The 72,089-nt window shown below is 32.8% G+C and overlaps 1 protein-coding gene across 1 annotated transcript; it reads left to right on the top strand.

The window, feature by feature from the left end:
• Nucleotides 1-31,074: 31,074 nt before the first annotated feature.
• LOC148954625 (uncharacterized) lies at nucleotides 31,075-48,337 on the top strand. The gene is made up of 2 exons (XM_089086652.1): nucleotides 31,075-32,438; nucleotides 48,192-48,337. The coding sequence occupies exons 1-2, from the start codon at nucleotides 31,104-31,106 to the stop codon at nucleotides 48,234-48,236; spliced, it is 1,380 nt and encodes a 459-aa protein (XP_088942778.1). The 5' UTR covers nucleotides 31,075-31,103; the 3' UTR covers nucleotides 48,237-48,337.
• Nucleotides 48,338-72,089: the final 23,752 nt, after the last annotated feature.

Below are 72,089 nucleotides of genomic sequence, written 5' to 3'. Positions count from 1 at the left end.
TGAGAATGTTTTCATAATATTTGAATTAAATTTCTACATCGTGTAACTAAGTCGTGAAAACAATAATGAGTTTGTTACTTACTTTGAATTTTGTCATAATTTCTTGAACGAAATGTCTTTTTGTTGATCCAGCCGGTGAATTCAAGAAAGAATTTGCTACTTACTTACAATTTTTTCATAATTTATTTAATGAAATTTCTACACTGTGTATCCACGAGGTGACTTCATGAAAGAGTTTTTTACTTGCTTACAATTTTTTTTCATAATTTCTTAAATGAAATTTCTGCATTGTGTATCCATGAGGTAACTTCAAGAAAGAGTTTGTTACTTACTTAGAATTTTGTCGTAATTTCTTGAATGAAATGTCTTTTTTATTTAGCCAGGAGGCAAATTCAAGAAAGAATTTGCTACTTACTTACAATTTTTGATAATTTCTTAAATGAGATTTCTGCATTGTGTATCCATGAGGTAACTTCAAGAAAGAGTTTGTTGCTTACTTAGAAGTTTGTCATAATTTCTTGAATGAAATGTCTTTTTTATTTATCCAGGAAGCGAATTCAAGAAAGAATTTGCAACTTACTTACAATTTTTGATAATTTCTTAAATGAAATTTCTGCATTGTGTATACAAGAGGTGACCTCAAGAATGAGTGTGTTACCTATTTACAATTCCTTCATAATTTCTTGAATGAAATTTCATTATTGTGTATCCAATAGGTGAAAACAATAAAGACTTTATTACTTACTTGCGATTTTATTATGATTTCTTGAATTAAATATCTGTATTGTGTCCAGGAAGCGAATTCAAGAAAGCTATTGTTACTTACTTACAATTTCTTCATAATTTAATGAAATGAATAAAACTATTCTAAAGAATAAAGACAGGTTAAGCATAAAGATATTTATTGCTTAAAAGTATTAACATATTTTTGAATGAATTTGCTACTTACTTACAATATTTGATAATTGCTTAAATGGAGTATCTCCATAGTGTATACACGAGGTAACTTAATGAAAGATTTAGTTACTTACTTAGAATTTTTTCATAATTTCTTGAGTGAAATGTTTTTTTTTATTTATCCATGAGGCGAATACAAGAAAGAATTTGCTACTTACTTACAATTTTTGATAATTTCTTAAATGAAATTTCTGAATTGTGTATTGCATTGTGTTGTATTGCATTGTGCATTGTGTATTTCTGCATTGCGCCCTCCGCTATAACTACGCTAATACATCCTTCTGGCAATCAACCCATCTCCCCCAAAACACTTTTCAGTCATTTCTTGTTAAAAAAAATTTTATTTCAACTCATCAACATGGATTTTTGCTAGCAACTCACCCTCCGCTATAACTTCGCCAATGCATCCTTCTGTCAATTAAGCACTTTTCAGTAATTTCTTGTAAAAAAAAAATTTTTTAAAATCATCCACATTGGCTTTTCTCTAGCAACTCGCCCTCCATTATAACTTCGCTAATACATCCTTCAGCCAATCAACCCATATCCCCCAAAACACTTTTCAGTCATTTCTCATTAAAATTTTTATTTCAACTCATCCACACGAGGTTTTTCGCTAGCAACTCGCCCTCCACTATAACTTCACTAACACATCCTTCTGCCATTCCTCTTAGTTGTAAACACCCACTTTGAAAAATTGGGGGAACGAAAAGTGACAAGAATATAAATACTCTTTGGTCGGGCCAGTTTCCCCTTAGTTGTAAACACCCGCTTTGAAAAATTGGGGGAATGAAAAGTGACAAGAATATAAATACTCTTTGGTCGGGCCAGTTTCCCCCTTAGGTGTAAACACCCGCTTTTAAAAAATTGGGGGGAACTAAAAGTGACAATAATCTATAGACACTTTGGTCTGGCAGTTTCCCCCTTAGACTTCAACACTCACTTTTGATCATGGTGGTACCGGAAATTGGCTAGAACTCAACTAATATTGGGTTGGTCCAGTTTCCTCTTAGACGTTAACTCTAGCATGGACAAATTAGGGGAACAAACATTGACTCACAGACCAAAGCTGTTTGGTCTGGTCAGTTTACCCCTTAGTTCTAAATACACACTTGGAAAAATTGGGGGAACGAAAAGTGACAATATAAACACTCTTTGGTCGGGCCAGTTTCCCCCTTAGTTGTAAACATCCGCTTTGAAAAATTGGGGGAACGAAAAGTGACAAGAATATAAATACTCTTTGGTCGGGCCAGTTTCCCCCATAGTTGTAAACTCCCACTTTGAAAAATTGGGGGAACGAAAAGTGACAATAATATAAACACTCTTTGGTCGGGCCATTTTCCCCCTTAGTTGTAAACTGCCATATTGAAAAATTCGGGGGACGAAATGTGAAAATAATATAAATACTCTTTGGACAGGCCAGTTTCCCCCTTAGTTGTAAACACCCACTTTGAAAAATTCGGGGAACGAAAAGTGACAAGAATATAAACACTCTTTGGTCGGGCCAGTTTCCCCCTTAGTTGTAAACACCCGCTTTGAAAAATTGGGGGAACGAAAAGTGACAAGAATATAAATACTCTTTGGTCGGGCCAGTTTCCCCATATTTTTAAACACGCCCTTTGAACAATTGGGTGACTGAAAAGTGACAATTATATAAATACTCGTTGGTCGGGCCAGTTTCCCCCGTAGTTGTAAACACCCCCTTTGAAAAATTGGGGGAACGAAAAGTGACAATAATATAAATACTCTTTGGTCGGGCCAGTTTCCCCCATAGTTGTAAACACCCACTTTGAAAAATTGGGGGAACGAAAAGTGACAAGAATATAAATACTCTTTGGTCGGGCCAGTTTCCCCTTTAGTTGTAAACACCCACCTTGACAATACTTTTCAAACGTTACTTGTGCATTATACAGACCACATCGGAGAGGTAAAGCTAGGTCAAGTCACAATGTCATTCTATCGTTACTTTTCGATTAAGCTATTGAATACCTTTTACCAATGTCTCTTGTAGGCGTCAAATCTATTAAGTATCTGAGCATATTCTTTGTATTGTTGATGCAAGCATCCCATTCCTCATTCTTTAATTACCCGTGAGGCATTCTTAACCAACGCAATACCCTTACGCAAATACCTTTTCGCAAAAAATTCGCAAATAGAGTTATTTTTACGTCACAATTTTCAACTTAAAACCATTCTAATTATAGCATCCCATTCCTCAGACTTTAATTACCCTTACGCTTTCTTAACCAACGCAATACCTTTACGCAAATACCTTTTCGCAAAAAATTCGCAAATAGAGTTATTTTTACGTCACAATTTTCAACTTCAAACCATTCTAATTATAGCATCCCATTCCTCATACTTTAATTACCCGTTACGCTTTCTTAACCAACGCAATACCTTTACGCAAATACCTTTTCGCCAAAAAATCGCAAATAGAGTTATTTTTACGTCGCAATTTTCAACTTAAAACCATTCTAATTATAGCATCCCATTCCTCATACTGGAATTACCCGTTACGCTTTCTTAACCATCGGAAGTTTAATTTGGTTATTGAACTTAGAAGTAATTACCCTTTTCAAAAACATTAGTCGTTCTATTAATGAACCCGTGAAACGATACCAGTCAGATTGCATCACACAATCTCGCTCCTAGTTCCAAAACGTGGGTGTTGCCTTAGAAACCCGTCTGGTAAGAGTAGAAAGCTATCTTATACTCGTGACGGGAGTCCATATATGGGCATAGAGTCCATAGGGGAGATGGATTTCTGAGAAATTGATTGCGTCATCAAAGTGTGTCAATGACCTAAATTTTCAAGGTCTATTTGTTTGTTGTTCGTCCAGGTGTAATAACTCCGGGACAAAGGTTGCACATGCGTAATGAATTCTAACGGGAACAATTTTATTGATCTAGGACTCGAGGGGGAAGTGAATTTCCGAGAACTTGATTGCGTAATCGAAGGGGAAATGGATTTCCGAGAACTAGATTGCGTAATCGAGGGGAAGTGGATTTATGAGGAATTGATTGCGAAATCGAAGGGGAAGTGGATTTCCGAGAAATTGATCCGATAACGGGAAACAGTTAGATCACGTGCTTTCTTCTCAGCCAATCAGCGAGTCGGATACATCTCCTTTCTCAGCCAATCAGAGACTTGCTTACATATCATTTTCCCCGTTACATAACAATTCTCACATTTATGGATGTCAACAGCAATTTATGTCTGTTTTATGTCTTTAGGCGAACCTAACCTGAGAAATTGATTTATATAATCAGCGGGGGAATTATTGATTCACGAAGGGGAATTAAGAAACAAACATGGCTTCTTTGATCTTTAGGCTAACTTAACCTGAGAAATTGATTTACATAATCGCTAAGGGAATGTGTTGATTCACGAAGGGGGAATTAAGAAACATTATGGCTTTCTTTAATCTTAGGTCTGAGGGATAAAAGTTCTTTAGGTCAGAGAGAAAAATTAATATTCTATTTTAAATAGGGCTTCATTGATCTTTACTGTCAGGAATTAGAAATGACATCACTTGTTATCTTGGAATTATGCGGGAGTCCAAAGAGATAGAAATTCTATTTTTTAAATACGGCTTCACTGAGCTTTAAGTCGGAGAGATAAATTGATATTCTAACGAAACCTTAATAGTGTAGCTAGGAACATTTATGAGATGAAGAGATTAACGTAGGAAAGGGGAAATTGATTTACATAATTGGCGGGGGAATTATTGATTCACGAAGGGGAATTAAGAAACAAACATGGCTTCTTTGATCTTTAGGCTAACCTAACCTGAGAAATTGAGTTACATAATCGCTAGGGGAATGTATTGATTCACGAAGGGGGAATTAAGAAACATTATGGCTTTCTTTAATCTTAGGTCTGAGGGATAAACGTTCTTTAGGTCAGAGAGAAAAATTAATATTCTATTTTTAAATAGGGCTTCATAGATCTTTACTGTCAGGAATTAGAAATGACATCACTTCTTATCTTGGAATTATGCGGGAGTCTAAAGAGATAGAAATTCTATTTTTAAATACGGCTTCACTGAGCTTTAAGTCGGAGAGATAAATTGATATTCTAACGAAACCTTAATAGTGTAGCTAGGAACATTTATGAGATGAAGAGATTAACGTAGGAAAGGGTTTCCTAGAAATTTCAAATGTGACCGCGCAGGGATGCCAAAAACAAAAGGAACACGCTGAGATTACGTTTAGGGATTATTTGGGTGAAACGGTTTTAGACATTTTAGAGAATTATTTTAGCGAAACAGTTAGAGACATTTTAAAAGATGGTCTTAGAAAAGGTTTTAGAAGAGGTTTTGAGTGTGGTCGTTATAATACACAAGTTCTATTTGAACAGTGTCTTGAGGTCCTCTACCCCAATCCCAAAGGGCCCCGATCGCCCTACCCCGACCCAAAGGGCTCCGATCCCCCTACCCCCACCCCCAAGGGACCCCCCGGTCCCCAAAGGCTCCCCGGGCTCCCACCCGGCCCCCCAGACCCCCAAAGGCCCTCCCCGGGCCCCCAACGAGTCCCCTCCATATTTTTTAATACTTTTTTTTAAGGCATTATTATATCTTTTCAGAGCAAGTTACTTTCTTAATGTCCCTCCTAAACCCATTTTACAAGTTGAAATGGGCGAAACCGTTTTAGGCATTTTAGGGAATTATTTCGGCGAAACAGTTAGAGACATTTTAAAAGATGATTTTAGAAAATGTTTTAGAAGAGGATTTGAGGGTGAAACTCTGTGTTCGTTATAATACACAAGTACAATTTGAACAGTGGCGTGAGGTCCCCTACCCCAATCCCAACGGCCCCCGGTCCCCCGCATGCCCATCGAGCCCCCAAAGACTTTGTGTGTGTGTAAGTTTTTGTGTGTGTGTGTGTAAGTTTTTGTGTGTGTGCAAGTTTTTTTGTATGTGTGTAAGTTTTTGTGTGCTTGTTAGTTTGTGTGTGTGTGTGTAATTTTGTGTATGTTTGTCTAAGTTTTTTTTTGTGTGTGTGTAAGTTTTTTTGTGTGTGTGTAAGTTTGTGTGTGTGTGTGTATGTTTGTGTGTTTGTTTAAGGTTTTGTGTGGGTGTAAGTTTTTGTGTGTGTGTAAGTTTTTTTGTCTGTGTAAGTTTTTGTGTGTGTGTGTAATTTTTTTTTTGTGTGTAAGTTTTTTTTTGTGTTTTGTTAATTTTTTTTGTTTTTTATTTTTTTTTTGTGTTTGTAATTTTTTGTGTGTGTGTAAGTTTTTTTGTGTGTGTAAGTTTTTGTGTGTGTGTAAGTTTTGTATGTGTGTAAGTTTTTATGTGTGTTTAAGTTTTTTTGTGTATGTGTAAGTTTTTGTGTGTTCGTAAGTTTTTTGTTTGGTTAAGTTTTTTTTGTATGTTTAAGTTTTTGTGTGGGTTTAAGTTTTTGTGAGTGTGTATTTCTTTGTGTGTTTGTAATTTTTTTTTTGAGTTTAAGTTTTTTTTTGTGTTTTTTAGTTTTTTTAATTTTGTAATTTATTTTGTGTGTGTAATTTTTTATGTGCGTGCTTTCTTTTTTTGTGTTTTTGTAAGTTTTGTTTGTGTGTGTAATTTTTTTTGTGTCTGTTAGTTTTTTTTTGTATGTTTGTAAGTTTTTGTGTGTGTGTGTGTGTAATTTTTTGTATGTGTGTAAGTTTTTGTGTGTGTGTAAGTTTTTGTATGTGTGTAAGTTTTTGTGTGTGGGTAAGTTTTTGTGTGTGTGTAAGTTTTTGTATGTGTTAGTTTTTTTGTGTGTGCTATTTTTTTTGTGTGTTTAAGTTTTTTTGTGTGTTTGTTATTTTTTGTGTGTGTAAGTTTTTTTGTGTGTGTAACTTTTTGTGTGTGTGTTAGTTTGTGTGTGTGTGTGAAAGTTTTTGTGTGAGTATAAGTTTTTGTGTGTGTGTGTGTGTAAGTTTTTTTGTGTTATTAAGTTTTTGTGTGTGTGTAAGTTTTTTTGTGTGTGTATTATTTTGTTTGTGTGTAAGTTTTTGTGTGTGTGTAAGTTCTTTTTTTTGTGTGTAATTTTTTTTTGTTTTTTTTAGTTTTGTGTGTGTGTTAGTTTTTTTATGTTTGTTATTTTTTTTGTGTGTGTGTAAGTTTTTTTTTGTGTGTAAGTTTGTGTGTTTGTGTGTTTGTCTTTGTTATTGTGTTTTTGTTTTTTTTTTTTTTGTTGTTTTTTTTTTTAATTCTTTGTGTGTGTGTGTGTGTGTGTGTGTGTGTGTTAATTTGAGTGTACGTGTTAGTTTTTGTGTGTGTGTAAGTTTTTTTGTGTGTGTGTAAGTTTGTGTGCGTTTGTAAGTTCATTTGTTTTTGTAAGTTCTTTTGTGCGTGTGTAAGTTTTTGTGTGTGTATAAGTTTTTGTGTGTGTAAGTTTTTGTGTGTGTGATAGTTTTTTTGTGTGTGTTAGTTTTTGTGTGTGTGTCTGTAAGTTTTTGTATGTGTAATTTTTTGTGTGTGTGTTACTTTTTGTGTGTCTGTAACTTTTTTTGTTTGTGTAATTTTTTTTGTGTATGTAAGTTTTTGTGTCTGTGTGTAAGTTTTTATGTGTGTGTAAGTTTTTGTGAGTGTGTAAGTTTTTGTGTGTGCTTTAGTTTTTGTGTGTGTGTAGGTTTTTGTGTGTGTGTAAGTTTTCTTATGTGTTTGTGTAAGTTTTTTGTGTTTATGTAAGTTTTTTTGTGTGTGTAAGTTTTTATGTGTGTGTTAGTTTTTGTGTGTGTGTAAGTTTCGTGTGTGTGTGTGTAAGTTTTTGTGTGTGTGTGTGTGTAAGTTTTTGCGTGTGTTTAAGTTGTTTTGTGTGTGTAAGTTTTTGTGTGTGATTGTGATTATTTTCTATGAAGATAAAAAGTTTCACTTTAATTCTAAATTTTCTTAAATTCAGTTCCGACTTTTCTCAAAGAGATGAAATAATTTTTAATTCTGTTCCAAATATTTTCCCGGAAGAAGAAAAGGCCCAAGACATAAAAAATTTAAAGTTCACTTCTAAATTTTTCCGTAGAAGATAGGAAAAGTTATACTATGAATGTGATTATTTTCCATGAAGATAAAAAGTTTCACTTTAATTCTAAATTTTCTTAAATTCAATTCCGACCTTTCTCAAAGAGATGAAAAAATTTAAAGTTCTGTTCCAAAAATTTTCCCGAAAGAAGAAACTTACAACATAAATTCTGAATTTTTCTCAATGAAAATGAAATAAGTTATTGATCAATTTTATTTTCGTAAAATAATATAAAATTTTTCACTACAATTCAGATTTTTCTCAAAGAGATGAAAAAATTTAAAATACTGTTCCAAATTTTTCATAGAAGATAGAAAAGTTCAAGTTCTCTTCTGAATTTTACCAAAGAACATAATTCAATTCTAATTTCTCCAGAGAAAATAAAAAGCTTCCACTTCAGTTTTAAGTTCACCAAGACATGAAAAATTTAAAGTTCACTTCTAAATTTTTCCGTAGAAGATAGGAAAATTTATACTATGATTGTGATTATTTTCCATGAAGATAAAAAGTTTCACTTTAATTCTAAATAAGTAAGTTTTCCACAGATTATTCCACAGATTATTTTCTATGAAGATAAAAAGTTTCACTTTAATTCTAAATTTTCTTAAATTCAATTCCGACCTTTCTCAAAGAGATGAAAAAATTTAAAGTTCTGTTCAAAATATTTTCCCGGAAGAAGAAAAGTTCAACTTCGATTCTGAATTTTCTAAATGAAAATGAAATAAGTTATTGATCAATTCTATTTTCCTAAAATAATATAAAATTTACCACTTCAATTCAGATTTTTCTCAAAGAGATGAAAAAAATTCTATTTTCCCAAAATAATATAAAAAGTTTCCACTTCAGTTCAGATTTTTCTCAAAGAGATGAAAAAATTTGAAATACTGTTCCAAATTTTCATAGAAGATAGAAAAGTTCAAGTTCTCTTCTGACTTTTACTAAAGAACACAATTCAATTCTAATTTCTCCAGAGAAAATAAAAAGCTTCCGCTGATTATTTTCAATTAAGATAAAAATTTTTACTTTAATTCTAAATTTGATTAAGTTCAATTCCGGCCTGTCTCACCGAGATGAAAAAATTTAAAGATCTGTTTAAAATATTTTCACGGAAGAAGAAAAAGTTAAACTTTAATTCTAAATTTTCTAAATGAAAATGAAATAAGTTATTGATCAATTCTATTTTCCTAAAATAATATAAAATTTACCACTTCAATTCAGATTTTTCTCAAATAGATGAAAAAATTTAAAATATTGTTCCAAAATTTTCTTAGAAGATAGAAAAGTTCAAGTTCTCTTCTGAATTTTTACCAAAGAACATAATTCAATTCTAATTTCTCCAGAGAAAATAAAAAGCTTCCACTTCAGTTTTAAGTTCACCTAGACATAAAAAATTTTAAGTTCAGTTCTAAATTTTTCCATAGAAGATAGGAAAAGTTATACTATGATTGTGATTATTTTCCATGAAGATAAAAAGTTTCACTTTAATTCTAAATTTTCTTAAATTCAGTTCAGGCTTTTCACATCGAGATGAAAAAATTTAAAGTTCTGTTCCAAATTTTTCATAGAAGATAGGAAAAGTTATACTTTGATCGTGAATATTCAAGTTCTCTTCTGAATTTTACCAAAGAATACAATTCAATTCTAATTTCTCCAGAGAAAATAAAAAGTTTCCACTTCAGTTTTAAGTTCATCAAGACATAAAAAATTTAAAGTTCAGTTCTAAATTTTTCCGTAGAAGATAGGAAAAGTTATACTATGATTGTGATTATTTTCTATGAAGATAATAAGTTTCACTTTAATTCTAAATTTTCCTAAATTCAGTTCAGACTTTTCTCAAAGTGATGAAAAAATTTAAAGTTCGTTTCCAAATATTTTCCCGGAAGAAGACAAGTTCAACTTCGATTCTGAATTTTCTCAATGAAAATGAAATAAGTTATTGATCAATTCTATTTCCCCAAAATAATATAAAAAGTTTTCACTTCAGTTCAAATTTTTCTCAAAGAGATGAAAAAAATTTTAAGATTGGTCCAAATTTTTCATAGAAGATAGAAAAGTTCAAGTTCTCTTCTGAATTTTACCAAAGAACACAATTCAATTCTAATTCCTCCAGATAAAATAAAAAGTTTCCACTTCAGTTTTAATTTTACTAGGACGTAAAAAATTTAAAGTTCAGTTCTAAATTTTTCCTTAGAAGATAGAAAAAGTTATACTATGATTGTGATTATTTTCTATGAAGATAGAAAGTTTCACTTTAATTCTAAATTTTCTCAAATTCAGTTCTGACCTTTCTCAAAGAGATGAAAAAATTTAAAGTTCTCTTCCAAATATTTTCCCGGAAGAAGAAAAGTTCAACTTCGATTCTGAATTTTCTCAATGAAAATGAAATAAGTTATTGATCAATTCTATTTTCCCAAAATAATATAAAAATTTTCCACTTCAGTTCAGATTTTCTCAAAGAGATGAAAAATTTAAAATACTATTCCAAATTTTTCATAGAAGATAGAAAAGTTCAAGTTCTCTTCTGAATTTTACCAACGAACACAATTCAATTCTAATTTCTCCAGAGAAAATAAAAGGCTTCCACTTCAGTTTTAAGTTCACCAAGACATAAGAAATTTAAAGTTCTGTTCTAAATTTTTCCGTAGAAGATAGAAAAAGTTATTCTATGATTGTAATTATTTTCCATGAAGATAAAAAGTTCACTTTATTTCTAAATTTTCTTAAATTCAGTTCCGACTTTTCACATAGAGATGAAAAAAATTAAAAGTTCTGTTCCAAATTTTTCATAGAAGATTGGAAAAGTTATACTTTGATGGTGAATATTCAAGTTCTCTTCTGAATTTTACCAAAGAACAAAATTCAATTCTAATTTCTCCAGATAAAATAAAAAGCTTCCACTTCAGTTTTAAGTTCACCAAGACATAAAAAATTTAAAGTTCAGTTCTAAATTTTTCCATAGAAGATAGGAAAAGTTATACTATGATTGTGATTATTTTCTATGAAGATAAAAAGTTTCACAACAATTTTAGATTTTCTCAAAGAAGTGAAGAAAAGTTCAACTTCGATTCTGAATTTTCTCAATGAAAATGAAATAAGTTATTGATCAATTCTATTTTCCAAAAATAATATAAAATTTTCCACTTCAGTTCAGATTTTTCTCAAACAGATGAAAAAATTTAAAATACTGTTCCAAATTTTTCATAGAAGATAGAAAAGTTCAAGTACTTTTCTGAATTTTACCAAAGAACATAATTCAATTATAATTTCTCCAGAGAAAATAAAAAGCTTCCACGTCAGTTTTAAGTTCACCAAGACATAAAAAATTTTAAGTTCACTTCTAAATTTTTCCATAGAAGATAGGAAAATTTATACAATGATTGTGATTATTTTCTATGAAGATAAAAAGTTTCACTCTAATTCAAAATTTTCTTAAATTCAATTCCGATCTTTCTCAAAGAGATGAAAATATTTAAAGTTCTGTTCCAAATATTTTCCCGGAAGAAGAAAAGTTCAACTTCGATTCTGAATTTTCTCAATGAAAATGAAATAAGTTATTGATCAATTCTATTTTCCTAAAATAATATAAAATTTTCTACGTCAATTCAGATTTTTCTCAAAGAGATGAAAAAATTTTAAATATTGTTCCAAATTTTTCATAGAAGATAGGAAAAGTTATACTTTGATTTTGAATATTCTTCATGAAGATATGGAGCTCCACTTTAATTCTTAGTCTTCTCGAAGAAGTGCAAAATGTACAAGTTCTCTTCTGAATTTTCTTAGAGAAGAGAAAAAAAGTTAGCTCAATTCTGAAATTTACGAATGAAAATGAAAAAGCTTTCATTTCAGTTCCTAATTTCTCAAAGTCATAAGAAATTTAAAGTTCAATTCAAAATTTTTCCATAGAAGATAGGAATGGCTAAACTATGATTGTGATTATTTACCATGAAGATAAAAAGTTTCACTTTATTTCTAATTTTTCTTAAATTCCGTTCATTCATCTAACCTCAAAAAACAATAGGTTAGGTTAGGTTAGCTATAAATAAATATTAACAAATAATTAGAAACATTTCTCCATTTTTAAGTTAGGTTCGGATAGGTTAACTTATCATGAGCGCTCATGATAAGCTAACCTAACCTAACTTAAACATGGTAAAAAGATTAAATTAGGATAGGTTAGGCTAGATTAAGTTAGGTTAGGTTAGGTTAGGTTAGGTTAGCCTACGTACGCGCGCACGTACGCTAGGCCTAACCTAACCTAACTTAATCTAGCCTAACCTACCCTAATTTAATCTTTTTACCATGTTTAAGTTAGGTTAGGTTAGCTTATCATGAGCGCTCATGATAAGTTAACCTATCCTAACCTAACTTAAACATGGAGAAATGTTTCTAATTATTTATTAATATTTATTTATAGCTAACCTAACCTAACCTATTGTTTTTGGTGGTTAGATGAATGAACGGAATTTAAGAAAAATTAGAAATAAAGTGAAACTTTTTATCTTGATGGTAAATAATCACAATCATAGTATAGCCACTCCTATCTTCTATGGAAAAATTTAGAATTGAACTTTAAATTTCTTATGACTTTGAGAAATTAGGAACTGAAATGGAAGCTTTTTCATTTTCATTGGTAAATTTCAGAATTGAGCTAACTTTTTTTCCTCTTCTCTAAGAAAATTCAGAAGAGAACTTGTACATTTTACACTTCTTCGAGAAGACTCAGAATTAAAGTGAAGCTCCATATCTTCATGAAGAATATTCACAATCAAAGTATAACTTTTCCTATCTTCTAAGAAAAATTTGGAACAATATTTTAAATTTTTTCATCTCTTTGAGAAAAATCTGAATTGAAGTGGAAAATTTTATATTATTTTAGGAAAATAGAATTAATCAATAACTTATTTCATTTTCATTGAGAAAATTCAGAATCGAAGTTGAACTTTTCTTCTTCCGGGAAAATATTTGGAACAGAACTTTAAATTTTTTCATCTCTTTGAGAAAGGTCGGAATTAAATTTAAGAAAATTTTGAATTAGAGTGAAACTTTTATCTTCATAGAAAATAATCACAATCATAGTATAACTTTTCCTATCTTCTATGGAAAAATTTAGAAGTGAACTTTAAATTTTTTATGTCTTGGTGAACTTAAAACTGACGTGGAAGCTTTTTATTTTCTCTGGAGAAATTAGAATTGAATTATGTTCTTTGGTAAAATTCAGAAAAGTACTTGAACTTTTCTATCTTCTATGAAAAATTTGGAACACTATTTAAAATTTTTTCATCTGTTTGAGAAAAATCTGAACTGAAGTGGAAAATTTTATATTATTTTTGGAAAATAGAATTGATCAATAACTTATTTCATTTTCATTGAGAAAATTCAGAATCGAAGTTGAACTTTTCTTCACTTCTTTGAGAAAATCTAAAATTGTAGTGAAACTTTTTATCTTCATAGAAAATAATCACAATAATAGTATAACTTTTCCTATCTTCTACGGAAAAATTTAGAACAGAACTTTAAATTTTTTTATGTCTTGGTGAACTTAAAACTGAAATGGAAGCTTTTTATTTTCTCTGGAGAAATTAGAATTGAATTGTGTTCTTCGGTATAATTCAGAACAGAACTTGAATATTCACAATCAAAGTATAACTTTTCATATATTCTATGAAAAATTTGGAACAGAACTTTAAATTTTTTTCATCTCTATGTGAAAAGTCGGAACTGAATTTAAGAAAATTTAGAAATAAAGTGAAACTTTTTATCTTCATGGAAAATAATTACAATCATAGTATAACTTTTTCTATCTTCTACGGAAAAATTTAGAACAGAACTTTAAATTTCTTATGTCTTGGTGAACTTAAAACTGAAGTGGAAGCTTTTTATTTTCTCTGGAGAAATTAGAATTGAATTGTGTTTGTTGGTAAAATTCAGAAGAGAACTTGAACTTTTCTATCTTCTATGAAAAATTTGGAATAGTATTTTAAATTTTTCATCTCTTTGAGAAAAATCTGAACTGAACTGGAAAATTTTTATATTATTTTGGGAAAATAGAATTGATTAATAACTTATTTCATTTTCATTGAAAAAATTCAGAATCGAAGTTGAACTTTTCTTCTTCCGGGAAAATATTTGGAACAGAACTTTAAATTTTTCATCTCTTTGAGAAAGGTCAGAACTGAATTTAAGAAAATTTAGAATTAAAGTGAAACTTTTTATCTTCATAGAAAATAATCACAATCATAGTATAACTTTTTCTATCTTCTAAGGAAAAATTTAGAACTGAACTTTAAATTTTTTATGTCCTGGTGAAATTAAAACTGAAGTGGAAGCTTTTTATTTTATCTGGAGGAATTAGAATTGAATTGTGTTCTTTGGTAAAATTCAGAAGAGAACTTGAACTTTTCTATCTTCTATGAAAAATTTGGAACAGTATTAAAAAATTTTTCCTCTCTTTGAGAAAAATTTGAACTGAAGTTGAAACTTTTTATATTATTTTGGGGAAATAGAATTGATCAATAACTTATTTCATTTTCATTGAGAAAATTCAGAATCGAAGTTGAACTTTTCTTCTTCCGGGAAAATATTTGGAAACGAACTTTAAATTTTTTCATCTCTTTGAGAAAAGTCGGAACTGAATTTAGGAAAATTTAGAATTAAAGTGAAACTTATTATCTTCATAGAAAATAATCACAATCATAGTATAACTTTTCCTATCTTCTACGGAAAAATTTAGAACTGAACTTTAAATTTTTTATGTCTTGGTGAACTTAAAACTGAAGTGGAAACTTTTTATTTTCTCTGGAGAAATTAGAATTGAATTATGTTCTTTGGTAAAATTCAGAAGAGAACTTGAATATTCACGATCAAAGTATAACTTTTCCTATCTTCAATGAAAAATTTGGAACAGAACTTTAAATTTTTTCATCTCGATGTGAAAAGTTGGAACTGAATTTAAGAAAATTTAGAATTAAAGTGAAACTTTTTATCTTCATGGAAAATAATCACAATCATAGTATAACTTTTCCTATCTTCTACGGAAAAATTTAGAACAGAACTTAAAATTTTTTATGTCTTGGTGAACTTAAAACTGAAGTGGAAGCTTTTTATTTTCTCTGGAGAAATTAGAATTGAATTATGTTCTTTGGTAAGAATTCAGAAGAGAACTTGAACTTTTCTATCTTCTAAGAAAATTTTGGAACAATATTTTAAATTTTTTCATCTCTTTGAGAAAAATCTGAATTGAAGTGGTAAATTTTATATTATTTTAGGAAAATAGAATTGATCAATCAATAACTTATTTCATTTTCATTGAGAAAATTCAGAATCGAAGTTGAACTTTTTCTTCTTCCGGGAAAATTTTTTGAACAGAACTTTAAATTTTTTCATCTCTTTGAGGACGGCTGGAATTGAACTTAAGAAAATTTAGAATTAAAGTAAAACTTTTTATCTTCATGGAAAATAATCTGTGGAAGCTATTTATTTTCTCTGGAGAAATTAGAATTGAATTGTGTTCTTTAGTAAAATTCAGAAGAGAACTTGAACTTCTCTATCTTCTATGAAAATTTGGAACAGTATTTCAAATTTTTTCATCTCTTTGAGAAAAATCTGAACTGAAGTGGAAACTTTTTATATTATTTTGGGAAAATAGAGTTGATCAATAACTTATTTCATTTTCATTGAGAAAATTCAGAATCGAAGTTGAACTTTTCTTCTTCCGGGAAAATATTTGGAACAGAACTATAGATTTTTTCATCTCTTTGAGAAAGGTCGGAATTGAATTTAAGAAAATTTAGAATTAAAGTGAAACTTTTTATCTCTATGGAAAATAGTTACAATCATAGTATAACTTTTCCTATCTTCTACGGAACAATTTAGAAGTGAACTTTAAATTATTCATGTCTTCCTGAACTTAAAACTGACGTGGAAGATTTTTATTTTCTCTGGAGAAATTAGAATTGAATTGTGTTCTTTGGTAAAATTCAGAAGAGAACTTGAACTTTTCTATCTTCTATGAAAAATTTGGAACAGTATTTTAAATTTTTTCATTTGTTTGAGAAAAATATGAATTGTAGTGAAAAATTTTATATTATTTTATGAAAATAAAATTGATTAATAACTTATTTCATTTTCATTGAGAAAAATTTAGAATCGATGTTGAAATTTTCTTCTTTCGGGAAAATATTTTTAACTGAACTTTAATTTTTTTAATCTCTTTGAGAAAGGTCGGAATTGAATTTAAGAAAATTTAGAATTAAAGTGAAACTTTTTATCTTCATGGAGAATAATCACAATCATAGTATAACTTTTCCTATCTTCTACGGAAAAATTTAGAAGTGAACTTTAAATTTTTCATGTCATGGGACTTTTCTTCTTCCGGGAAAATATTTGGAACAGAACTTAAAATTTTTTCATCTCTTTGAGAAAAGTCGGAACTGAATTTAAGAAAATTTAGAATGAAAGTGAAACTTTTTATCTTCATAGAAAATAATCACAATCACACACAAAAACTTACACACACACAAAAACTTACACACACACAAAAACTTACACACACACAAAAAAAAAATTACACACACACACAAAACTTACAAACACAAACACAAACTAACACACACACAAAAACAAAAACACAAAAAAAAACTTACACACACAAAAAAACTTACACACACACAAAGTTACACACACACATAAACATACACACACACACAAAAACTTACACATACACACAAAAAAGCTTACAAACATAAAAAAACTTACACACACACAAAAAAACTTAAACAAACTCAAAAACTAACACACACAAAACTTACACACACACACACACACACACACACAAACTTACACACAAAAAAAAAATTACACACACACACAAAAAATTACACACATACAAAAACTTACACACATACAAAATCTTAAACCCACACAAAAAAAATTACACAGAAAAAAAAACTTACAAACACGTAAAAAATTACACACACAAAAAAACTTACACACAAAAAAAAACTTACACACACACGAAAACTTACAAACATACAAAAACTTACACACACACAAAAACTTACACACACACACACAAAAAAACTTATAAACAAACAAAAACTAACACACACAAAAACTTACACACAAAAAAAAACTTACAAACACAAAAAAAAATACACACAAAAAAACTTAAACACACACAAAAAAAACTTACACACACATAAACTAGCACATACAAAAAAACTATAACACACAAAAACTAACACACACACAAAAACTTACGCACAAACAAAAACTAACACACACACAAAAACTTACACACACACAAAATCTTACACGCACACAAAAACTTACACACACACACAAAAACTAACACAAACAAAAAAACTTACACACACAAAAAAACTAACACACACACAAAAACTTACACACACACACAAAACGTACACACCCACATAAAAACTAAAACACACACAACAACTAACACACACACAAAAAATTACAAACACAAAAAAAAATTACACACACACAAAAACTTACACACACACAAAAACTCAACACACAAAAAAAATTACACCCACAAAAAAACTTACACAAAAAAAAAAAACTTACACACACAAAAAAACTTACGAACATAAATAAACTTACACACACAAAAAAAAAACTAAAAAACAAATAGAAACATACACACACACACAAAAAATACGCTAAAACAAAAACTTACACACACATAGAAACTTACACACACAAAAAAAATTACACACACACAAAAAACTTAAACACACACAAAAACTTAAAAACACACAAAAAAAACTTACACACAAAAAAAAAAATTAAACAAACACAAAAAAACTTACACACACACAAAAAATTACACACACACAAAAAACTTACACACACACAAAACAATAAACACACACAAAAAATTACACACACACACAAAAAATTACACACACACAAAAAAACTTACACACACACACAAAAATTTACACACAAACACAAAAACTTACACACACAAAAACAAACTCACACGCACACAAAAAATTACACACATACAAAAAAACTTACACATACACAAAAACTTACACACACACACAAAACTTACACACGCACATAAAAACTTAAACACACACAAGAACTTACACACATACAAAAACTTAAAACTACAAAAAAAAAATTAAACACAAACAAAAACTTACACACACACAAAAACTTACACACACACAAAAACTTACATCCACAAAAAAACTTACACACACAAAAAAAACATACACACACAAAAAAACTTACGAACACACAAAAACTTACACACACACAAAAAAAACTTACACACACATAAAAACTTACACACACACAAAACTTACACACACACAAAAACTTACACACACACAAAAACTTACACACACACAAAAACTTACACACACAAAAAAACTTACACACACACAAAAACTTACACACTCACACAAAAATTTAGAAACACACAATAACTTACACACATAAACTTACACACACACAAAAAATTACACACACAAAGAAAATTAAAAAAAAAAAAAAAAAGGCAAACACACAAAAAAAGACACACACAAAAAAGCTTACACACACAAAAAAAACTTACACACACAAAAAAAAATACTCAAACACAAAAAATTACACACAAAAAAAACTCAAAGAAACATATAAAATTACACACATACAAAACTTACACACACACAAAAATTTACACACACATAGAAAATAAAACAAACACAAAAAATAAAAAAAAAACACAAAAAATTACAAACACACAAAAACTTAAATACACACAAAAAAAATTACACACACAAAACAAATAACACTCAAACAAAAAAACTAACGCAAACAAAAAAAGTTACACACACACACATAAAAACTTACACACACACAAAACTTACACACACAAACAAACTTACACACACACACAAAAACTTACACACACACAAAAAACACAAACACACACACACAAAAATTTACACACACACAAAAAAACTTACACACACACACAAAAACTTACACGCACACAAAAACTTACACACATACACAAAAACTTACACATACACAAAAACTTACACACACACACAAAACTAACACACGCACATAAAAACTTAAACACACACAAGAACTTACACACATACAAAAACTTAAACTTACAAAAAAAAAACTTAAACACAAAAAAAAAATTAAACACAAACAAAATATTACACACACAAAAAATAAAAAACAAACAAAAAATTACAAAAAAAAAAAAAACTTACACACACACAAAAACTTAAGAACATACAAAAACGTACACACACACAAAAAAAACTAACAAACACAGAAAAAATTACACACATACAAAAATTACACAAACACAAAACTTACACACACATAAAAAATTACAAACACACAAAAACTTACAAACACAAAAAAAACTTACACACACACAAAAAATTAAATACACACAAAAAAAAACTTACACACAAAAAAAAAATTAAACACACAAAAAAAAAATCACACACATAAAGAAAATTCACACACACAAAAAACTAACACACACACAAAAACATACACACACACAAAAAATTACACAAACAAAAACAAAATTACACACACACAAAAACAATTACACACACAAAAAAAATTACACACACAAAAAAAAACTTACACACACAGACACAAACTTACACACACACAAAAACTTACACACATACACAAAAAGTTACATACACACAAAAACTTCCACACACACACACAAAAAAACTTACACACACAAATTCTTTGGGGGCTCGATGGGCATTAGGGGGACCGGGGGCCGTTGGGATTGGGGTAGGGGACCTCACGACACTGTTCAAATTGAACTTGTGTATTATAACGACCACAGAGTTTCACCCTCAAATCCTCTTCTAAAACATCTTCTAAAATCCTCTTTTAAAATGTCTCTAACTGTTTCGCCGAAATAATTCCCTAAAATGCCTAAAACGGTTTCGCCCATTTCAACTTGTAAAATGGGTTTAGGAGGGACATTAAGAAAGTAACTTGCTCTGAAAAGATATAATAATGCCTTAAAAAAAATTAAAAAATATGGAGGGGACTCTTTGGGGGCCCAGGGAGGGCCTTTGGGGGTCTGGGGGGCCGGGTGGGAGCCCGGGGAGCCTTTGGGGACCGGGGGGTGCCTTTGGGGTTGGGGTTGGGGGATCGGAGCCCTTTGGGTCGGGGTAGGGCGATCGGGGCCCTTTGGGATTGGGGTAGAGGACCTCACGACACTGTTCAAATAGAACTTGTGTATTATAACGACCACACTCAAAACCTCTTCTAAAACCTTTTCTAAGATCATCTTTTAAAATGTCTCTAACTGTTTCGCTGAAATAATTCTCTAAAATGTCTAAAACCGTTTCACCCAAATAATCCCTAAACGTAATCTCAGCGTGTTCCTTTTGTTTTTGGCATCCCTGCGCTGTCACATTTGAAATTTCTAGGAAACCCTTTCCTACGTTAATCTCTTCATCTCATAAATGTTCCTAGCTACACTATTAAGGTTTCGTTAGAATATATTTTTATCTCTCCGACTTAAAGCTCAGTGAAGCCGTATTTAAAAATAGAATTTCTATCTCTTTAGACTCCCGCATAATTCCAAGATAACAAGTGATGTCATTTCTAATTCCTGACAGTAAAGATCAATGAATCTCTATTTAAAAATAGAATATTAATTTTTCTCTCTGACCTAAAGAATGTTTATCCCTCAGACCTAAGATTAAAGAAAGCCATAATGTTTCTTAGTTCCCCCTTCGTGAATCAATACATTCCCCTAGCGATTATGTAAATCAATTTATAAGGTTAGGTTAGCCTAAAGATCAAAGAAGCCATGTTTGTTTCTTAATTCCCCTTCGTGAATCAATAATTCCCCCGCCGATTATGTAAATCAATTTCCCCTTTCCTACGTTAATCTCTTCATCTCATAAATGTTCCTATCTACACTATTAAGGTTTCGTTAGAATATCAATTTATCTCTCCGACTTAAAGCTCAGTGAAGCCGTATTTAAAAAATAGAATTTCTATCTCTTTAGACTCCCGCATAATTCCAAGATAACAAGTGATGTCATTTCTAATTCCTGACAGTAAAGATCAATGAAGCCCTATTTAAAAATAGAATATTATGTTTTCTCTCTGACCTAAAGAACGTTTATCCCTCAGACCTAAGATTAAAGAAAGCCATAATGTTTCTTAATTCCCCCTTCGTGAATCAATACATTCCCCTAGCGATTATGTAAATCAATTTCTGCGGTTAGGTTAGCCTAAAGATCAAAGAAGCAATGTTTGTTTCTTAATTCCCCTTCGTGAATCAATAAGTCCCCCACCGATTATGTAAATCAATTTCTCAGGTTAGATTCGCCTAAAGACATAAAACAGACATAAATTGCTGTTGACATCCATAAATGTGAGAATTGTTATGTAACGAGGAAAATGATATGTAAGCAAGTCTCTGATTGGCTGAGAAAGGAGATGTATCCGACTCGCTGATTGGCTGAGAAGAAAGCACGTGATCTAACTGTTTCCCGTTATCGGATCAATTTCTCGGAAATCCACTTCCCCTTCGATTTCGCAATCAATTCTTCATAAATCCACTTCCCCTCGATTACGCAATCAAGTTCTCGGAAATCCATTTCCCCTTCGATTACGCAATCAAGTTCTCGGAAATTCACTTCCCCCTCGAATAATATTGTTCCCATTAGAATTCATTGCGCATGTGCAACCTTTGTCCCGGAGTTATTACACCTGGACGAACAACAAACAAATAGACCTTGAAAATTTAGGTCATTGACACACTTTGATGACGCAATCAATTTCTCAGAAATCCTTCTCCCCTATGGACTCTATGCCCATATTTGGACTCCCGTCACGAGTATAAGATAGCTTTCTACTGGTAAGGCATGTACCGTTCGTAGTAATAGGTGACTGACCCTGGTAAGTCAATGTACCGGTTAAACTACACGCATATTCATGCCTCAGGCTTGTGTAAGTACATGTGTAATCAGCGTCAATTGATGCCTTACTACTAACATTCAGTCAAAGAATCAGCTTTTTATGTTGATCCTAAATATGTATTTGTTTATTAGCAATTAGTGCAGTTATTAGAACACGAGAAAGTTTGTATAATTATAGAAAACACAAGGAAAACACCTTAATAAGGGTAATTTATGTATCTATTGGTATCAAAAACCCGTTTTCTAGAGTTTCGGTTACCATTGAGCCGGGTCGCTCCTTACTTACAGTTCGTTACCACAAACTGTTTGAAACACTGAGTCGAAAGGCATTAAATATTTTGGTGTTTGATAACCAAGTTCACAAATGTCGATATTGTTAAAAAAATCTGTCCAATGCTTCGGCATTGCTCAACAGAACTAAATGCTGGGAGTTTATATCTTAGTTTTTGTAAGAAGACTATTGTTTTGTGTATTTTTAGCAATTACTTTACTTTTTTCATTTTTATATACTTTTAATTTAATTGACATCCTTTTTCCATTGCCTTTAAAAAATTGTTTGTCTCTAAGCTTCATTAAATAAAAAAAAACAAGTTTTTTTTTCAACTAAAAGTAAGGAGCAGCATTAAAATTTAAAACGAATAGAAATTATTAGTTATATGACGGGGGTTGCCCCCCTCCTCAGCACCTCACTCATCACACTACAGTTTTAAGTCACTTTAAAAAAGCTACTTATTGTTCTAATTAAACGACCCTTGTGTTTCTTTAGCGTAACTTTAGCATAAAGAGCCAGATATTTAGGAGGGGGCAACCACCCTCATATACGTACTAATTTTTGTTCGTGTTAAGTATTAATGTTGGCCCTTACTTTCAGATGAAAAAACTCGTTTTTTCTGATCGCTCTTTAAATGACATCAGGATATCTGGCTCCATCCCCACGGAAAAATCTTCTTCCCTATAGAAACATCCTCGGGAGAATTCAATCCTGGCGAAAAATGTAACCTGGACAATTACCATTAACATCTCTACGCGTAAAATTGGATTGGTAAAGAGAAAGCAAGACATATGAAGAAATTTCGTATATGAATTCTGGCAAAGTCACACAACGTAAAATTTCACCGGAAAATTTCACCCCCTGGAAACTATCCTCTCCATTGAAAATTCTCCCAGCAGAAAACTCGTTCTCCCCTCCATATCCGAAAAATGTATGCATACTTCCCAATAAGAAATAAAACAATGGCGAATTTTATAACCTTTCCCCAGGGGCTGTAGGGGGTCATTTTATCTCCAAAGACATAGTTATTGGGCCTTTTAACTATGCTGAAAAAGTAAGCTGAAGCCTCATGAAGAGTAAGCGGTTTGTCCATTAAAATGTACTTTTGTAGGAATCTACCCTACCCCCACCTAAACAATGACCCCCCCCCCCATTATAGCTGATACTCAATTACAGATCACCAAACGTAGCCTAATATCATTACAAATAAAGGGAATCAACTTGGTTGAATCTAGCACTACCACCGTGTGGCATTACTTCTTTTGCAACTTGGAAGCCTAAAATATAGTTATTGATACTTTTAAATCAACGGGGTAAAGTCGTAGTGTGGTGCCCTAAACCGCCTAAACTGTCACCTAACCACCACTGCTTTTTTGGCGTTTGGCCCCCCTGGAAAATTTTATGCCGGCACCCTTGAAACATTTGATCACTTAGTACCCAATTTCCACACTATGTGAGGTCAGAATGGGTAAAATGGTCATTTGTGGTATTATAATATTTATAATATCGTAATATATAATTGAAAGGTCGTTTCCTATTAATCAAGCTCGGGGAGACCGAAAATGAGATGATAATGGGAAAATTTCGTCTCATAGTACCCCATTTTCATTCCACTGGGTATGAAAGATCAGAATCTTGATATGTGCAGTATTGGGTGAATTGAAAGGTCATTTACTACTAATTCAAGTCTGGAAGGAGCGGAAATGACATCAGAATTGTTAAATTTTGTCATTTAGTACCCCATTTCCACCCTTGAAGAGGTCAGAAGGGGTAAAAATATCATTTGTGGCATTATAATAATATAATACATAATTGAAAAAGTGTGGAAATGGGGTAATAAGTGATGAAATTTTCCAACTCTGATACCATTTTTAGTCTTCCAGATGAATTCATAGAAAATGATCTTTCAATAAATAAAATATTGCAGAAAATCAAGATTTAAAACCGAGATTTACCACCCTTCCTCTCCCCTTTTTTTCCGCGAAAAAAGAATATTTCTGGACTAAAATTAATTAATTAACTTAATTATATGTTTTCAATGTCCTATTTTACTCTGAATTTTCTGCCTCTTAATTCCGTAAGAAAAACTTAATTTTATAAATTAATATTTCCAGGACTCGCCGACAGTTGGGCAATATACTATACTAATTCGAACTTTTAACAGAAAACTATAGACCGGAAAGAAAAAATGAGAAGGGCGAGGTAGCCTAAGGGAGAATGTGTAGGGCTAGAAAATATTTCTTATGGTGTTGAAAATTAAACTCATGAACAATAAAAATGCTTTTATTTATTGAAACAATAAATATGCCTCCAGTGATGACATGACCCACGCAGCCCTATGGGCAAGGACTCTACATTGTCCAAATAAACCATTTTTCATTTCTGGATCATTTCTGGTCTTCATTCTCGGTACGAACAAAAAGCTCCTCCCACTTCTTTCTGCATTAGCGGGTTAGTCTGTTTCCGTCAATCAATGAGAAATGGTTACAATTTGCATTATTCGTAATAGCGGGTTTCCACTTGTTTCGTGACCTTTTTTTCCGCGAAAAAAGAATATTTCTGGACTAAAATTAATTAATTAACTTAATTATATGTTTTTAATGTCCTATTTTACTCTGAATTTTCTGCCTCTTAATTCCGTAAGTAAAACTTAATTTTATAAATTAATATTTCCAGGACTCGCCGACAGTTGGGCAATATACTATACTAATTCGAACTTTTAACAGAAAACTATAGACCGGAAAGAAAAAATGACAAGGGCGAGGTAAGGGAGAATGTGTGGGGCTAGACAATATTTCTTATGGTGTTGAAAATTAAACGCATGAACAATAAAAATGCTTTTATTTATTGAAACAATAAATATGCCTCCAGTGATGACATGACCCACGCAGCCCTATGGGCAACATCTATGGGCAAGGACTCTACATTGTCCAAATAAACCATTTTTCATTTCTGGATCATTTCTGGTCTTCATTCTCGGTACGAACAAAAAGCTCCTCCCACTTCTTTCTGCATTAGCGGGTTAGTCTGTTTCCGTCAATCAATGAGAAATGGTTACAAACTGCATTATTCGTAATAGCGGGTTTCCACTTGTTTCGTGTCCAAGAGAAATCTGACTTGTCTACCCGTGAAAAGATCTAATGCCGCTTATGTTTATATCTGCAAAAACGTTCTCTGGAGCACTCACACCTTGGTCCGTGTTTTTATAATGGGTGAGATCGGGTATGATCATACTGCTAATTCTATAAACTGGTGGTAACGAACTGGAAGTAAGGAGCGACCCAGCTCAATGGTAAGTGAAACTCTAGGAAACAGGTTTTTGATACAAATAGATACATCAAAAGAATTAAATTTTAATGCTGAATTCAAATATATAACTTTCATCAAGTTTAGTCATACCCATTAAAAGTTACGCGCCAGAGAAAATTTGGCTGATTTTCGAAAAAAGGGGGAAAGACCCTCTAAAAGCTATAGAACCTTGATGAAAATCCCACCATCATATTCAGCGTATCAGAGAACTTTACTGTAGAGGTTTCAAGCTCCTATCTACAAAAACTGTGGAATTTTGCATTTTTTGCCAGAAGAAAGATCCCGGATGTATGTTTATTTTTTTTTTTCCAGGGGTGATCGTATCGACCCAGTGGTCCTAGAATATCGTGAGAGGACTCATTGGATCGGAAATTAAAAGTTCTAGGGCCGTTTTTAAGTGACCAAAAAAATGGAGGGCAACTAGGCCCCCTCCCACGCTCATTTTCCCCCAAAGTCACCTGCTCAAAATTTTGAGATAGCCATTTTGTTCAGCATGGTTGAAAATATGATAAATATGTCCTTTAAGATGACTTAATCCCCCGAAGTCGCCAGGGGGAGGGCTGAAAGTTATGAACTTTGCCCAATGATAACATATAGTGTTGGTTATTAGGAAGTATACAGACGTTTTCAGGGGGGATTTTTCTGGTAGTAGCGGGGTGGGTGGGTTGGTGGTTATGTGGGAGGATCTTTCCATGAAGGAAGTTTTCATGGGGGAAGGAACATTACTATGAAGGGGGCACCAGATTTACCAGCATTATTCAAAAAAAAGATCAGAAATTAAATATAAAAAAAAACAAGTTTTCCAACTGAAAATAAGGAGTAACATCAAAATTTAAAGTGAACGAAAAATATTATGCGTATGATTGGATTCACCCCCTGGTCAGTACTTCGCTGTTTGAGCCAAAGATTTTTTAGTAGTTTCATAAGAGTTATTTATTATAAATAACGGCCTTTATGATTAAGGGTCATTTTTAAAGAATTAGAACAAAATTTGAACTTTAGCTTAAAGAGCGAGGTATTGACTAGTAGGCGAGCCCCCTAATATACGGTATTGAAAATATATGAATATAGAAGTTCGTTACGTAAGTTAATTCGTAAGTTACGTATATCTATTACTAATAAAAACGTTCGTAAATAAAATTAAACAACTTTCGAGAAAGCCATTTAACCAAATAAAAGTAAAATTAATATGCAAATTTTGTTTTAATCATTCATGTACGGTGAGCCAAAATCAAAATCTGCATCAATTCAAAAACGTTCAAAAATTAAATAAAAAAAACAAGTTTTTTTATACTGAAAGTAAGGAACGACGTTAAAACTTAAAGCGAACAGAAATTATTCCTTATATGAAAGGGGTTGTCCCCTCCTCAACGCCTCGCTCTTTACGTAAATAATTTCTTAGAACTGCTTTTCCATTTACGAAAAATTAAGCAAGAAAAACGGGTTTTAATTTTTATAAAGCAGTTGGTATCAGAGCGCGTAACTTTTGATGGGTATGACTAAACTTGATGAAAGTTATATATTTGAAATCAGCATTGAAATCTGATTCTTTTGATGTATCTATTGGTATCAAAAACCCGTTTTCTCTCTGAATTTTACTCTGAATTTTCTGCCTCTTAATTCCGTAAGAAAAACTTAATTTTATAAATTAATATTTCCAGGACTCGCCGACAGTTGGGCAATATACTATACTAATTCGAACTTTTAACAGAAAACTATAGACCGGAAAGAAAAAATGAAAAGGGCGAGGTCAAAATGACCATGCTGTTATTTATTGAAACAATAAATATGCCTCCAGTGATGACATGACCCACGCAGCCCTATGGGCAACATCTATGGGCAAGGACTCTACATTGTCCAAATAAACCATTTTTCATTTCTGCTCTTCATTTCTGGTCTTCATTCTCGGTACGAACAAAAAGCTCCTCCCACTTCTTTCTGCATTAGTGGGTTAGTCTGTTTCCGTCAATCAATGAGAAATGGTTACAAAGTGCATTATTCTTAATAGCGGGTTTCCACTTGTTTCGTGTCCAAGAGAAATCTGACTTGTCTACCCGTGAAAAGATCTAATGCCGCTTATGTTTATATCTGCAAAAACGTTCTCTGGAGCACTCGCACCTTGGTCCGGGTTTTTATAATGGGTGAGATAGGTCATTTACTACTTTGAAAGGTCATTTACTACTAATTCAAGTCTGGAAGGAGCGGAAATGACATCAGAATTGTTAAATTTTGTCATTTAGTACCCCATTTCCACCCTTGAAGAGGTCAGAAGGGGTAAAAATATCATTTGTGGCATTATAATAATATAATACATAATTGAAAAAGTGTGGAAATGGGGTAATAAGTGATGAAATTTTCCAACTCTGATATCATTTTTAGTCTTCCGGATGAATTCATAGAAAATGACCTTTCAATAAATAAAATATTGCAGAAAATCAAGATTTAAAACCGAGATTTACCACCCTTCCTCTCCCCTTTTTTCCGCGAAAAAAGAATATTTCTGAACGACTGATTTTGGCCGAGTTTATGTATGTTATTAAGCACATTTTTCTGAACGGTTTTGTGCTAAAAAACATTCCTGTTGCTCAAATGCCGAAATTTGGCCCTTTTCTAGTAGTCTTACTAGACAAGAAATATAAGCTTGTGCCTGTATCATCTTGAGACTGCTCTGTGAAGCCAGGTGAAGCACAGGAAAACTTGAGGGCCAAAACTTGAGGACAAAAGAGGGTGATATTTGGCAAATTTGAAAGTTGGGAGGAAATGAATACCCCATTACCAGGTCCGTGGTCCAGTATTTTTATTTGGGGGGGGGGGGGGGTAAGAGGGATTCATATCCACATAGTCAAGGGGCATGGGCTATATAATTATTTTCTCTCCAAAATATTGGGGGGAAACTGTACCCCTTGTTACTCTCCCCGAAACGACGCCCCTGTCTATTGCAAAGAAAGTTAATTTGGGTAGTATTGAGTGGCAAGCTTTTGTGGACCCGGGTTGGCGAGAGGATACGCTCTCCGACTGATTTCATAGTTTTGCCATCAGAATAAAAAATATCAAGCTGTATCGCCCTTTCTGACTGCCGTCGTTGGTAGTATTTTCAATTGTTGGATGAGCAAATTTTTGATCTGCTTGTCAGGCAAAAAATTAAAGCTGAGCCATCGAAAGCGATCTGTCGAGATTCAAAGGCATTTTCTATTTCATTACAGAGTACTTTCAGATGTTGCCATTTTTTAAAGAAAAGGTCCTGAATTACAGAAGGTTATCTGGCCTCTCGAGTCGATAATCAAAAAGTTATTAAGAAGGCTGTAGCGTTGAGGGCGCAGTGTCGAGAGGGATGAAACTGGTGAAGGGGCTGACTGCAGTCAATCGAAGGACCAGATAACTGACAGTTTATTAGAAGGCACTGACGTAGAGGTGCAGTGTCGAGAGGATAAAAGGGTGGGCTGTAGTCAACCGAAGGACCAGAAAACCAAGAATTTAATAGAAGGTACTGGCAGGAAGAGACGCAGTGTCGATAGGGACGACAAAAGAAGAAAGACTTTACACTCCACCTCAATCTATTCAGACCTACACTTTTTAGTAGGAGTAATTTTTTCCATTTAATAATGAAAATGCCAAAAAAAGATCAGTGGCGATTCTGGCCTCTTCTGCGCCGGAGCAAAATCGTGATTAGGCCCCCCTGTCTCCCAAAAATTTTCAGCTGTTTCGTCTACTTTCTTAAAAAAAAAAAAACAAGAAAATGACAACTAGAAACCGTTAGATTTTATTTGAAATTTTACGCGCATAAAATTTCTGCACCCAGGGCAAGTGACCCCTCTGTCCCTCCCTAAAACCGGCACTGAAAAAATACTGATCAAAATTTAAATTTTGGGATCCCCCCCCCCGTTACTGGCAGCCCTTTTAAAATGGGAATTTAAAATAATCCATTTACTGGTTTTATTGAATTTTATAGCCTACAACAAGTCTTTTCTACAAAATATGGAAAACAGAGCCGTTTTTCCGTTACCCTAATAATTTTTTTTGGGTAGCAAATTCTATTAACAATTGCATTTCCCTGAGCTATGAGCTAACAAAACTTACTAACCAAAAAACAATTGTAATTTTTTCTTAAAAGTTAAATTGTTGTCGGATTTTTTTAAATATAATGTTCAAAAACTGGCAGTACATCAAAGTATGATAATTCTTCTAAAAAACATTGATGGAGAATTCATGACCGCTTATATTTCTTAGCGAACTCGGTATTTCCGTATTATATGGTACACATTCTTTTATATTCATTGTTAACTTTTTTAGTATTATATGGTGTTCTTTCTTTAACTTTTCAAACATAGACTACCCTAGCACACTACACGAAATGGTACTTGTTTGTTATACAGAGCATCCTCAATAAATGAAGTTAGGTTAATCCTTATGAAATATACCAAAACGTAATGATAATATAATACGGTACTTTCCCATTATATGGGCCTCTCTAAAAGTGAAGTTTGGTTAATGTTAATGAAATAAAATAGGATAAAAGTTAATGAAATAAAATAGGGTGAATATATAAAAAACAAATTTGGGCTATATATTTGCACATTAGAGGAGTGGGGGGGGGGGTAAAAAAGCATATATTAAATACGTAACCTAACCGAACGTAGGTACTCCCCCTAAACCCAAAAAAAACACAGTTTAATAGCGTATACGCAATGCAAACCACGCTATCATTGCCTAGTCTATTGCGGTTAACATGTCAAAAACGGGTTTTATCATTGCCTACTCAACAGCGGTTAACCCCAGAGGCCCATATAATGGGAAAGTACCTATAATACTTTATAAACAAAATTATGGAAACTATGACAAATGATATGGAAAGCAGGCCGCACAGTACGCATTATATTAAATACCTAACCCCACCTAACCTAACCCTTAACCAACATTAAATATTTACTCAAAATATACTTACATCGTAGTTTTCTCACACAAAATAAGCAAATCATAACCGATTCAAACCGGTTTTGTCAGATCTCAGGCAGCGTAATTTTTGAGGATGTTTTGTTTAACAGACAAGTACCCACGATATTTTTCAAGGGGTAGGAGCCAATTCTCCACCACCTGGTGCGCAATTTAAACGTCAAGTGCGGTGCACAGCTCCACCACGCTTGGCACATTTTCTGCCACACATGACACAGTTTCCGCCACGCTTGGCACACTTCCACCACGCTTGGCACACGCCGCCTGGCGTATTTGATTTCTGAAAATGTGTACTTCTCATTTCTTTCAAGCTTGCAGTTTTTGAATTTCCAACATTCCAACCCGATCAATACGTTTCAGAGAATTGTTAATTAACAATTTGCATAAAAAAGTTCTTAAGTTTTAAGATTTTTTTTTTTATGACACGTGTTTAAATTCATTTTGGTTTAAAATGTGCTAAAAATATTAATGTAATTTTTTGTAAAGAACTGTGCTTGAGACTATGACTTCAAAACCAAATTATATATGTTAATAAACCGGTTGATACATCTTTGTCACTAGTCCAAACAAGAAAATCCAAGGTTCATAGTCCCTTGTGTGGGTGTCTATAAATGATCAAAATAAGCATGCAATACTTCAGTTCAGTTACTTCTCAGTCTTAAGCAAGCCTTAAGATGAATCTTGAAATTAAAATATTACTTTTGTGTTACTGTGTTAGTGCAATTCCTGTAGATTTAAGGGAACCAATAAAAAGGCCTGAAATATTGAGAATCGATAATGCCAAGGTAAAGAACGACCAAGATTTCCCCCCATTACCACAACCAGAAAAACCAATTTTGGAAAGACAATCATCTGTAAAAGACTTGGTAAACTTTTGGGAGCAGAGAGGTAACGATGATTCTCGTCCTTCAAGTCCTGTCTCGCCCCAGGGAAAAGGTGTGAATAACAGGCCAGTAATTTCCAAAGGACCGACAGATCTAAAAAACGGACAGTCTAGTAGCCTTAAAGATACCAATATCGATCTTGGGAAAAAAGGCTCTTCACAACCAGTTTTATCAAAATCAGAATTCCCAAATGAGCCAACATTTGGACAAGAGACATCAAAACTTACTGTCACGCTAAAGCCAGCAAGTAGATCAACAGCTTCCATCGCGTTGAATCCTCCAAAGCCTCTATCTTCAAGTTCAAACCAAGGAAGCAGTTTTTCGAATAGTTTTGAAGATTCAATTTTGACGGATTCTAAATTGGACAGCAACAGTCCAAAGGCCGTTGCACCCGTAAAACCTCTGCTTAACCCCCAGAACCAAAAATCACCGCTAAACTCAAATTCTGGAGGTTCTAATTTCGGTTCCCTTTCTCAAAGACCTTTCACAGATAAACCTGTTCCAGTTTCTTCAAATGAAGGAGCTGATAAAGTAAAAGCTAGTCAAGGCTTGAATAAACAAATCGGGAATGCACAAAAAATCGGGGAAGTTCCATTCCCTTCCATTCAGAGAAGACCCTCACTTCCTAAAGAAATTCAGGATGAGTTAATAGCAACAGTGGCAAGAAAAGAAGCTGAAAAAAAAGAAAAAGCTGATGATTCAAGATTACCCTTTAATGCTGAAGGAAATGCTGATTTTTCCGCCTCAAATTCTGCTCAAAGGAGACCTTCCCTTCCTAAAGAAATACAAGACGAATTGATTGCAACAGTGGCAAAAAAAGAAGCAGAAAAGAAAGAAAAAGCTGGTGATTCAAGATCACCTGTTAATTTTCAGGGTAATGTAAACTCTCCAATTCCAGGAAAAGATTTTGACAATAATAAGAAGGTCGCCCAAAGTGGGATTACCCAGAAGGACGTGTCTCCCAGTCTTCCCGTGAATACTATGCAAGGAGGAAAGATAGAAAATGATAAAAATATATCGAATGTAAGGGCTAAAAACACAACCACAGTAAGAACCGACAATAAAGTGGCCACAACACAAAAGAATGAAACAAATGAGGCAAAAATCTCAAAGGATAAGAAAGATGTAAGTAAATTTAAATCTTACACGTTTTAAGTTTGCAAAATTGAACATAATATGATACAAACAGTACGGTAGCGTTATAACTGACGAAGATTTTCAGGGGAACTCAGCCTTGGTTTTCTACACAGGGGTAGCTAGGGTTTACAGCTCCTGGGGACAATGCTGGTTTTGGCCACCACCAACACTACCCTAATATATGTAAAAGAAACTCGGTTTGGTACCACCTCAGGGGTTGCGCCCAGGGACAGCCATCCTCCTTTAACCCCTCCCCCCTCAGCAATACCAATGATTTTCTATGTCAAAGTTAAGGAGGTGGTCTTTAAGCGCCCACTCAGGTGCTCATGTGCTCATGAAACGTCGAAAAAAGGCAATTGCAGATCTTCTTGCTACCTAAATGAGGCACCGAGCACTACATCTTCTATTAACTAATCATCCAATTTCCTTCTCTGTTAATATGATGCAATCAAGTTGTTACGCAGGAGTCCCTAACACCCACCCTCCCAAAACCTTGGTATTTTTTTACCATTTTAAAAAATTTTTCTTGGTTTTGAAGAATAAATCTGCTTTTACTTAGTCCCTGTATTGATCAGTGCCGTCAAATAACAATTTTTTTGAGGGGGGGGGATAAATGGATTTTTGAAATCTAGGATGGCACATTTGTTGTTTTCTTCTTTAATGAAAATAACAGAAAAAGGCATTTTTCTTGGAAATACCTCAAACAAAGGTATTATTCGAAATCTAGGGGGAAATATAGGGGGCACATGCCCCTGCTGCCAATTGATATCACTGGTTCCAAAGCGTTCTCTTTCCACGAAAATATGCATATATATGTATATATATATATATATATATATATATATATATATATATATATATATATATATATATATATATATATATATATATATATATATATATATATATATATATATATATATATATATATATATATATATATATATATAACAAGGCCGTATCCAGGGGGGTGGTTTACCCGGTTTGAACCCCCCCCCCCGAAATTTTTGACCGAGTCGAAAATAAGTCGAAAATTAGTAAAACCTAGGTAAAAATCAGTAAAATTAGTCGAAAACTGAGTCAAAAATTAGTAAAAAAAAAAAAAAAAAAATCCTGGATCCGCCCTTGTCTATATATATATATATATATATATATATATATATATATATATATATATATAATATATATATATATATATATATATATATATATATATATATATATATATATATATATATATATATATATATATATATATATATATATATATATATATATCAGGCTACTTGCATTTACAAAATATGCATTTAGCCTAATACAAAAATTAAGAATTCGAAATGATCTTGAAGAAGCGATTATTGTATCAGTTCATGGTAGTCGCAATATCGATGACTTAGTAAAGAGCAATACGCTTTCCATGTGTTATTTACCATTTGTTCTATTAGTTTTTTTCTCATAGATCGTGTAGAACAATTTTCGCATAGAAAAGGGTTATGTATAAGCGAATTCTAAGTTCTAGGACTCTTTGTAATGGCCTAATGAAATTGGGGGCATCCTGATACCGCTTCATCGCCAAACGAAACCCCCAGACTCAGGTACTATCGATTAAAACTATCTAAACAGCAATTTTGTTCAAAACCGACGCATGGTCCAAAAAATATGCCTCTGAAGATGATATTACAAGTCCCACCCCAAGGGCAAGCCTTGACCCCCCCTCAATTTTGTTAAAAAAATATGTATTGCTAATTTATTGCTAAATTTCAAAGAATTAGACATGTTTTACTTTGCTGAAGTCACAGTGGCACAAGGATAATCAATCTGTGTGACTGATGGCACAAAAAGAGGCCCATATGGCTCACTTTCCCTTAAATTTACCAAGAGAGCACGATATAGCTCATTTGACTCACGATCGTTTGGGGGAGTGGTCATAAATTACCACTGAATGGTCATAAATGACCCTAGTCATAAATGACCATAGTGGTCATAAATGACCATAGTGGTCATAAATGACCATAGGGAGTGGTCATAAATGATTAAATGTTGATCATTAAAAATCGTTAAGAACGCAATACAGTTGTCATAAGTGAAAATATAGACAGGTTACACCTTATCTAAATTAAATTAAAAAAAAAAAAACAGTTTTTTCAACTGAAAGTAAGGAGCAACATTAAAACTTAAACGGACAAAAATTATTACGTATACGAGGGGGTCGCCTTCTCAATACCTCGTTCTTTTTCGCTAAAGTCTGATTTGTTGTTCCAGTTACTTAAGAATGACTCCTGAATCACCAAGGCCGCTTAATTAGAATAATAAGCTCTTTTAAAAGTTCTAAAAAAAAAACTTTAGGGTAAAGAGCGAGGTATTGAAGAGAGGGCGACCCGCCTCATATATGTAATAATTCATATTCCTTTTAAGTTTTAATGTTGCTCCTTACTTTCAGTTGAAAAAACTTGTTTTTTATTGAGTTTCTGATCTGTCTTAAATAAAGCTGGGAAATCCGGTTCCCCTTCCATGGAAAATTTCCTTCCCCCACGAAAAATCCCTCTATGGAAAGATCTTCACACGTACCCCCCCCCCCCTACCTGAAAATCCCCCCTGAGAAACGTCTTTATACTTCCCAATAAGCAATACTATATGTAAAAAATGAGCGAAGTTTAAAGCTTGTAGCCCTTCCCTTGGGGACTGTGGGGGGTCAAATCATCCTCAACGACATAGTTATTAAGTAACACTGGGTTTATTTAAAAAAAAATATATACATCATCGATTCCCGGAAGCATGCTTGTGCGGGAGAAAACCCTCCTAATAAAACAAAAAAACCAAGAAACCAAAAAAAAAGAGAGAAAAAAAAGAAATAGAAAAAAAACATAATTAGAGCTCAACTTACCGGACCCGAAAACCAACGAACCTCCAAACAACACCCAACAAAATTATAATAATTATAATCATATTCAGCTGCAACTAAACCCTCCTCAAAAACATAATCTTAAGTGGCGTGGAATAATCCATTCAAAATATACACATCAAAACAATGGTTCTTTAGTGACTTACGAAAATCCTGAAAACCCCCAACATTCCTCAAATCCTCTGGCAAACTCTCCCAAACTAACGGAACAACATGGCGAATTGAAAACCTAGACCTAGACGTGACCATAGCTGGTCTTCGCACCAACTGACAAGATCGTGTCAAATGATCGTGAATAGTAGACGCAAGACTAAACATTCCTGAAAAACATGATGGTAACTCCGAAGCTAAATATTCAAACATAAACATAGCATTATAGAATACGCATATTCCTGCCAATGGTAGAATTTTATACTCGCGGTAAAGATGCCTCACCGATACAGATAGGTCAATTTGATTACCATAAAGAACTCTAATTGCCATATTTTGTGTTACGCAGAGTGGATGGAGGTGAGTTACGAATGTTTTCGACCAAACCATACAACAGTAAATGAGATATGGGTGAACCATAGAAAAATACAACATTCTCAGAATTTCACACGGAAAAAGATACCTAAGTTTACGCATAATACCAATATGACGAGACAATTTGCAGCTAACAGATACAATATGGTCTTTAAAACTAAGGCTATCATCAATTATAACACCAAGGTATCTAGTACTAGTAGATCTTACAATAGTATGGTGCCCTACTTCTATACTATTAATCCATGGATAATGTCCAGTAATTCTACCATAAATCAAAAAATTCGACTTATTATGTATGATTCAGTTTCAATTTATTTACTCGCATCCACTTTTCAATCGAAGAAATACCTTGTTTCAATATAGTCATCAACTCATTTTCAGTTCTAGCAGCTACAGTGAAATGGGCATCATCAGCAAAACATGGTAGAATTCCTTTAGTACCTTGAGTATCAAGGTCCAAAGAACAAGACACATTACTTGAAGCTCTACAAAGGTCATTAATATAAACCAAAAACAACAAAGGGCCCAAAATGGAACCCTGGGGTACTCCAATCGAAATATATTCAATTTTAGATGTAACTCTATCCATCACGACACACTGAGTCCTTCCACTAAGAAAACTAACTATCACATTTAAAAAATCACCACGTATACCACTACTATATAGCTTTTGAACTAGTATATCATGATCAACAGAGTCAAATGCTTTAGTAATATCCAAAAATATCGAAGCTATCTTCAGACCCTTGTCTAAAGCATCATTAATAAAAGTTGTTAAAAACAAAACTCCATGCTCTGTAGAATGATGACTCCTAAACCCAAACTGACTAGAACTAAAAAATTGTCTTTTCTCAAAATAACTTACCATCCTACTTTGAATAAACTTTTAAAACACTCTAGATATAAAAGTAAGTAAGGAAATCGGTATATAATCACTAAAATAATTCTTATCCCCTCCTTTAGATATAGATATTACATTCGCACCCTTGAGACAGCGGGACAAATACTAAGTTTTAAACAATTATTTATCAGTCCTAAAAAGTGACTAGATATAACAGGTAATATCGACTTCAAAACCTTCAACGAAATAAAATCGCCTCCTGATGCACCATTTTTCATATTATTTATAACATCGATATAAATAAGATTTGTTGACCATATTGAAGATCGATATATTGAAGATTTGTTATTAGATTTGTTGACTAAACTGAAAAAATGGCTATCTCAAAACTTTGATCGGGTAACTTTGGTGGAAAATGAGCGTGGTAGGGGGGCTAGCTGCCCTTCAATATTTTTGGTCAATTAAAAAGGGCACTAGAACTTTTGATTTCAAATCAAATTAGCCTTCTCCCGATCTTCTGATCAATAGTTTGATACGATCACCCCTGGGGAAAACAAATAAAAAAACAAGCAAATAAACGCGCATCCGTGATCTTTCATCCAGCAAAAAATACAAAATTCCTCATTTTTGTACATAGGAGCTTGAAACCTTTCCTTTACAGTAGGATTTTCTAGTATTCTGAATTTGACAGTCATTTGTTAGTTGCCTATAGTAAAGGCCATACGGCTCCAATGTTATATTATTATTAATTAAAAAAAAACTGTCCGAAAAATAAGTTTTTCAAAGAAAAGTAAAGGCCATTTCAAACTTAAGCTCAGGAGATACAAATACCTGTTAAAATTCAAACTCAGAACGTCCATTTCTGGTTAAGAGATGTTAACGACCATTTCTGACCAGAAATGGTCAGAACGACCATTTCTGGAAAGGAGAGAGGTGAGCTCTCTCCTTTCCCTAAGAACTTCACTCTTCTTCTTCTAAAACTTTGTCAATAGCATCTCGTGTTCTTATAAGTATCATCATGCCAAGCAATCTGTTTCCTACGGAATCAACGTAATGCTTCTATTATTACCACACCTACCCTTATCACCTTTTTGTTAAAGGAATTTTATTAAAGTTTTCCCAAGGTCATTTCAATATCTCTTATTACTCTATAGAAAAATATAAAATTAAATCCTTTAGGCTGTTTTTCGTGGGTTTCCTTCAACTTAATAAAACTTGCATATTTTAAGTCATAATAAAAATAAATATTCTTTTGATGCATATACTCCCAAATTTCCATTTCTCCAATTCCAAGATCGAATTTCGATGCTTATTCAAAATGTGTAAAATTCATCAAATTTAATGTTATCAATCAAAAGTTATGAGCCTTAGAAAATTTGCACAATTTTTGAAAAGGGGGGAAAACATCCCCCTTTAATAGTAATTTCTGACTATTGACTGTCAATTTTTTGTTCGTTTTTGATCGCAAAAAGTTTCAAGTTTTTATGGCATGGGGGGGGTGCTTACTGTCCGATTATTCTTGACTTAAAAAAACGGATCTAGAACTTTCAATTTAAATCGAATGAGGATTTTTTAAAAGTTTATACGATTACCTCTTTGATAAAAACCTTATATATGAACAATAGACAGCTTGCATAACTTGTGGACATTGATTGACAACAATGAATGGATTGAAAAAATAGCTCCAATAAGGGGGCTTAGAAAATTTCACTTGCTGACACAAAGGGATCACGACTGTTTGGAATTGACCTTAATAGGATTTTGTGTGCCAAAGCAATTTTACATCTATCTCAGAGTATGTATTTTAACCTTATAATTGGACAATTATGATAGATTTCCTATGTGTTCTTCCCATACAAAACCCCTTCCCATAAGTCATAAACCCCCTTTAATAAGTTGTGCCCCAGGGCATAACTTACAACGCCTACCCCCGGGCCCTGGTGAGCTGTGTCGACACCGGAGTTTTTTGTTATCAGAAATTTGAACTATTTTAACAAAATGTCTATCTCAAAATTTTTAACTGATGCATTTAGGGCGTGGAGGAGGGGGGGGGGGGCTAGTCACCCTCCAATCTCTTTTGACTCTTAAAAAGTGAACAAGAAATTTCAATTTTCAGTCAAATGAGACCTCTCCAAAGTTTATACAAGCATCCCTTCCATAAGAAATACTGGGAAGGATTCGGAGAACCCTTAAATTACAACTCTTGCCCTGAGGGTTGTGAGGGAGTTGTCATCCTCCAAGACCTAATTTCTAGAACTTAAAACTACATTTAATAAACTTGCTATCTCAAAATTTTTATGGGATGTGTTTGGGGAACTGGTGGGCGTGAGAGGGGGTTTAGTTGCCCTCCAAACACTTTTGAATCTTAAAGAGAACAAGCGACCTTTAAATTTACAATTGAATGAGCTTTTTTTGGTTTCTACGATACCGCCTTCTATAATAACCTCATCTGTCCCCAGGGCATAACTTTAAACCCTTACCCTGAGGGTTGTGGGGAATTGTCCTCCTCAAAAATATATTTTCTATCTGGAAATCAACTATGCTGAACGAAATGGCTATCTCAAAATTTTGATTGGATGTGATTGGGGGAATGATGGGCGTGGGGGGGGGCTAGTTGCCCTCCAATCACTTTCGACTATTAAAAAGGGCACTGTCCCTTTGAATTTCCAATCGAATGAGCTTTTTTTGAAGTTTCTGCGACAACGCTTTCTATAAAAACCTTATATGCCCACAGGTCATATCTTAAAACCCTTGCCCTGAAGTTTGTGGGGTAGTGTCCTCCTCAAAACCATATTTTCTATTTGGAAATCAACTACGCTGAACAAAATGGCTATCTCAGAATTTTGATTGGATGTGTTTTGGGGAATGAAGAGCATCGGGGGGGGGGGCGAGTGGCAATCCAATTACATTTAACGATTAAAAAGGTCACCAGCTCTTTAATTTCCGATCGAATGAGCCTGTTTTGAAGTTTCTACGACAACGCCTTCTATAAAAACCTTAAATGCCCCCAGGGCATAACATAAAACCCTTACCCTGAGGTTCTGGGGGAGTGGCCACCTCGAAAATATATTTTCTATTTGGAAATCAACTACGCTAAACAAAACAGCTAACTCAAAATTGTGATTGGATACGTTCTGGGAAATGATGGGCAGAGGGGGGAGGGGGCTAGTTACACTCCAATCAATTTGACTATTAAAAAGGGCACTAGCTCTTTAATTTCCAATCGAATGAGCCTGTTTTGAAGTTTCTACGACAACGCCTTCTATAAAAGCCTTATATGCCCCCAGGGCATAACTTAACACTATTGCCCTGAGGTTTGTGGGGGAGTGTCCTCCTCAAAAAATATTTTCTATATAGAAATCAACTATGCTGAACAAAATGGCTATCTGAAAATTTTGATTGGATGTGTTTTGGGAAATGATGGGCGTGGGGGAGGGTGAGGGGGGGGGGTAGTTACACTGCAATCACTTTCGACTATTAAAAAGGGCACTAGCCCTTTAATTTCCAATCGAATGAGCCTGTTTTGAACTTTCTATGACAACGCCTTCTATAAAAAAACCTTATATGCCCCCAGGGCATAACTTAAAACCCTTGCCCTGAGGGTTGTGGGGGAGTGTCCTCCTCAAAAATATAGTTTCTATATATAGTTTCTAAAATTTTCAGATAGCCATTTTGTTCAGTGTAGTTGATTTCCAGATAGAAAATATATTTTTGAGGAGGACACTCCCCCACAATCCTCAGGGCAAGGGTTTTAAGTTATGCCCTGGAGGCATATAAGGTTTTTATAGAAGCTGTTGTTGTAGAAACTTCAAAACAGGCTCATTCGATTGGAAATTAAAGGGCTAGCTCCATTTTTAATAGTCAAAAATGATTGGAGGGCAACTCCCCCCCCCCTCTCCCATCATTCCCCCAAACACCTCCCAACAAAATTTACAGATAACCGTTTTGTTAAGCGTAGTTCATTTCCAGATAGAAAATATATTTTGAGGAGGATATTCCCCCACAACCTTCAGGGCAAGGGTTTTAAGTTATGCCTTGGGGGCATATAAGGTTTTTATAGAAGGCGTTGTCGTAGAAACTTCAAAACAGGCTCATTCGATTGGAAATTAAAGGGCTATTGCCCTTTTTAATATTCAAAAGTGATTGGATTGTAACTAGCCCCCCCCCCCCTCCACGCCCATCATTTCCTCAAACACATCCAATCAAAATTTTCAGTTAGCCATTTTTTCAGCGTAATTGATTTCCAGATAGAAAATATGTTTTTGAGGAGGACACTCCCCCACAACCCTCTGAGCAACGGTTTTAAGTTATGCCCTGGGGGGCATATAAGGTTTTTATAGAAGGCGTTTTCGTAAACACTTCAGAAAAGGCTCATTCGATTGTAAATGAAAGGGCTAGTGCCCTTTTTAATAGTCTAAATTGATTGTAGGGCACCTAGCCCCCCCCCACGCCCATCATTCCCCAAAAAACATTCTAATCAAAATTATGAGATAGCCATTTCGTTCAGCGTAGTTGATTTCCAGATAGGAAATATATTTTTGAGGATGAAACTCCCCCAAAACGATCCGGACAAGAAGTTCAAGTTATGACCTGTGTGCACATAAGGTTTTTATAGAAGGCGATCTCGTTGAAACTTCAAAACCGGCTCTTTCGATTGGAAATTAAAGGGCTAGTGCTCTTTTTGATAGTTGAAAGTGATTGGAGTGCAACTAGCCCCCTCCCCCCTACGCCCATCATTCCCCCAAACACATCCAATCGAAATTTTAAGATACCCATTTTGTTCAGCGTAGTTTATTTCCAGATAGCAAATATATTTTTGCAGAGGACACTCCCTCACAACCCTCAGGGCAAGGGTTTTAAGTTATGCCCTGGGGGCATATAAGGTTTTTATAGAAGGTGTTGTCATAGAAACTTCAAAAAAGGCTCATTCGATGGGAAATTAAATGGCTAGTGTTCTTTTTAATAGTCGAAAGTGATTGGAGTGCAACTAGCCCCCTCCCCCCGACGCCCATCATTTCCCCAAACAAATCCGATCAAAATTTTGAGATAGCCATTTTGTTCAGCGTAGTTGATTTCCAGATAAAAAATATGTTTTTGAGCAGGAAACTCCCCCACAACCCTCAGGGCAAGGGTTTTAAGATATGACCTGGGGGCATATAAGGTTTTTATAGAAGGCGGTGTCGTAGAAACTTCAAAAAAGGCTCATTCGATTGGAAATTAAAAGGGATAGTGCTCTTTTTAATAGTTGAAAGTGATTGGAGGGCAACTAGCCCCCCCCCCCCACGCCCATCATTCCCCCAAACACATCCAATCAAAATTTTGAGATAGCCATATCGTTCAGCATAGTTGATTTCCAGATAGAAAATATATTTTTGAGGAGGACAATCCTCCACAACCCTCAGGGCAAGGGTGTTAAGTTATGCCCTGGGGGCATATAAGGTTTTTATAAAAGGCGGTGTCGTGGAAACCGTAAAGCGCCAATGGGGCAGTAGGTTTTAGGCTTCTGCAGTGAGGCGATACCCAAACTCCTTGTTTGTAGTTATTTTAATTCGATTCAAACTTGATTTGCATATTCAATTTAAGTTTCACTCGTTTTAAGATTTATTTATTCATTTACATTAATATATATTGTATAATTGTTCGCATTTATTGTTTATTTAATTTAAGTAAGAGAATGATGCTTTTACCGTTAGGGGTGCGGGCAGTAGCCATACTCTTGTTTGTAGTGAAAACACTATTCATTAGAAGTACATAGCCCCTACTCCCTGAAGACGACCGCGTTCTAACAGCAAATCCTTAATACAATTCTCGCTTATATATAAATTCTATTCTTCCAATTATTATAACTAAAAAAAAATTGAACTTATTTTGTTGAGGTTTGTGGCCACTTAAGTAAGAGAATGATAATCTATGAATCTATGAAGCACTCACATCGTTTTGACTTCCAACGATGTACGTGTTACAGCTATGCCATTGTCCCTGAAATGTTTTTCAGTAAATGAAGAAATAGTCACTTTCAACCTCAGAGTCACTTTCAACCATCATTCCCCCAAACACATCCAATCAAAATTTTGAGATAGCCATTTTGTTCAGCGTAGTTGATTTCCAGATGAAAAATATATTTTCGAGGAGCATACCCCCCCCCCACAACCGTCAGGGCCAGGGTTTTAAGTTATAACCTGGGGGCCTATAAGGTTTTTATAGAAGGCGTTGTCGTAGAAACTTCAAAACAGGCTCATTCAATTGGAAATTAAAGAGCTAGTGCCCTTTTTAATAGTCGAAAGTGATTGGAGTGTAACTAGCCCCCTCCCCCCCACGCCCATTAATTCCCCAAACACAACCAATAAAAGATTTCATATAGCAAATTTGTTCAGCGGAGTTGATTTCCAGATATAAAAAATATTTTTGAGGAGGACACTCCCCCACAACCCTCAGGGCAATGGGTTTAAGTTATGCCCTGGGGGCATATAAGGTTTTTAAAGAAGGCGTTGTCGTAGAAACTTCAAAACAGGCTCATTCGATTGGAAATTAAAGGGCTATTGCCCTTTTTCATAGTCCAAAATGATTGGAGTGCAACTAGCCCCCCCCCCACGCCCATCATTCCCCCAAACACATCCAATCAAAATTCTGAGATAGCCATTTTGTTCAGAGTTGTTGATTTCCTGATAGAAAATATATTTTTTAGGAGGAAACCCCCCCAGAACCTTCAGGGCAAGCGTTCTAATGTATGCCTGGAGGCATACAAGGTTTTTATAGAAGTCTTTATCTTAGAAACTTCAAAAATGGTTCATTGGATTGGAAGTTCAAAGTGATAGTGCCCTTTTTAATAGTCAAATATGATAGGAGGGCAGCTAGCCCCCCCCCCCTCCCTACGCCCATCATTCCCCTAAATACATCCAGTCAAAATTTTGAGATAGCCATTTTTGTTCAGCGTAGTTGATTTCCAGATTGAAAATATATTTTTGAGGAGGACACTCCCCCACAACCCTCAGGGCAAAGGTTTTAAGTTATGCCCTGGGAGCATTTAAGGTTTTGATAAAAGGCGTTGCCGTAGAAACTTCAAAATAGGCTCATTCGATTGGAAATTAAAAGGCTTGTACCCTTTTTAATAGTCGAAAGTGATTGGAGGGCAGCTAGCCCCCCCCTCCTACGCCCATCAAACACATTCAACAAACTTTTGAGATAGCCATTTTGTTCAGTGTAGCTGATTTCCAGATAAAAAATATGTTTTTGAGGAGGACACTCCCCCAGAACCTTCAGGGCAAGGGTTTTAAGATATGCCCTGGGGGTATATAAGGTTTTTTACAGAAGGCGTTGTTGTAGAAACTTCAAAAAAGGTTGATTCGATTGGAAATTCAAAGGGCTAGTGCTCTTTTCAATAGTCAAAAGTGATTGGAGGGCAACCAGCCTCCTCCCCCACACCCAGCATTTCCCTAAACACATCCAATCAAACTTTTGAGATAGCCATTTTGTTCAGTGTAGCTGATTTACAGATAGAAGATTTGTTTTTGAGGAGGACATTCCCCCACAACCCTCGGCAAGGGTTTTAAGTTATGCCCTGGGGGCATATAAGGTTTTTATAGAAAGTAATGTCGTAGAAACTTAAAAACAGGCATATTCGATTGGAAATTCAAAGGGCAAGTACCCTTTTTAATAGTCGAAAGGGACTGTAGGGCCCCTAGCCCCCCCCCCACGCCCAAAACATTTCCACCAACATATCCTATAAAAGTTTTGATATATACCTTGTGTTAATCGTAGATGATTTTCAGATAGAAAATATTTTTTTGATGAGGACACTCCCCCAAAACCCTCAGGGCAAGGGTTTTAAGTTATGCCCTAGGGGTATATAAGGTTTTTATAGAAGGCGGTGTCGTAGAAACTTCAAAAAAGGCTCATTAGATTGGAAATTCCGAGGGCTAGTGCCCTTTGTAATAGTCGAAAGTGATTTGAGGGTAACTAACCCCCCTCTCAAGCCCACCTTTTCCCCAAACACATCCAATCAAAATTTTAAGACAGTCATTTTATCAAACGTAGTTTTAAGTTCTGGAAATTAGGTCTTTGAGGATTACAACTCCCCCAGAGCCCTCAGGGCAAGGGTTGTAATTTAAGGATTCTCTGAATCCTTCATATTATTTCTTATGGAAGGATGCTCGTATAAACTTTAGAGAGGGCTCGTTTGATTGGAAATTGAAAGTTCTTGTTCACTTTTTAAGAGTCAAAAGAGATTGAAGGGCAACTAGCCCCCCTCCCTCCTCCATGCCCTCAATGCATCAGATAAAAATTTTAAGATAGACATTTTGTTAAAATAGTTCAATGTTCTGATGACAAAAACTCCGGTGTCGACACAGCCCACCAGGGCCCAGGGGTAGGCGTTGCAAGTTATGCCCTGGGGCATAACTTATTAAGGGGGGTTTATAACTTATGGGAAGGGGTTCTGTATGGAAGAACATATAGGAAATCTATTATAATTTTCCAATTATAAGGTTAAAATACAAACTCTGTGATAGATGCAAAATTGCTTTGGAACACAAATTCCTATTAAGGTCAATTCCAAAAAGTCGTGATCTCTTTTTGTCAGCAAGGGAAATGGTATCAACCCCCTTATAGGAGCTATTTTTTCAATCCATTCATTGTTGTCAATCGCTGTCCAAAAGTTATGTAAGCGGTCTATTGTTCATATATAAGGTTTTTATCAAAGAGATAATCGTATAGACTTTGAAAAAAGCCTCATTCGATTTAAATTGAAAGTTCTGGATCTGTTTATTTAAAGTCAAGAATAATCGGACAGTAAGCACCCCCCCATGCCAAAAAAAAACTTTAAAATTTTTGCAAAAAAAAACTAACAAAAATTAAATAAAAAAAAAACTTTCCTAAAAATTATTTTTTTAAAGAAAATTAAAGGCCACTTTAAAATTCATCTTAGGAGATACAAATAACTTCTAAAATTCAAACTCAAAACGACCAGAAAGTACTATTAAAGAATAAATGAAACCCAAAACGAACAGAAATTAAATAAACAATCATAGCAAAAAACATACAACAAGTAATAACATAAATGAAAAATAGATCTTAAAGTGAGTAATGCTTAGATTGAATATGAAAATCAAGCTTAAAATGAAAAGAAATATTTTGCTATTGAAGTATAAATGAAACTTAAAACGAACAGAAATTAAAGAAACAATCAATGCGAACAAAACATACAATATATATATATTAATGTAAATGAATAAATAAATCTTGAAACGAGTGAAACTTAAATTGAATATGCAAATCAAGTTTGAATCGAATAAAAATAACTACAAACGAGAGTTTGGGTATCGTCTCACTGCAGAAGCCTAAAACTTACTGCGTCATTGGCGCTTTACTGGAAACGAATTATATTACAAATGTTTTCTTTTGTACTTAATATTGAAAATAAATACTAAAATTACAGTAAAATTTTGAACTGATGAGCTTTAGCAATTAATATCATTATGCATCAAATATTCAGTTTAATTTATTAGTTCTTTTCAAGATTGGTCAAGACAAATATAGTTTCACTACAAGCAAAATTTGGATACTGCCCCCTTCTTTAACTGTAAAAACCCAAAGCCTTCTGCGTCATTGGTGCTTCACTGAAAACAAATTACTCGTATATTACAAATTTATTATTTTCCTGTTCTTACAGCATTGAAAATGAAAATAAAAATTACAGTGTAAAAAAAAATTGATCTGATTGATCTTTCAACAATTAACATTACTATATATCTAACATCGGATTTGATTAGGTTTAAACTTTCCAAGATTGTTCAAGATTCATCAAGCTTTGCCTTTGTTCTTAACTGTGCCATTTTTTTTTAACTAATCGTGTTAGTTTGTTATGAAAACATTCTATGGCTTCTAGGCATTTCTATTTGAGCGGAAATCTGCACCTCAAACTTTGTGGAACATGTATTTTCTTGCATGAAACACCAAAATATAATAAAATTTCAAGTTTCGGAGTGTTCCACCACTCGCAAGCAAGTGCCATTGGTATTTTTGAATCCGCTTGGTCAATTTAGGGGGTGGAGGGTATGCTAATTCTCGTAGCAGCCCCATTCCGTTCCATATATGGGTTCATGTGAACCCATATGGTTCACATTTTCAACACCTGGCGTCCGGACTATCATATAATCTACCAAGCATACAACTACCCCAAATGAGTATCAATAAATAAATGAAACCCAAAACGAACAAAAATTAAAATAAATATTAGAGTAACGAGCATAAATTAATGTGAGTAGGGTTCAAAACGTCTATGCTTTCTAAAAGCCAGAATATAATTTATACTTTACTGAAAAAAAGTTCAAATGAGTTTACTGAAAAAAATGTGCATTGTCAATTTAATATACATATGCTGATATTTATTCCCTAAAATCTTAATTAATTTTGGATTTTTTAAAGTTACAAAAGTGAAAATATTTCAAAGAATTGTTTTCAGTAAAGCGCCACTGACGCAGTAAGTTTTAGGCTTCTGCAGTGAGCCCATACCCAAATTCTTGTTTGTAGTTATTTTTATTCGATTCAAACTTGATTTGCATATTCAATTTAAGTTTCACTTGTTTTAAGATTTATTTATTCATTTACATTAATATGTATTGTATGCTTTGTTCGCATTGATTGTTTCTTTAATATCTTTTCGTTTTAAGTTTCATTTTTACTTTAATAGCAAAATATTTGTTTTCATTTTAAGCTTGATTTTCATATTCAATATAAGAATTACTCGATTTGAGATTTGTTTATTCATTTATATTATTGCTCGTCGTATGTTTTTTGCTATCATTATTTATTTAATTTATGTTCGTTTTGGGTTTCATTTATTCTTTAATAGTAAAATTTCTAGTCTTTTTGATTTTTAATTTTAACATGTATTTGTATCTCCAGAGCTTAAGTTTAAAGTGGCCTTTACTTTTCTTTGAAAAACTTATTTTTCGGAAAGTTTTTTTTAATTAATTACTAGTAAAGCAGTAAAAATGCAAAAAGTAAAATAGCCAGGATGCAGTGTTTTTTTTTCTCAGTTGAGAAAATTTGAAAAAATAGGAAGATAAGCCTGGGAACTAAAGTTAGAATAATCGGAAGCAGGGTTGCCATCCGGAAAAAAAACTAGATTTTATTTTTTTGGTTGATTTAGTGATTTTCTTCAATAATCTAGTAATTTTGTGTGCTGATATAGTGATTTGTTTTCTTAGGCAATATAACAAATCACTAGAAGTAGTGATAAATCACTAGGGGCGGCAACTCTAATCAGACGCCACGACAATGACAGTATTCAAGTATGGCTCTGAAACGTGGCCCTTTGAGAAGCTGAGAAGGAGTGTGTTACGGATGAAGGATAAGAGGTTGCCAAAGATTGTGCCTTTCGGCCATCCATCTATGGCCAAACGAAAAGCAAGTGTTGAAAAGAAAGTTGGAATAGGAAGAGATAGTATTAACTTTTTTTCTTTTCTTCTAGGACACAAAAAGTTCAGGAGGTTTCCTTAGCAAGATTTTCGGGTGAAGAAAAAAAATCCAGTGATTCTTCCGTGAAGTCTCTCAAATCACTGTTCTTTTCTTTTGGTTAATCTATGCCTTTTTTACAATACATTGTTTGACATATAATGATTTAAAAATTATTTAGAGAAATTCTTACGTGATTCTTAGGATTCTAAAAAAGAATTCGACTCACCTTCTTCTTACTTCTGAAGCCTTCAGGAGGTTTCAGGGGCTGGTTGCCCAGCTCAAACTTCTGTGAGTTTCAATTCCTTCAAATTTTAATTTGATTATTCATTTCATTTCTGTGTGTTGTAGGTTTTATTCTTCTTCTTGGATTACTAAATTGAAGAAAAACAAAGTTTTTCTAGAGGAAAGTAAAGAACGAAGTTGAAACTTAAAATGAACAAAAATTATTGCTTCACACTCTAGCTAGTCTATATGGGTAAAACTATTGCGAATAAAGCAACTGATAATATTTACCTATGTTTCTGGGATTATAGGAAACTAATGCTTTACTGAAAACACAAAACAATAAAGGAGTTTTGGTGCTGTAAAAGCAAACCGATTAAGGATATTTTTTGCAAAAATAAAGATTTTAGGATTATTGTTTTTTTCTGTGGTATCACTTCTGCACCATCAGCTCTGGCAAATGATTGGATCTTGTATCGGTTCTGAAGAGGACACTAGTAGAATGTATCTATGGAATTCTATAAAAGCTCTACACCTTTTCAAAGAGAGTGAGTACCCCCTCACATGGCCTTCCATTTCTATAGAAGCTCTACACCTTTTCAAAGAGAGTGAGTATCCTCTCACACCTGTTCCATTTCTTTGAAGTAGGTGCTATCAGACTGGTTTTTCTGATTTTTTGGACAATTGCCTTAACTCGAGAGTAGTTTGTTATTGATGCGTCGTTGCTTATTAAAAAATTAGATGCTAGAATCAGAATTGTTTGATTGACATTTGCAAAAAGGGATAAGGGATTCAAGAATTGGACTGTACGAACGATTTTATTTGAATCATAGGGAAAAAAACAGAGCTAGATAACATTTGCGAATTGGACCACATGAAGGTGGAGAAAAAAAAGGGTTAAACTGATTAGCAGTTAAGGTAACCTCGAAGAGCATGTTAACTCATAGCTTATTTATTATAAATTTGAAACAATATCAATCTATGGAAATGGTTAACGATGATAAAATGGTCTTATGACTTGACCTAGCTTTACCTCTCCGATGTTTTCTGTATAATACACAAGTGGTGTTTGAACAGTGTTGTCAATTCAAAATAGAGCTTAACGTTATAGTATACTAAAAAGTTGATACTAAGAGAGATGTAGATGGCAAGAAAAGAATTTTAATAATGGAATTCACAACAAATCTTAGAAATCCTTGCAAATCAATTAGTAAGGTGTATGTGAGTACGAACCATCAAGGATCATAAGCACCAACGACCCTAACCAGCAGAGACATCAACCCCCCACAGGTCCCCTATCCCATAAATTGAAGGGTGCCCCCTCCCTCCAATTTTTTGCCCCCCCCCTCTCCATTTTTTTTTTTGATTTTTTTTAACATGATATATTTTTTCAACTTTTTTTTACATGTCTTCGAATGAGATGAAACAAACTTAAATTTGGTAATGTTCGGTCGTGGTTTACCTTGTCACAGTTACATTCTCTTGTTTTTTCAAAGTTCATTTTGAATTTCTATCGTTTAAATGCAAGAGTTGGAATATTTCAGTAGTGTCTTGTTGTGCTTTACCTTGTCAGAGTTACATTATCTTGATTTTTCAAAGTTCATTTTGAATTTCTTTCGTAAAATGCAAGAGTTGGTATATTTCAGTAGTGTTTTGTCGTGGTTTACCTTGTCACAGTTACATTCTCTTAGTTTTTCAAAGTTCATTTTGGATTTCTTTCGTTGAAATGGAAGAGTTGGAATATTTCAGTAGTGTTTTGTTGTGGTTTACCTTGTCACAGTTACATTCTCTTGATTTTTCAAAGTTCATTTTGAATTTCTTTCGTAAAATGCAAGAGTTGGATTATTTCAGTAGTGTTTTGTCATGGTTTACCTAGTCACAGTTACATTCTCTTGATTTTTTCAAAGTTAATTTTGGATTTCTTTCGTTGAAATGCAAGAGTTGGAACATTTCAGTAGTGTTTTGTTGTGGTTTACCTTGTCACAGTTACATTCTCTTGATTTTTCAAAGTTCATTTTGAATTTCTTTCGTGAAATGCAAGAGTTGGAATATTTCAGTAGTGTTTTGTCGTGGTTTACGATGTCACAGTTACATTCTCTTGATTTTTCAAAGTTCATTTTGAATTTTTTTCATGAAATACAAGAGTTGGAATATTTCAGTAGTGTTTTGTCGTGGTTTACCGTTGTCACAGTTACATTCTCTTGATTTTTCAAAATTCAGTTTGGATTTCTTTCCTTGAAATGCACGAGTTGGAATATTTCAGTAGTGTCTTGTTGTGCTTTACCTTGTCACAGATCCATTTCTTTGATTTTTCAAAGTTCATTTTGGATTTCTTTCGTAGAAATGCAAGAGTTGGAACATTTCAGTAGTATTTCGTTGTGATTTACATTGTCACAGTTAAATTCTCCTGATTTTTCAAAGTTCATTTTGAATTTCTTTCGTGAAATGCAAGAGTTGGAATATTTCAGAAGTGTCTTGTTGTGCTTTACCTTGTCACAGTTATATTCTCTAGATTTTTCAAAGTTCATTTTGGATTTCTTTCGTTGAAATGCAAGAGTTGGAATATTTCAGTAGTGTTTTATCGTGGTTTGCCTTGTCACAGTTAAATTCTCTTGATCTTTTGAAGTTCATTTTGGATTTCTTCCGTTGAAATGCAAGAGTTGGAATATTTCAGTAGTGTTTTGTAGTGGTTTACCTTGTCACAGTTTCATTCTCTTGATTTTTCAAAGTTCATTTTGGGTTTATTTCCTTGAAATCGAAGAATTGAAATATTTCAGTAGTGTGTTGTCATGGTTTACCTTGTCACAGTTACATTCTCCTGGTTTTTCAAATGTATTTTTAAATTTCTTTCGTGAAATGTAAGAGTTGGAATATTTCAGTAGTGTCTTGTTGTGTTTTACCTTGTCACAGTTACATTCTCTGGATTTTTCAAAGTTCATTTTGGATTTCTTTCGTTGAAATGCAAGAGATGGAATATTTCAGTAGTGTTTTATCGTGGTTTACATTGTCACAGTTACATTCTCTTGATTTTTCAAAGTTCATTTTGGATTTCTTTCGTTGAACTGCAAGAGATGGAATATTTCAGTAGTGTTTTGTAGTGGTTTACCTTGTCACAGTTACATTCTCTTAATTTTTCAAAGTTCATTTTTGGATTTCTTTCCTTGAAATGCAAGAGTTGGAATATTTCAGTAGTGTTTTGTTATGGTTTACCTTGTCACAGTTACATTCGCTTGATTTTTCAAAGTTCATTTTGGATTTCTTTCCTTGAAATGCAAGAGTTGGAATACCATTTTTCGTTAAGCGTCAGAGTGAATAAGCTCATTATCACCCTTTGTCAGATACATCAAATAAAATAAAAAAAATCGATATTTCAGAATGAATAATTTCATTTTCAACATCCTTGGTCGGATATGTAAGATATAATTGACAAAGTCCAATAATCGGATTGAATTTTTCTTTAGCACATCCATTTAACGACATATAAAAAATAATTTATAAAATAAAATCTTCGAAGTGAATTAATATTTATAAGCGGATCATTCGTAAGGTACACCAAATATAATAAAAAAAATCTAAATTTAAGAATGAATAAATGCTTTAACAACATCATTTATAAGATATGTTAGATAAAATTGACAAAATCTAAGTATCAGAGTGATTAAATTCTATATAAACATCCTTTTCTCGGATACATAGGATAAAATTGAAAGAATCTAAGTGTCAGTGTGAATAATTTTTTTTTATCGAGATAGTTTGTCATATACATCAAATAAAATTTACAAAATCTAAGTTTCAGAATGAATAAATTCATTATCAACTTCATTTTTTCGGATATGTCGGATAAAATTGACAAAAGCTAAGTATCAGAGTGATTAAATTCTATATCAACATCCTTTTCTCGGATACATAGGATAAAATTCACAGAATCTAAGTGTCAGTGTGAATAAATTTTTTTATCAACATTCTTTGCCAGATACATCGAATAAAATTGATAAAACATAAGTGTCAGAGTTAATAAATTTTTTTATCAACATCCTTTATCAGATACATGAAATAAAATTGACAAAATCATAATTTCAGAAGTAATAAGTTCATTATTAACATTCTTTCTTGGGTATGTCGGATAAAATTGACAAAATCAAAGTATCGGAGTGACTGAATTCTATATCAACATCCTTTTCTCGGATACATAGGATACTGAATCTAAGTGTCAGTGTGAATAAATTTTTTTATCAGCATCCTTTGTCAGATACATCAAAATAAATTGACAAAATCTAAATTTCAGAATGAGTAAATTCATTATCAACATCCTTTGTCGGATTTGTCGGATAAAATTGACAAAATATAAGTATCAGCGTGAATAATTTTTTTTCATCAACATCCTTTTGTCCGACACATCAAATGAAATTGACAAAATCTAAATTTCAGAATTAATAAATGCTTAAGCAACATCATTTATCAGATATGGCTGATAAAATTGACAAAAAATCAATGTAAGAATGACTAAATTTTATATTAACATCCTTTGTCGGATACATTAAATAAACTTGACAAAGTATGAGTTTCAAAGTGACTAAATTTTTTTTATCAACATCCTTTGGCAGATACATCGGATAAAACTGACAAAATCTAAATATCAGAGTGACTAAAATCTATATCAACATTCGTTTCTCGGATGCGTAGGATAAAATTGACAAATTCTAAGTGTCAGAGTGAATAATTTTTTTTCACCATACTTTGGTATATACATCGGATAAAATTCACAAAATCTAAATTTTAGAATTAATAAATTCATTATCAACATCCTTTGTCGGATATGTCGGATAAAATTAACAAAATCTAAGTATCAGACTGGCTAAATTCTATATCATCATCCTTTTCTCGGATACATAGGATAAAAATGACAAAATCTAAGTGTCAGTGTGAATAAATTTTTTTATCATCATCCTTTGTCAGATACATAAAATAAAACTGACAAAATCTATATTTCAGAATGAACTAATTCATTATCAACATCCTTTGTCGGATATGTCGGATAAAATTGACAAAATATAAGTGTCAGAGTGAATAATTTTTTTTATCAACATCCTTTTGTCAGACACATCAAATAAAATTGACAAAATCTAAATTTCAGAATGAATAAATGCTTTAACAACATCCTTTATCGGATATGGCGGATAAAATTGACAAAATCTAAATTTCAGAATGAATAAATTCTATATCAACATCCTTTGTCGGATATGTCGGATAAAATTGATAAAATATAAGTGTCAGAGTGAATAAATTTTTTTTTATCAACATCCTTTAGCAGATACATCGGATAAAATTGACAAAATCTAAGTATAAGAGTGACTAAAATCTATATCAATATCCTTTTCTCAGATACATAGGATAAAATTGACAACTTCTTAGTGCTAGAGCGAATTAATTTTTTTTTATCAACATCCTTTGACAGATACTTCGGACAAAATTGACCAAATCTAAATTTCAGAATTAATAAATCAATTATGAACATCCTTTTTCAGATACATATGATAAAATTGACAAAATCCAAGTGCCAGTGTTAATATATTTTTTTTTTCAACATCCTTTTGTAAGACATATCAAATAAAATTAACAAAATCTAAATTTCAGAAGGAATAAATTCTATATTAACATACTTTGTGGCATATGTCGGATAAAATTTACAAAATATAAGTATCAGATTCAATAGTTTTTTTTTATTAAAATCCTTTGGCAGATACATCGGATAAAATTGATAAAATATAAGCATCAGAGTGATTAAATTCTATATCAACATCCTTTTCTCGGATACATAGGACAAAATTGACAAATTCTAAGTGTTAGAGTGAATAAATCTTTTTTTTTATCAACATCGTTTGGCAGACACATCGGATAAAATTGACAAAATCTAAATTTCAGAATGAATAAATTCATTATCAACATCCATTGTCGGATATGTCGGATAAAATTGACAAAATATAAGTGTCAGAGTGAATAAATTTTTTTTTATCAACATCATTTGTCAGATACATCAAATAAAATTGACAAAATCTAAATTTGAGAATGAATAAATGTTTTAAAAACATCCTTTATCGGATATGTCGGATAAAATTGACAAGATCTAAGTATCAAAGTGACTAAATTCTATATCAACATCCTTTTCTCAGATACATAAGATAAAATTGACAAATCTTAAATGTTAGAGTGAATAATTTTTTTTATCAGCATCCATTGGCAGATACAACGGATGAAATGGATAAAATCTAAATTTCGGAATGAATAAATTCATTATCATCATCGTTTGTCAGATATGTCGGACCAAATTGATCAAATATAAGCATCAGAGCGACTATTTTTTTTAACAACATTCTTTGTCAGATACAACTAATTGAATTCATAAAATATAAGCGCCAGAGTGAATAAATTTTTCTTATCAACAAGTTTGGTAATACACGTAAAGTAAAATTGACAAAATCTAAAGTTTGGAACGAATAAATGCTTTAACAATATACTTTATTAGACGTGTCGGATAAAAATTGATAAAATCTAAGTATCAGAGTGACTAAATTCTATATCAAATCCTTTTCTCGGATACATAGGATAAAATTGACAGAGTCTAAGTGTCAGAGTGAATAAATTTTTTTATCAACATCCTTTTCTCGGATACATAGGATAAAATTGACAAAATCTGAATTTCAGAATGAATAAATTAATTATCAACATCCTTTGTCAGATATGTCGAATAAAATTGACAAAATCTAAATTTCAGAATGAATAAATGCTATAACAACATCCTTTATCGGATATGTCGGATAAAATTGACAAAATCTAAGTATCAGAGTGACTAAATTCGATATCAACATCCTTTTCTCGGATACATAGGATAAAATTGACAGAATCTAAGTGCCAGAGTGAATAATTTTTTTTATCAACATCATTTGTCAGATACATCAAATAAAATTGACAAAATCTGAATTTCAGAATAAATAAATGCTTCAATAGTATCCTTTACTGTACATGTCGGGAAAAATTGACAAAATCCTAGTATCATACTGACGAAATTCAATATCAACATCCTATTATCGGATACATAGCATAAAACTGACAAATTCCAACTGTTAGGGAAAATAAATTTTTTTTTTATCAACATTATTTGCCAGATACATCGGATAAAAATGACAAAATCTAAGTATCATAGGGAATAAATTCATTATCAACATCCTTTGTTGGATATGTCGGATAAAATTGACAAAATATAAGTATCAGAGTGAATAATTTTTTTTTATCAACATCCTTTGCCAGATACAACGAATAAAATTGACAGAATCAAAGTGTCAGAGTGAATAATTTTTTTTTTATCAACATCCTTTGTCAGATGCATCGAATAAAAATTGACAAAATCTAAGTATCAGAGTGATTAAATTCTACATCAACATCCTTTTCTCGGATACATAGAATAAAATTGACAAAATTTAAGTGTTAGAGTGAATATATTTTTTTTTATATCAACAATCTCAGCAGCATCCCAAGAACGACTGAGGGTATTATGTTCAAAATTTCGGGGCTGCTTCTCCTCTTAAAATTTAACCAAATCTAGATGGCGTAGATTAAGTGTATCCAATCTATCAAAGGAAGTAAACAGATTTTTTGCGAATGGTATCAAGTTTTCCATTTCAGGTCAACTAGATGAGGTATGAAATTAAATTAAACAGTACTATTTGTGTCCAGATTTTTAAAAGGGCGTATGTTGTTAAAAATTGCTGAAAAATTTTGTCCAGCATACAAATAGCAGGCCAAACTATAAATTCTTTAAAAAACGAAAAGATTTATAAAGTATTATTTTCTTTTTCCCTGAAAAGACTATGTCAATATAAAACGAACATTACTTAAAAAAAACTTTTTCCACAAAATAGGTTTTTCAAAGAAAAGTAAAGAACTCCATTAAACAAAAAATATGCAAAAATAAAATCAAATAATCTACCAAGCGTGAAACTACCATAAATCAGCATCGATAAATAAATGAAACCCAAAACGAACCGGTATTACAATAAATAACCGGTTCAAACTCAAAACGACTAGAAATTAACATAAGTTGGGCTCAAAAACCCTATGCCTTCCCAAAACCAGAACATAGTTTGCACTTTACTGAAAAAAATGCAAATGAATGTGCACTGTCAGTTTAATATACATATACTGATATTTAGCAATCAAAATGTTAATATTATTTGATTTATTAAATTTATAAAATTAAAAACATTTATATTTTTCAGTAAAATGCAAATCATCTTCTGGCCTTGGGAAGACATAGGGGTTTTATCCCTATGCCTACCAATAGATACATCAGAAGAATCAGAAGATACCAATAGATACATCTGAAGAATCAGATTTTTATGCTGATGTCAAATTTATCAAGTTTCATCAAGTTTAATTTTACTCATCAAAAGTTACGCGTCTGAAAAAATTTGCCTTATTTTCGAAAAAAGAGGGAAACAACTCCTAAAAAACTTTAATGAAAATCCCACCATCACATTCAGCGTATCAGAGAACCCTACTATAGAAGTTTCAAGCTCCTATCTGCAAAAATGTGGAATTTTGTATTTTTTGCCAGAAGAAAGTGACCAAAAAAATTGGAGGGCAACTTGGCCCCCTCCCACGCTCATTTTTTTCCAGAAGTCACCCAATCAAAATTTTCAGATAGCCATTTTGTTCAGCATAGTCGAAAATCTAATTAATATGTATTTGAGGATGATTTAATCCTCCATAGTCCCCGGGGGAAGGGCTGCAAGTTATAAACTTTGCCAATTGTTTACATATAGTATTGGTTATTGGAAAGTATACAGGCGTTTTCAGGAGGGATTTTTTTCTAGTGGGGGGTAGGGGTCAGATTAGGGGTTACGGGGGAGGATCTTTCCATGAAAGATGTTTCCTTGAGGCAAGGGACATTTCCGCGAAGGGGGCGCCGGACTTCCCAGTATTATTTAACAAACGATCAGAAATTAAATAAAAAAGCAAGTTTTTTTCAACTGAAAATAAGAAGCAGCATTAAAACTTAAATCGAACAGAAATGATTACGTATGAGAGGGTTCGCCCCCTAGTCAATACCTCGCCATTTACACTAAAGTTTTTTTAGTACTTTCAAAAGAGCTATCTACTCTAGTTAACCGGCCTTTGTGGTTCAGGGGTTTGTGATTCGAACAAAATTCGAACTTCAGCGTAAAGAGCGAGGTATTGACTAGGGAGCGAACTCCCTGATTTACGTAAGAAAAACATACAAATATAAGAAATTCGTTACGTAAATTAATTCGTAAGTTACGTCAGAACAACATTTCGAGAAAGCCAATTAGCCAAAAAAAGGAAAATTAATATGTGAATGTTGAAGTTTCATTGGTTGAAGGTTTACTGCCTGCATTACCTCTATTGTAGACGATTTCTGAGGCTCTTGGGAATTTCTCCCTGCAATCGTTTCCATTATGTATTTTCTTTCCTCTCTGTCTGCCTCCTCCTTTGTTTCTTTGGCTACTCTATCTCTTTCTCTTTGTTCTCTATCTTCCTCCTCCTTTCGTTCTCTGGCTGTCCCATCAGCCTCTTCCTTTCGTTCTCTATGTATTATAATATTCTCTTCTCTCTAGCTATCCTCTCTGTCTCTCTTTCTTGTCTATCTTTCTCTCTTTCTTGTCTATCTCTCTCTCTCTCTCTTTCTTTCTCCATGAAATTTAATAGTTGTTGTGTCATATCTATTTGAGTTCATTTTCGCGAGCTCCTGCTGGAAATTGAGCTTCTACTACTCCTGCTACTTGGCCTACTAAGATTCTCACTGTCTTTATATTCTCTTAATTCGTTTTCTGAGTTTGTTTGTTCTATAATATTTTCTCTTACCCGCAACTCCCCTACTTTTTGTACCTCCTCTGAAGGGTGAGTTAGTTTTGTTTTACCTGTATTTTCATCATGATTTCATGATTTTTCTTCGTGTATTATCGCCACTATTTCTTTTGTCTGGGTTTCTCTATCTGGGAATAATTCTTTCTGAATCTGCCTTAAACTCTTTTCTTCTTCCATGGTTTGTACCGGAGATCGCTCTATTACTGATTTTGTTTTGAATATTTTCCGTTTCGTGTCAGAAATGTGTATTTCACCCCCTTAGTGATATATGGTTCTATCTGATGATGTTTTTGTTACGGTATTTCCAGCGGGAGTCGCATACAATTGTGTGTCTGAATTCGATTTTTGTTTTACCGCAGTAGATCTTGTCTGAATTCTCCGTTTGTCCGCCATTATTTCAAGGTTTACTTAACGTCTTCCGTCCAAATGAAAATCCTTTTACCAATGTAACTTCCGGTCTCTCGCGAAAAATTCCTGCGTGTCAATTAGCCTTATATTTTTGCACACTAATTAGTTGCGCGATATATTGATTCTTAAATTTTATTACTTATTATTATCCAACTAGGCACAGCCCAGATAAAAAAAAAAATTCTCTTTGCGATTTTTTTTATATATGTAACCACAATAGGCTACTATATAGGCTAACTCAATTTGTCTCTTCGAAAACGCGGAATTCTTTTACTATCAGGTTTATTGATAGGACCTATTATTGCTGCCACCACTTATTGGGGTGTAAAGTACGGGGGTCGCCACTTATTGGTGCAAAAAGGTTGCTATGCCACTTACTCGAGGGGGAGAACCCCTTGTCGGGTCAAATGTTAGTGGGATTCCCGCGCTTACCCCAACGGTTCCGTATCTATCGGGTACGTCAGTACCCGATTTACAATATACCCTGCCTTAGGGTATATTGTAACCAACTACGCAGTTATAAAGGACAGAAAATGGCGCCATCAAAATTAAAGGAAAATTAATAATTATTACTTGGGGAAAAGAATAATTAAGGGACCAAAAGAAAAGAATCTGGGAAGGACAATTATCTGAACAAACTGGGACCAAGGGTTCCAACAACATCCAATCAAAATTTTTAGATAGCCATTTTGTTCAGCGTAGTTGATTTCCACATAGAAATTACTTTTTTGAGGAGAACACTCCCCTACAGCCTTCAGGGCAAGGGTTGTAAGTTATGCCCTGGGGGCATATACAGAGAGGAGACAGAGAGGAAAGAAAATACATTTTGGAAATGATTGCAGGGAGAAGTTCCCAAGAGCCTCAGAAATTGTCTACAATAGAGGTAATGAAGGCAGTAAACCTTCAACCAATGAAAGAAAATGAAGATGCACATTTATACATATTCAATTTTGAAAAAAAACGGCGGAATTAAGCGGATTGCCGAGAGAAAATTGGGTGACAAGAATACAGCCCCAGTAGAGATGCCTCAGGAGGTCCGATCCCTCACCCCTGCTGCCACCTACAACTTTTTTTACATAATTTATGTCTGTTTGTTGTCAGTGAGAATTAAAAAACAGGAATTTTCTCACTTTGATGGATGTTTTCTTGGATGGTTATGTGTGTTGATCAATTTATTTGATGTTTTTCATGGATGTCAACAGTAATTTATGTCTGTTTTATTGTTTTTGTCAGTGAGAATGGAAAAACAGTATTTTTCTCACTTTGATGGTTGTTTCTTGGACGGTTATGTGTGTTGGTCAATTTATTTGATATTTTTCATGGCAGTCAACAGCAATTTATGTATGTTTTATGGTTTTTGTCAGTGAGAATGTAAAAACAGTATTTTTTCTCACTTGTCAATGACCTCTTTCTCCAAGGGTGTTGTTGTTTTTGGCCAAGTGCCCACTAGGGGCGAATGTTATGATCCTGGAATTGTTTCTGGGGAAGTTAATTAATGTCTGACAGATGACGTCAAGTTAATTAATGTCTTCGATGTATTTTCAAAGAGAATTGATTCCGCGGAAATTAATCAATATCTGACAGATGATGTCATGATTGATTGATTTGTCACGAAAGGGGAATTAATTGTTGTTTCTAAGGAGAATTATTGATTCATGAAAGGGGAATTAATTTGTTGTTTCCAAAGAGCATTGTTCCCAAGCGAATGTTTATTAATATCTTTGGAGTTCTTTCAAGAGAGTTGTTTTCAGGCGACTGTTTCGATCTTAGCAATTAAGAGATTGATTCACGAAAGGGTTTCTAAGTAATTTGAAATGTGACAGAACAGAGATGTCAAAAACAAAGAAGAACACGCAGAAATTACGTTTAGGGATTATTTGGGCGAAACCATTTTAGACATTATAGGGAATTATTTCGGCGAAACAGTTAGAGACATTTTAAAAGATGATTTTAACAGATGATTTTAGAAGAGGATTTGAGGGTGAAACTCTGTGGTCGTTATAATACACAAGTTCCATTTGAACAGTGTCATGAGGTCCTCTACCCCAACCCCAAAGGACTCCGATTCCTCCCCACCCCAACCCCGAAGGAAGCCCCCAGTCCTCAAAGGTCCCCCAGGCTCCCAAAGGGCCCCCCGGATCCCCAATGTTATGTTATGATATGTCATGTTATGTTATGTTATGTTATGTTATGCTATGTTATGTTATGTTTTGTTATGTTATGTTATGCTATGTTATGTTACGTTATGCTATGTTACGTTATGCTATATTATGTTATGCTATGCTATGTTATGTTATGTTATGCTATGTTATGTTATGTTATGTTATACTATGTTATGTTATGCTTTGTTATGTTACGTTATGCTATGTTATGTTATGTTATGTTATGTTATGTTATACCTTTCAAAAGACATTTCAGACCAAGTTCCTTTCCTAATGTCCCTTCTAAACATGGTTTACTTTGTCACAGTTACATTCTCTTGATTTTCAAAGTTCATTTTGAATTTCTTTCGTTGAAATCGATGAGTTGGAATATTTCAGTAGTGTTTTGTTGTGGTTTACCCTGTCACAGTTACATTCTCTTGATTTTTCAAAGTTCATTTTGAATTTCTTTCATTGAAATGCAAGGGTTGGAATATTTCAGTAGTGTTATGTCGTCGTTTACTTTGTCACAGTTACATTCTATTGATTTTTCAAAGTTCATTATGAATTTCTTTCATTGAAATTCATGAGTTAGAATATTTCAGTAGTGTTTTGTTGTGGCTTACCTGGTCACAATTACATTCTCTTTATTTTTCAAAGTTCATTTTGAATTTCTTTCATTGAAATGCAAGAGTTGGAATATTTCAGTAGTGTTTTGTTGCGGTTTACCTTGTCATAGCTACATTCTCTTGATTTTTCAAAGTTCATTTTGAATTTCTTTCGTTGAAATGCATGAGTTGGAATATTTCAGTAGTGTTTTGTCATAGTTTACCGTGTCACAGTTACATTCTCTTGATTTTTCAAAGTTCATTTTGAATTTCTTTCATTGAAATGCAAGAGTTGGACTATTTCAGTAGTGTTATGTCGTGGTTTACTTTGTCACAGTTACATTATATTGATTTTTCAAATTTCATTTTGAATTTCTTTCATTGAAATGCATGAGTTGGAATATACCAGTAGTGTTTTGATGTGGTTTACCTTGTCACAGTTACATTGTCTTGATTTTTCAAAGTTCATTTTGAATTTCTTTCGTTAAAATGCAAGAGTTGGAATATTTCAGTAGTGTTTAGTCGTGGATTACCGTGCCATGGTTACATTGTAATGATTTTTCAAAGTTCACTTTGAATTTATGTCACTGAAATGCGAGATTTTGACTAGTTCACTAATGCTTTTTCATGTTTCACCATATCAGATTTACATTCTCTTGATTTTTTAAATTTCGTTTTTAATGTATTTCGTTGAAATGAAGGAGTTTGATTATTTCTGTAGTGTTTCGTGGTTGTTTACATTGTCACAGTTAAATTATCTTGATTTTTCAAAGTTCATTTTGAATTTATTTCGTTGAAATACAAGAGTTCGAATATATCAGTAGTGTTTTGTTGCGGTTTAGCTTCTCACAGTTACATTTTACTGATTTTTGAAAGTACATTTTGGTTTTCTTTCATAGAATTGCAAGAGCTGGAATATTTCAGTAGTGTTTTTTTGTCGTTTACCTTGTCACAGATACATTCTCTTGATTTTTAAGAGTTCTTGTTGGTTTTCTTTCATTGAATTGCAAGAATTGGAATATTTCATTAGTGTTCACTCGTGGTTTACCATGTCACAGATACATTCTCTTGATTTTTCAAAGTTCATTTGAATTTCTTTCGTTGAAATGTGAGAGTTGGATTATTTCAGTAATGTTTTGTCATGCTTTACCTTGTCAAAGTTACATTCTATTAATTTTTCAAAGTTCATTTGAATTTCTTTCGTTGAAATGCAGGAGTTGGAATATTTCAGTAGTGTTTTGTCATGGTTTACCTTGTCAGAGTTACATTTTCTTGATTTTTCAAAGTTCATTACGAATTTCTTTCGTTGAAATGCAGGAGTTGGAATATTTCATTATTGCTTTGTAATAGTTGACCTTGTCACAGTTACATTCTTTTTATTTTTAAAAGTTCTTTTTAATTTATTTAACTGAAATGCAGGAGTTGGATTATTTCAATAGTGTCTTGTCGTGGTTTACCTTGTCACAGTTACATTCTCTTGATTTTTCAAAGTTCATTTTGGTTTTCTTTCATTGAAATGCAAGAGTTGGAATATTTCTGTAGTGTTTTGTTATAGTTTACCTTGTCATAATTACATTCTCTTAATTTTTCAAAGTTCATTGAATTTCTTTCGTTGAAATGCAAGAGTTGGATTATTTCAGTAATGTTTTGTCGTGCTTTACCTTGTCAAAGTTACATTCTCTTAATTTTTCAAAGTTCATTTTGGTTTTCTTTCATTGAAATGCAAGAGTTGGAATATTTCAGTAGTGTTTTGTTATAGTTTACCTTGTCACAGTTACATTCTCTTAATTTTTCAAAGTTCATTGAATTTCTTTTGTTCAAATGCAAGAGTTGGATTATTTCAGTAGTGTCTTGTCGTGGTTTACCTTGTCACAGTTACATTCTTTTAATTTTTCAAAGTTCATTGAATTTCTTTCGTTAAAATGCAAGAGTTGGAATATTTCAGTAGTGTTTAGTCGTGGATTACCGTGCCACAGTTACATTGTCTTGATTTTTCAAAGTTCATTTTGAATTTTTTTCAGTGATATGCAAGAGTTGGACTATTTCACTAATGTTTTGTTGTGGTTTAACGTGTCACAGTTATATTCTCTTGATGTTTCAAAGTTCATTTCGAATTTCTTTCCTTGAAATGCGAGAGTCGGATTATTTCTGTAGTGTTTTGTTGTGGTTTACCGTCTCACAATTACATTTTCTTGATTTTTATAAGTTCATTTTGAATTTCTTTCGGTGAAATGCAAGAGTTGGAATATTTCAGTAGTGTTTTGTTGCGGTATACCTTGTCACAGTTACATTCTCCTGATTTTTCAAAGTTCATTTTGGTTTTCTTTCATAGAATTGCAAGAGTTGGAATATTTCAGTAGTGTTTTGTTGCGGTTTAACTTGTCACAGTTACATTCTCTTGATTTTTCAGAGTTCATTTTGGTTTTCTTTCATTGAAATGCAAGAGTTGGAATATTTCAGTAGTGTTTTGTTATAGTTTACCTTGTCACAGTTACATTCTCTTAATTTTTCAAAGTTCATTGAATTTCTTTTGTTCAAATGCAAGAGTTGGATTATTTCAGTAGTGTCTTGTCTTGGTTTACCTTGTCACAGTTACATTCTCTTTATTTTTCAAAGTCCATTGAATTTCTTTCGTTCAAATGCAAGAGTTGGGTTATTTCAGTAGTGTCTTGTCATGGTTTAACTTGTCACAGTTACATTCCCTTAATTTTTCAAAGTCCATTGAATTTCTTTTGTTGAAATGCAAGAGCTGGAATATTTCAATAGTGTTTTGTCATGGTTGAACTTTTCACAGTTACATTCTCTTCATTTTTCAAAGTTCATTTTGGTTTTTTTCGTTGAAATGCAAGAGTTGGAATATTTCAGTAGTGTTTTGTTATAGTTTACCGTGTCACAGTTACATTCTCTTGATTTTTCAAAGTTCATTTTGGTTTTTTTTCGTTGAAATGCTAGAGTTGGAATATTTCAATAGTGTTTTGACATGGTTTACCTCGTCAAAGTCACATTCTCTTAATTTTTCAAAGTGTTTACCTCGTCACAGTCACATTCTCTTAATTTTTCAAAGTGTTTTTTGAATTTCATTCGTTGAAATGCATGAGTTGGAATATTTCAGTAATGTTTTGTCGTGGTTTACCTTGTCATAGTTATATTCTCTTAATTTTTCAAAGTTCATTTTGGTTTTCTTTCGTTGAAATGCAAGAGTTGTAATATTTCAGTAGTGTTTTTTCGTGGTTTACCTAGTCACAATTACATTCTCTAAATTTTTCAAAGTTCATTGTGTTTTTTTTTTCGTTGAAATGCATGAGCTGGAATATTTCAGTAATGTTTTGTCGTGGTTTACCCTGTCACACTTACATTCTCTTAATTTTTCAAAGTTCATTTTGGTTTTCTATCGATGGAATGCAAGAGTTGAAATATTTCAATAGCGTTTTCTCGTGGTTTACCTTATCCCAGTTACATTCTGTTAATTTCTCAAAGTTCATTTTGGATTTTTCTCAATGAATTGCATGAGTTGAAATATTTCAATAGTGTTTTGTCGTGGTTTACCTAATCACAGTTACATTCTCTCAATTTTTCAAAGTTAATTTTGAATTTCTTTCATTGAAATGCAAGAGTTGGAATATTTCAGTAACGTTTTGTTGTGGCTTACCTTATCACAGTTACATTTTCTTGATTTTTGAAAGTTCATTTGAATTTCTTTCATTGAAATGCAAGAGTTGGAATATTTCAGTAATGTTTTGTCATGGTTTACCTTGTCACAGTTATATTCTCTTGATTTTTTAAAGTTCATTTTGGAATTTATTTCGTTGAAATGCAAGAGTTGGAATATTTCAGTAGTTTTTTGATGTGGTTTACCTTGTCACAGTTACATTCTCTTGATTTTTCAAAGTTCATTTTGGTTTTCTTTCGTTGAAATGCAAGAGTTGGAATTTTTCAGCAGTGTTTTGAAGTGGTTTACCTTATCACAGTTACATTCTCTTGATTTTTCAAAATTCATTTTTGGAATTTCTTTGGTTGAAATGCATGATTTGGAATATTTCAGTAGTGTTTTGTCATGGTTTACCGTGGCAAATTTACATTCTCTTAATTTTTTAAAGTTCATGTTGTTTTTTTATAATTGAAATGGAAGAGTTGTAATATCTAAGTAGTGTTTTGTATTGGCTAGACATGTCAAAGTTACATTCTCTTGATTTTTCAAAGTTAATTTGAATTTTTTTTATTGAAATGAAAAAGTTGAATTATTTAAATAGGGTTGTGTCGTGCTTTATATTGTCGCAGTTACATCCTCTTAATTCTTCAAAGTTCATTTTGAATTTCTTTCATTGAAATGCAAGAGTTGGAATATTTCAGTAGTGTTTTGTCGTGGTTTACCTAATCATAGTTACATTTTCTTGATTTTTCAAAGTTCATTTTGAATTTTTTTATTGAAATGTAAGTGTTGGTTTATTTCAGTAGTGTCTTGTTGTGGTTTACCTAGTCACAGTTACATTCTCTAAATTTTTCAAAGTTCATTTTGAATTTCCTTCGATGAAATGTAAGAGCTGGAGTATTTCAATAGTGTTTTGTTGTAGTTTACTTTATCAAAGTTACATTCTCTTAATTTCTAAAATTTAATTTTGGATTTCTTTAATTAAAATGAATGAGTTGGAAGATTTCATTAGTATTTCGTCTTGGTTGATATTGTCACAGTTACATTCTCTTAATTGTTCAGAGTTCATTTTGAAATTTTTTCGGTGAAATACAAGAGTTGGAATATTTCAGTAGTGTTTTGTTGTGGTTTACCTCGTCACAGTTACATTTTCTTGGTTTTTTAAAGTTCATTTTGAATTTCTTTTATTGAAATACAAGAGTTGGAATATTTCAGTAGTGTTCTTTCGTGGTTTACCGTGTCCAAGTTACATTCTCTTAATTTGTCAAAGTTCATTTTGGATTCATTTCATTGAAATAAAAAATTTGGAATATTTCAGTAGGGTTCTGTCGGGGTTTACCATATCACAGTTACATTTTCTTGATTTTTCAAAGTTCATTTTGAATTCTTTCATTGAAATGCAAGAGTTGGAATATTTCAGTAATGTTTTGTCATAGTTTACCTTGACACAGCTACATTTTCTTGATTCTTCAAAGTTCATTTGGATTTCATTCGCTGAAATGCAAGAATAGGAATATTACAGTAGTGTTTTGCTGTGGTTTACCTTGTCACAGTTACATTTTCTTTATTTTTCACAGTTCATAGTTGAAATATTTCAGTAGTGTTTTGTTGTGCTCACAGTTACATTCCTTGTCACAGTTACGTCCTCTTGATTTTTCAAAATTCTTTCTGGAATTTTTTTCATTGAAATTAAAGAGTTGGAATATTTCAGTAGAGTTTTGTTGTGGTTTACCTTGTCAAAGTTACATTCTCTTGATTTTTCAAATTTCTCTTTGGAATTCCTTTCATTGAAATGTAAGAGTGGGAATATTTCATTAGGGTTTTGTTGTGGTTTACCTTGTTACAGATAAATTCTCTTGATTTTTAAAAGTTCATTTTAAACTTCCATTGTTGAAATGTAAGATTTGGAATATTTCAGAATTGTCTTGTCATGGCTTACCTTGTCACTGTTACATTCTCTTGATTTTTCAAAGTTCAATTTGAATTTTTTTCGTTGAAATGCAAGAGTTGGAATATCTCAATAGTGTTTTGTCTATGGAAAAATTTAGAATTGAACTTTAAATTTTTTATGTCTTTGAGAAATTAGGAACTGAAATGAAAGCTTTTTCATTTTCATTGGTAAATATCAGAATTGAGCTAACTTATTTTTCTCTTCTCTAAGAAAATTACGTAGAGAACTTGTACATTTTGCTCGTCTTCGAGAAAACTCAGAATTAAAGTGGAACTCCATATATTTTTGAAGAATAATTAAACACAAGTTCAATTTGAACAGTGTCGTGACCTAACCTAACCTAACTTGATCTAGCTAACCTAACCTAACCTAACAAAAATCAAGAAAATGTAACTTTGTCAAGGTAAAGCACAACAAAGCACTACTGAAATATTCCAACTCTTGCATTTCAACGAAAGAAAACCAAAATTATCTTTGAAAAATCAAGAGAATGTAACTGTGACAAAGTAAACCACGGCAAAACACTACTGAAATATTCCAAGTCTTGCATTTCAATGAAGGAAACCCGAAATATACTTTGAAAAATCGAGAGAAGGTAACATTGACTAGGTAAACCATAACAAAACGCTACTGAAATAATCCAACTCTTGCATTTCAATGAAAGAAATTTCAAATGAACTTCGAAAAATCAAGAGAATGTAACTGTGACAGGGTAAACCATGACAAAACACTATTGAAATATTCCAACTCTTGCATTTCAAAGCGTGAAATTCAAAATGAACTTTGAAAAATCAAGAGAATTTAACTGTGAAAAGGTAAACTACAACAAAACACTACTGAAATATTCCCACTCTTACATTTCAATGAAAGGAATTCCAAAGGGAAATTTGAGAAATCAAGAGAATGTAACTGTGACAAGGTAAACCACAACAAAACCCTACTGAAATATTCCAACTTTTGCATTTCAAAGAAAAAAATCCAGAAAGAATTTTGAAAAATCAAGAGGATGTAACTGTGACAAGGTAAACCACAAAAAAACACTACTGAAATATTCCAACTATGAACTTTGAAAAATCAAAAGAATTTAACTGTGACAGTGTAAACCACAGCAAAACTCTACTGTAATATGCTTACTCTTGCATTTCAACGAAAGAAATCCAAATGAACTTTGAAGAACCAAGAAAATGTAGCTGTGTCAAGGTAAACTATGACAAAACATTAGTGAAATATTCCAACTCTTGCATTTCAACGAAAGAATTCAAAATGAACTTCGAAAAATCAAGAAAATGTAACTGTGATATGGTAAACCCAGACAGAACCCTACTGAAATATTCCAACTCTTGTATTTCAATGAAAGGAATCAAAAATGAACTTTGACAAAAAAAGAGAAGGTAACTTTGACACGGTAAACAACGAAAGAACACTACTGACATATTCTAACTCTTGCATTTCAATGAAAGAAATTCAAAATGAACTTTAAAAAACCAAGGAAATGTAACTGTGACGAGGAAAACCACAACAAAACACTACTGAAATATTCCAACTTTTGTATTTCAACGAAAAAAGTTCAAAATGAACTTTGAAAAATTAAGAGAATGTAACTGTGACAATGTAAACCATGACGTAACACTAATGAAATCTTCCAACTCTTGCATTTCAATGAAAGAAATTCAAAATGAACTTTGAAAAATTAAGAGAATGTAACTGTGATAAGGTAAACTACAACAAAACACTATTGAAATACTCCAACTCTCACATTTCATCGAAGGAAATTCAAAATGAACTTTCAAAAATTAAGAGAATGTAACTACGACAAGGTAAACCACAACAAAACACTACTGAAATAATCCAACTCTTGCATTTCAATGAAAAGAAATTGAAAATGAACTTTGAAAAATCAAGAGAATGTAACTATGATTAGGTAAACCATGACAAAACACTTCTGAAATATTCTAACTCTTGCAATTCAATGAAAGAAATTTTAAATGAACTTTGAAAAATCAAGAGAATGTAACTGTGACAAGGTAAACCACAACAAAACATTACTGAAATATTCCAACTCTCACATTTCATCGAAGAAATTCAAAATGAACTTTGAAAAATCAAGAGAATGTAACTATGACAAGGTAAACCACAACAAAACACTACTGAAATAATCCAACTCTTGCATTTCAATAAAAAAAAATTCAAAATGAACTTTGAAAAATCAAGAGAATGTAACTGTGACAAGGTAAACCACGACAAAATACTACTGAAATATTCCAACTCTTGCATTTCAACGAAAAAAAACCAAAATGAACTTTAAAAAATCTTGAGAATATAAATTTGCTAAGTTAAACCATGACAAAACGTTACTGAAATATTCCAACTCATTCATTTAAAATAACTATATTACAAAAATGAACTTTGAAAAAATCAAGAAAATGTAACTGTGACAAGGTAAACCACATCAAAACACTACTGAAAAATTCCAACTCTTGCATTTCAACGAAAGAAAACCAAAATGAACTTTGAAAAATCAAGAGAATGTAACTGTTACAAGGTTAACCACATCAAAACACTACTGAAATATTCCAACTCTTGCATTTCAATGAAAGAAATTCAAATGAACTTTGAAGAATCAATAAAATGTAACTGTGACACGGTAAACCATGACAAAACATTACTGAAATATTCCAACTCTTGCATTTCAAAGAAAGAAATTCAAAATGGAATTAGGAAAATAAAGAGATAGTAACTGTGATAAGGTAAGCCACAACAAACTGTTAATGAAATATTCCAATTCTTGCATTTCAATGAAAGAAATTCAAAATTAACTTTGAAGAATTAAGAGAATGTAACTATGATTAGGTAAACCACGACAAAACACTATTGAAATATTCCAACTCTTGCATTTCATCGAAAGAAATAAAAAATGAACTTTGAAAAATTAAGAGAATGTAGGTGTGATAAGGTAAAACACGACAAAACACTATTGAAATATTTCAACTCTTGCATTTCAACGAAAGAAAACCAAAATGAACTTTGAAAAATTAAGAGAATGTAAGTGTGACAGGGTAAATCACGACAAAACATTACTGAAATATTCCAGCTCATGCATTTCAACGAAAAAAAACCACAATGAACTTTGAAAAATTTAGAGAATGTAATTGTGACTAGGTAAACCACGAAAAAACACTACTGAAATATTCCAGCTCTTGCATTTCAACGAAAGAAAACCAAAATGAACTTTAAAAAATTAAGAGAATATAACTATGACAAGGTAAACCACGATAAAACGTTACTGAAATATTCCAACTCATGCATTTCAACGAATGAAATTCAAAAAACACTTTGAAAAATTAAGAGAATGTGACTGTGACAAGGTAAACCATGTCAAAACACTATTGAAATATTCCAACTCTAGCATTTCAACGAAAGAAAACCAAAATGAACTTTGAAAAATCAAGAGAATGTAACTGTGACATGGTAAACTATAACAAAACACTACTGAAATACTCCAACTCTTGCATTTCAATGAAAGAAAACCAAAATGAACTTTGAAAAATCAAGAGAATATAACTGTGACAAGGTAAACCATGACAAAACACTATTGAAATATACCAGCTCTTGCATTTCAACGAAAGAAATTCAATGAACTTTAAAAAATTAAGTAAATGTAACTGTGACAAGTTAAACTACAACAAAACACTACTGAAATATTCCAGCTCTTTCATTTTAAATAAAGAAATTCAATGAACTGTTAAAAATAAAAAGAATTTAACTGTGACAAGGTAAACCACGACAAGACACTAATGAAATTATAAAACTCTTCCATTTCAACAAAAGACCTACAATTGGCATCGAAAATTAAGAGAATGTAACTGTGACAAGGTAAACTATAACAAAACACTACTGAAATATTCCAACTCTTGCATTTCAATGAAAGAAAACCAAAATGAACTTTGAAAAATTAAGAGAATGTAACTGTGACAAGGTAAAGCAGGACAAGACACTACTGAAATAATCCAACTCTTGCATTTGAACAAAAGAAATTCAATGAACTTTGAAAAATTAAGAGAATGTAACTGTGACAAGGTAAGCTATAACAAATCACTACAGAAATATTCCAACTCTTGCATTTCAATGAAAGAAAACCAAAATGAACTTTGAAAAATCAAGAGAATGTAACTGTGACAAGGTAAACCATGACAAAACACTACTGAAATATTCCAACTCCTGCATTTCAATGAAATAAATTCAAATGAACTTTGAAAAATCAAGAGAATGTAATTGTGACAAGGTAAACCATGAAAAAGCACTACTGAAATATTCCAACTCCTGCATTTCACTAAAAGAAATTCAAATGAAGTTTGAAAAATTAAGAGAATGTAACTGTGACACGGTAAACCACAACAAAACATTAGTGAAATAGTCCAACTCTTGCATTTCAATGAAAGAAATTCAAAATGAACTTTGAAAAATCCAGACAATGTAACTGTGACAAGGTAAACCAGGACAAAACACTACTGAAATATTCCAACTCATGCATTTCAACGAAAGAAATTCAAAATGAACTTTGAAAAATCAAGACAATGTAACTGTGACAAGGTAAACCACATCAAAACACTACTGAAATATTCCAACTCATGCATTTCAATGAAAGAAATTCAAAATGAATTTTGAAAAATCAATAGAATGTAACTGTGACAAAGTAAACCACGACATAACACTACTGAAATAGTCCAACTCTTGCATTTCAATGAAAGAAATTCAAAATGAACTTTGAAAAATCAAGAGAGTGTAACTGTGACACGGTAAACTATGACAAAACACTACTGAAATATTCCAACTCATGCATTTCAACGAAAGAAATTCAAAATGAACTTTGAAAAATCAAGAGAATGTAGCTATGACAAGGTAAACCGCAACAAAACACTACTGAAATATTCCAACTCTTGCATTTCAATGAAAGAAATTCAAAATGAACTTTGAAAAATCAAGAGAATGTAATTGTGACCAGGTAAACCACAACAAAACACTACTGAAATATTCCAACTCATGTATTTCA

The sequence above is a fragment of the Artemia sp. Qi Xiang Cuo genome, chromosome 3 (genome assembly GCF_049724085.1).
Source record: "Artemia sp. Qi Xiang Cuo chromosome 3, ASM4972408v1, whole genome shotgun sequence".
NCBI classification, from domain to species: domain Eukaryota; kingdom Metazoa; phylum Arthropoda; class Branchiopoda; order Anostraca; family Artemiidae; genus Artemia; species Artemia sp. Qi Xiang Cuo.
The sequence above is the reverse complement of the archived record's forward strand: the minus strand, read 5'-3'. Positions and strand labels throughout refer to the sequence as shown.

Bases quoted from the DNA above. Each gene is read 5' to 3' on its own strand.
- LOC148954625 (XM_089086652.1), top strand. From the start codon at position 31,104: ATGAATCTTGAAATTAAAATATTACTTTTGTGTTACTGTGTTAGTGCA. The intron at 32,439-48,191 runs GTAAGTAAATTT...CTTTTCTTCTAG, and splicing joins TCTCAAAGGATAAGAAAGAT to GACACAAAAAGTTCAGGAGG.